Here is a 72,089-nt window from a genome sequence, read left to right on the forward strand (position 1 = left end):
CTTTTGAAATATCCCACCCTCACATTCTCCCACAAAGTTCAAAAGTCTGTTCTGTATTTCTGTGTCTCTTTTTCTGTTTTGCATATAGGGTTATTGTTATCACCTTTCTAAATTCCATATACATGTGTCAGTATGCTGTAATGTTCTTTATCTTTCTGGCTTACTTCACTCTGTATAAGGGGCTCCAGCTTCATCCATCTCATTAGGACTGGTTCAAATGAATTCTTTTTAATGGCTGAGTAATATTCCATGGTGTATATGTACCACAGCTTCCTTATCCATTCGTCTGCTGATGGGCATCTAGGTTGCTTCCATGTCTTGGCTATTATAAATCTCAAAAATATACAAGCAACTCCTGCAGCTCAATTCCAGAAAAATAAATGACCCAATCAAAAAATGGGCCAAAGAACTAAACAGACATTTCTCCAAAGAAGACATACAGATGGCTAACAAACACATGAAAAGATGCTCAACATCACTCATTATTAGAGAAATGCAAATCAAAACCACAATGAGGTACCATTACACACCAGTCAGGATGGCTGCTATCCAAAAGTCTACAAGCAATAAATGCTGGAGAGGGTGTGGAGAAAAGGGAACCCTCTTACACTGCTGGTGGGAATGCAAACTAGTACAGCTGCTATGGAAAACAGTGTGGAGATTTCTTAAAAAACTGGAAATAGAACTGCCATATGACCCAGCAATCCCACTTCTGGGCATACACACTGAGGAAACCAGATCTGAAAGAGACACGTGCACCCCATTGTTTATCTTTACCTTTTAAAATAAACTTTAGAATTATTCTTGTTTAGATTTAATGTAGAAAAACAGTAGAATTGTAGATCTATTTGCAGACAATGATAAATTTGCATCCTCAAGTCTTCCAAATCATAAGCACTCTACATTGTTATGTTTATTTAGATCTACTTCATGTTTTACAATATAAGATATATCATATTTTAATAAAGTTCTTACATATATTTTTAAATTAATCTGGATGTGTGATTATTTTTTCATACTATTTTAAATGTCATTTGTAAAATGTTTATTGTTTTTTAATTAGGATTCAATGCATTTTGGCAACTCTAACAATATCTTGATAGTTTTATAATTTATTTGTAGATTATTTTGGATTTTCAACATGCATATCATACAATATCTAATTAAACATTTTCTGGATATGTTGTTTCCAATGTTATTCCTTTTATTTTTTCTTGTGTTTGAAAACATTAGTACAATTTTGGATAAACAGTAAAAGTGGGTATCCTTGACTTCCTCATCTAACAAGGAAAGTATCAATACTTAACATTTCATGCTTAAAGTATTAAGCAAAGTTATCTCATGTATTTTTTTGTATGTGTTTGCTTGTTATATTTTGTTTTTTAGTGAGTGAATGTTGAATTTATCAAGCTAATTTTCCTCATTTTAACTCCATTAATATTTTGATAGGGTAAATTATATTTTAAAAAATTTTCTAATGTCAAAATATGTGCTTTTTTCCTGAGAAAATTACTGTAAACATTATATATTTACATTTTTATTAGTTGATTGGTTTAATGTGTCAATATTTTATGTATAGTTTAAAATTCTATGATCATTGATAAGATTGTTCTGTAATTTTCTTTTATTGTCCTTTTCTTGTTACTTTTTGCTGTCAAAATTATATTTTTCTCTTAAAACAAAAATGGTAGGAGAGTCTTCTTATTCAATTCAGTGAATATTATGTAGAAATGAAAAAGAGTGTGATAGGGAGAAACACATATTAAAAAAAACCTATAAGTTAAATGCTATTCAGTTCAGTTCAATTGCTCAGTCTTGTCTGACTCTTTGTGACCCCATGGACTGCAGCACGACAGGCCTCCCTGTCCATCACCAACTCCCAGAGTTCACTCAAACTCATGTCCATTGATCGGTGCTGCCATCTAACCATCTCATCCTCTGTCATCCCCTTCTCCTCCGCCTTCAATCTTTCCCAACATCAGGGTCTTTTCAAATGAGTCAGCTCTTCCCATAAGGTGGCCAAAGTATTGGAGTTTCAGCTTCAACACCAGTACTTGCAATGATTATTCAGGATTGATTTCCTTTAGGATGGACTGGTTGAATCTCCTTGTAGCCCAAGGAACTCTCAAGAGTCTTCTCCAACACCACAGTTCAAAAGCATCAGTTCTTCGATGTTCAGCTTTCTTTACAGTCCAGCTCTCACATCCATACATGACTACTGGAAAAACCATAGCTTTGACTAAACCGACCTTTGTTGATAATGTCTCTGCTTTTGAATACACTGTTTAGGTTGGTCATAACTTTTCTTCCAAGGATAGGATCTTTTAATTTCATGGCTGCAGTCACCATCTATAGTGACTTTGGTGACACCTCCCCCCTCAAAAAAAAAAAAAAAAAAAGTCTGCCACTGTTTCCGCTGTTTCCCAATCTATTTGCCATGAAGTGATTGTACTGGATGCCATGATCTTAGTTTTCTGAGTGTTGAGCTTTAAGCCAACATTTTCACTCTCCTCTTTTACTTTCATCAAGAGGCTCTTTAGTTCTTCTTCACTTTCTGCCCTAAGGGTGGTGTCATCTGCATATCTGAGGCTACTGATTTTCCCAGCAATCTTGATTCCAGCTTGTGTTTCATCCAACCCAGCTTTTCTCATGATGTACTCTGCATATAAGTTAAATAAGCAGGGTGACCATATACAGCCTTGACATGCTCCTTTTCCTATTTGGAACCAGTCTGTTGGTCCATGTCCACCTCTAACTGTTGCTTCCTGACGTGCATACAGATTTCTCAAGAGGCAGGTCAGGTGGTCTGGTATTCCCATCTCTTTCAGAATTTTCCACAGTTTTTTGTGATCCACACTGTCAAAGGCTTTGGCATAGTCAATAAAGCAGAAAGAGATGCTTTTCTGAAACTCTCTTTACTTTTTTGATGATCCAGGGGATGTTGGCAATTTGATCTCTGGTTCCTCTGTCTTTTCTAAAACCAGCTTGAACATGTGAAGTTCACGGTTCACGTATTGTTGAAGCCTGGCTTGGAGAATTTTGAACATTACTTTGCTAGCTTGTGAGATGAGTGCAATTGTCCAGTAGTTTGAGCATTCTTTGGCATTGCCTTTCTTTAGGAGTGGAATGAAAACTGACCTTTTCCAGTCCTGTGGCCACTGCTGAGTTTTCCAAATTTCCTGGCATGTTGAGTGCAGCCCTTTCTCAGCATCATCTTTTAAGATTTGAGATAGCTCAACAGGAATCCCATCAACTTCACTAGCTTTGTTTGTAATGATGCTTCCTAAGGCCCACTTGACTTTGCATTCCAGGATGTCTGGCTTTAGCTGAGTGATCACACCATTGTGATTATCTGGGTTGTGAAAGTCTTTTTTGTACAGTTCTGTGTATTCTTGCCACCTCTTAATAGCTTCTGCTTCTGTTAGGTCCATACCATTTCTGTCCTTTATTGAGCCCATCTTTGCATGAAATGTTCCCTTGGTATCTCTAATTTTCTTGAAGAGATCTCTAGTCTTTCCCATTCTGTTGTTTTCCTCTATTTCTTTGCACTGATCATTGAGGAAGGCTTTCTTATCTCTCCTTGCTTTTCTTTGGAACTCTGCCTTCAAATGGGTATGTCTTTCCTTTTCTCCTTTGCTTTTGTCTTCTTTTCACAGCTCTTTGTAAGGCCTCCTCAGAGAGCCATTTTGCCTTTTTGCATATTTTTTTTCTCGGGGATGGTCTTGATCCCTGTCTGCTGTACAATGTATGAACCTCCGTCTATAGTTCATCAGGCACTCTGTCTATCAGATCTAGTCCCTTAAATCTATTTCTCACTTCTACTGTATAATCGTAAGGGATTTGATTTAGGCCATACCTGAATGGTCTAGTGGTTTTCCCTACTTTTCTCAATTTAAGTCTGAATTTGCCAATAAGGAGTTCATGATCTGAGCCACAGTCAGCTCCCAGTCTTGTTTTTGCTAACTGTAGAGCTTCTGCGTCTTTGGATGCAAAGAATATAATCAGTCTGATTTCGGTGTTGACCATCTGGTGATGTTGATGTGTAGAGTCTTCTCTTGTGTTGTGGGAAGAGGGTGTTTGCTATGACCAGGCGTTCTCTGGGCAGAGCTCTTAGCCTTTGCCCTGCTTCATTCCGCACTGCAAGGCCAGTTACTGCACTCCAAGCAGTCACTCCAGTAATGGCTATTACTGCTGCGCTTAGTCGCTCAGTTGTGTCTGACTCTTTGTGACCCCAGAGACTGTAGCCCACCAGGATCCTTTGTCCCTGGTATTCTCAGGCAAGAACACTGCAGTGGGTTGCAAAGCCATCCTCCATGGGGTCTTCCTAGCCCAGGGATTGGACCCAGTTCTTCCACCTTGCAGGCAAGTTCTTTACTGTCTGAGCCACCACGGAACCTATTAGTGGAGAAGGCCCTCAAGCAACTGTGATTTTTATTATCTATTTATGTGAAGAAAATAGTGTTTGAACCCTGACTTCACATACCAATTTTCTGGCCCAGGAAATTAGGTTTGTTGTGTCTTGTTTACTTCTTTGTGAAATGTGTATATTGGGTTAGCCAGAAAGTTTGTTCTGGTTTTTCTGTAACATGTTATGGAAAAACTGGAATGAACTTTTACGGCCAGCCCTACATTAGGAAATTGTAAGTTTGCAGTCACTAAATTAGTTGCTATTTAGTTAATAATAAGTTAAAAAAATATTGCTTACTACTCCCCAAAACTACCCCTCAACCAGGATCCAACACACTGACAGTCACAGAAACTAAAAATAAAGTCTGGCAAATGTAGCAAAATAATGCAAAGTGGTGATACTTACAGCTACATATTACATTTACACTTTTTCAGTTCAGAATTGATAGTATGTTGGCATAAAGCAGAGCTGGTTGTAGTATTGAAGATACAATAAAATGGGACTACTAATGTGAATGCTGGCATTTTAAAAATAGATTATATAATTTTTAATTTAAAAAATAAGTTGCAAAGATATTTCAGAGTTTTCATCACACCTCACTGTACATTGTTAGTAGGAATTCAAAATGTTGTAACTGCTATGGAAAATAGTATAGAGGTTCTCTATTAAGTTGAAAATTATATTGTAAATGATCCAGAAATCCTTCTTATGGGTATTATCCTAAAAATTTGAGGTCAAGCTTTCAAAAATATTTTAGCATTCCCACTCACTGTAGAACCATTCACAATAGCCAGGGTGTGGAAACAACTGAAATGTCTATGGACAGATAGTTGGATAAAAGAATGTGGTGCACATGTAAACAGAGGAATACAATCTGACCTTTAAAAAGATGGAAATTGTGTAATATGTGACTACATGGATGAAACTTGAAGACATTATGCTAAATGAAAATGTCAGTCATAGAAAGACAAATACTGAAGGATTCCACTTATATGATATATCAGAATCAAGGAGTGGAATAATAGTTATCAGAGGCTAGTGGAGAGGGAAGCGGGAATTTACGAATCAATGGTCAAGAAGTTTCAATTTAGCAAAGACACACACAGTGTACTGTACAAAATTATATGTATAGTCAACAGTACTGTATTGTACACTTAAAAATATCTTAAGAGGGTAGATCTCATATTGCGCTCTTACACAATAAAATAAAATTTAAGAAAGAATTAATGGTATATTATGATGACTAAAATTTAAATTTTTTTAGATTCCATCTAGTTTGTTTTTTCCCACTAATACACTCTTTTCTTTCTGAGATGTAATCCGGGGTCCCATATTGGATTAGTTTTCACATCTCCTCAGTATCCTCTGGTCTGAAACAGTGTCTCACTCCTTTCTTGTTTTTTCTTGACTTTGACAATTCTAAGGAATATTGGTGAGGTATTCTGAAGAATGTTTCCGGATATGGGTTTACCTACTGATTCTCTCACGTTAAACTGGTAGTGTAGATTTTCAGTATGGTTTTATCACAGAGGTGACGCTTTTCTCACGACATCACATCAGGGTGAATGATATCCACATTACATCACTGGAGAAGACCACCTTTATCTTTTGCTTAAGGCAGAGCTGGTCAAGTTTCTCTACTATAAACTTGAGTGCTGGATTTGACATGCAGTTAATAACAATTATTTCTATATATTTTTTTTCATATTTCAAAGTCTACATTTCATGCTTATTCGATGAATACCTGTTGTTTCTAAAGTTCAATTTCAAAAAAAAGTAATTAATGGGATAGATGTGGTGGTGTAATTATCTTTAATGATTTAGAAGAAAACACATCCACTAAAATGACACAAGAGACAGTGTCTCATAATTAAATGGTTTGTGGTCCACTGAGCATTACTCCAATTACAATTCTGTGTACTTCATATATTCATGGTCATGGGGGGAAATATAAGACCCAGGGTTTGGCAGAATTTAGACTGTGGATTCAACTTTTAACTTTTTCTTTGTATTTTTTGATACTTCTAATGTCCCTAGAAATAAAACGCCATTTTACCGTCATGCTCATTGAAATATACTACCATTTTGGCAAGCCTAAAGTCTTTTAATATCTTAAAGATTGTTTGAATACTGAGAAGAAATATACCTGAGATTCATTAATCCTAAAAAGAAATTCTCAGTAAATTAATCAAGAACATCTGGTTTCAGGTCAGTTCATGTTTCTTTCTGTATCTTTCAAATTAAGTGGAAAAGATGGAGCTACAGCTCATATAGACTACTCCACAAATTATAGATTGATCTCTTTCTATGATTAGAAACATTTTAATTTGCACTAATATGGCATGAAGTGGTTTTGACAATTAAGATTTGTATTACTGAAACTGGCAGCAATGAGCAATAGGGAAATTGAAAAATACACAGAATTCTGTAATTCTATAAACCTAGTTCCAATTTGAATACAAACCTACCATTAATCCACTGATTTTCTCCAAAATCATTTGAAATTGCTAAGGTTGAACACTAAATCAAGTTTTCAGTCTGTTTCGTTATTGATGTGAGTATTGCATCAGTAAACTAAAACAGTGGTTCCAGTCTTCCTAATATACCGGGGTGTTGCTAATATTTTCAAATACTGAAGGAAAGCCATTTATTAAAATAGTCTGAATAATAATGGATATTTACAGTGTATCTGCCCAGTCCCTCTTGCTATTGAAAAAAATATTCTGATGACATATTATTTATGTCTAGGGTTGTTTGTAGTGGATATCAAGTAGGCCTTCATGGAGCTGAGTCCGTAGCTTGACACTTGATCTGGACAAAACTAAGATGAAACAGGCCATCCATCTAATTTTACTGAAGTTTTATGTTCGTATCTTGGGGCCATTCATTTTAAGGCATTGCAGCTCTTGCTTCCCCATCTTCTCCAAGTTTGCCTTGTAACAGAGGTTTACTCATTGGTAGAGAAAATTTGACTACATCTTGAATGCATTTTGTATAAAATTATTGTTGGCAAATATAATAATTAATTATATATAATTTATAAATATAAGTTATATCCTTTTGTTTCTCATAACATCATATGTATTTTATATTATATATTTAATTATATATTGGTGGCTGAGACTATAAAGAATCTGTTTGCAATAGACCTGGGTTTGATCTCTGAATTGGGAAGATCCCATGGAGAAGGGAATGGAAATCCACTCCAGTATTCTTACCTGGAGAATCACATGTACAGAGAAACCTGGTGGGCTACAGTCCATTGTTTTTGAAAGAGTCAGACATGAGAGAGCAACTAAAACTCATTTATAATTTTAGATATATATCAAAAAGGTTTAGCTGCTAAGTCATACTGGAGTGGGTTGCCATCTCCTTCTCCAGGGGATCCTCCCGATCTAGGGATTGAACTCAGGTCTCCTGCATTGCAGGTGGATTATTTACTGACTCAGGCATTAGGGAGGCCCGCAGCAATACTGGGGTGGGTTGCCATTTTCTTCTCCAGGGAATCTTCCCCACCCAGGAATTGAACCTGTGTCTCCTACATTGAAGGTGGATTCTTTACCATTAAGTCACTGTGGAAGCCTTATATATTAAAATAGATTATCTAAAATCACATTTACAAATAATTAACATGTTAATTAGATTCAATTAATGACTGAATCAATGTTAAGCAAAATGTCAATATAAAAACCCAAAAGTTATCCCAGGAGGCAGTATAACCTTAATGGAGGTTCTTATGGAAGGTACATGATTATTTCAAGAATAAGATTCTATAATTAATTTAAGCACCAGATGGAAGGCATAAACTAGTTAAAACTTAAGATTTATGCCAATTCACAAACTTTATGGGTGCTTAATTCTTTAACATGACTAGAATATAAAGAAAATTATACTAAGATTTATATGGCACCTTTTACACATTTTGTGATCTCCTTGATCCTTAGTGTAATTGTTAGAACCATAGAAAAGTACTCTGCTTCTTTTTGGCACCTCAAAATCTTGTGATTTACAATTTATCTTGTGTTCCAAATTTATATTTTAGCTGTATATTAAAAATACTAACTAAGGGCTAAATTTTAAATGATAGGATGAATAGTTTGTATTTTAGTGGTTCTCATAATTTATCATGCATCTTAAATCACCTGGCGGGCTGGATAAATCACAAATTGTGGGCTCCATTCCAGAGTTTTTGATTCAGGACGTTGGAGACAGGGCTTGAGAATTTGCATCCCTAACATAGTCTTAGGTGTCCCTGCTGATGGTGCTTTGAGGACCATACCTGGAGAATATATACCAACTCCCCAGAAACATGAAGCTTCTGCCTTTTCTGTTTCTCTTTTCTATTCATTTCTATTTTTCAGGAATAATGTTTGGCCCTTTGTTCAACAGGAATCATGCTGCTATCAGAAGGAAATCAGAGTATCATACCCTCATTTATTCTCCTGGCTTTTCAGAATATCCAGAACTCTGGGTCCCACTTTTCCTTGTTTTCTTGTCTATCTACACAGTCACTGTGGTGGGGAATTTAGGCATGATCATAATTATCAAGGTCAATTCAAAACTCCACACGGTCATGTACTTCTTCCTTGGTCACTTGTCCTTTGTCGATTTCTGTTTTTCTACTGTAGTTACACCCAAACTGTTGGAGACTTTGATTGTGGAGGACAGAACCATCTCTTTCTCTGGTTGCATTGCGCAATTTTGTTTCGCTTGCCTATTTGGCGTAGCAGAAACGTCAATGTTAGCAGCGATGGCCTCTGACCGCTTCGTGGCAGTCTGTAGCCCCTTGCTCTATGCCGCTGCGATGTCCCCGAAGCGCTGTGCTCTCTTGGTGGCTGGCTCTTACTCCTGGGGTGTAACGTGCTCCATGACACTCACATGCTTTCTTCTCGCGTTATCCTATTGCAAGTCTAGCACCGTAAATAATTTTATCTGTGACCACTCTGTAATTGTTTCCGTCTCCTGCTCAGATCCCTATGTCACTCAGATGTTATGCTCTATTATTGCCATATTCAATGAGGCGAGCAGCCTGGTGATTATTCTGATGTCCTATATGTTCATTTTTATCACTGTTATGGGGATGCCTTCTGCAAGTGGGCGCTGGAAAACCTTCTCTACCTGTGCTTCCCACCTGACAGCCATCAGCATCTTCCATGGAACCATCCTTTTCCTTTTCTGCATCCCTAACCCCAAAACTTCTTGGCTCACAGTCAAAGTGACTTCTGTGTTCTACACAGTACTGATTCCTATGCTGAACCCCTTGATCTACAGCTTGAGGAACAAAGAAGTAAAAAATACATTCACAAGATTACTTTTCACAAAACCGCTTTGTCACTCCACATAATATTTTTAAAGTCATTATTTTATTTCTGAAAAAAAAATTGATGTCCTATGCTACAGATTGTTCCATTCTTGCAGTGTAATTGATGTTTCAAATATTTTAATAAATACAGTTTAGGTTAATGTATCTATGGCAGGATAACATTTTATTGATGATTATTGATTTTTGCATACATCAGTGTTTAGCAAAATAGCTGTAAACTATATGTAAACCAAAATTTTAAAAAAATGACTGCTTTTTTTGTAGTATTTATAAATTATTTTTGAGTGAATTCAAATGTATTAAAAGTTTATGGGTATATGATGAAATAAGCTATTATTTTCTGCTTTGGCCAGTTGGCATGTACAACATAAGAAAAATAATTAAGGAGAAAGTTCAAGCTTCATACAAAGAATGAATAAAACTGTTTATGACATCCTCTTCAAAACACAAGTCTGGGAAAATTAAAGACAGGAGGGCAACATGGACTCCAAGAACTAATCAATTAAATACACAATAACAATAAAATATGACTAACCACCCAACAACACAATTATTCCAATCATACAATGACCAAGTGCTGTCTTAGACTAAAGTGTTTAGGCATGCATGACAGCAATCTGTCTTTCACTATATCACAGAGTTTGCTCATACTCAGTCCATTAAGTCAGTCAAGCTATCCAACTATCTGATCCTCTGTTGCCCACTTCTCTGCTTGCCCTCAACATTTCCCAGCATCAGGGTCTTTTCCAATGAGTCAACTCTTCTCATCTGGTGGCCAAAGTGTTGGCACTTCAGCTTCAGCCTCAGTCTTTCCAATGAGATTTCAGGGTTGATCTCCTCTAGGATTGACCTGGTTTGATCTCCTTGCTGTTCAAGGGACTCTCAAGAGTTTTCTCCAGCACCACAATTTGAAAGCAACAATTAGGCACTCAGGCTTCTCTACTGTCCAACACACACATCTATACATGATTACTGGAAAGACCATAACTTGGACTATATGGACCTTTGTCAACAAAGTAATGCCTCTGTGCTTTTTTATTATTATTATTATTTTTCATTTATTTTTATTAGTTGGAGGCTAATTACTTTACAATATTGTAGTGGTTTTTGCCATACACTGACATGAATCAGCCATGGTTTTACATGTGTTCCCCATCCTGGTACCCCCTCCCACCTGCCTCCTTATCCCATCCCTCTGGGTCTTCACAGTGCACCAGCCCTGAGCACTTGTCTCATGCATCCAACCTGGGCTGGCGATCTGTTTCACACTTGATAACATACATGTTTCAATGCTATTCTCTCAGATCATCCCACCCTCGCCTTCTCCCATAGAGTCCAAAAGTCTGTTCTAGACATCTGTGTCTCTTTTTCTGTCCTGCATATAGGGTTATCATTATCATCTTTTTAAATTCTGTATATATGCGTTAGTACACTGTATTGGTGTTTATCTGCTTTTTAATACAGTGTCTAGGATTGTCATAGCTTTCCTTCCAAGGAATCATAGATGAATGAATCATAGATGTAAACATAAAAATGAAAACCAAAAAATATTTAGCATAAAACAGAAAAAAATTTTCATAAGTTAGGATGATAATTTTTTGAACGAACATAAAAAGGATGGATTTTTAAAAAAACAATAAAAGGTGCTTCATTGCCATTAAAATATTTGGTTAAAGTTTCTTAAGCATAAATGACATCATTAATAAAGTGAAAATACAAGCCATAGATTGTGAGTAAGTATTTGCAAAACTTATATTTGATAAATGATTTCAATGTAAAACACACAGAGGAAGTCTTTATACTCAGTACAAGAAGAAAACCTACTTAAAGTTTTGATGAACTATCTGAACACACATTTGACAAAACAGAACACACAAATAAACACATGAAAAAATACTAAGCATAGCTAGTCATCAGTGACATTCTTATTAAAATTAAAACTTAAACCACAAGGAGAAACTACTCTACTCCATTTAGAGTAGCTAAAATGAATAAGAGATTCAAATACTGCTGAAAATGTGGAGCAAGTTAAATGCTTATGCATTTCAGGTAAGAGTACAGGGTAGATAACTTTGAGAATAGTTCAGCAGTATCTTGTGAAGTTACACAAGCACCTCCCGACTATGACGCTGCAGAAACTGTGATGGCAGTTAGTTTCAGCCTCGGAGTTGGCGGCAGTTTGTTGAACAGCATGGAAAACTAATATCCAACGAGGTTGCTAGCTCTGGGTGACCAGGGTGTAGATACTGGCTCCAAAGCTAGTCCAGGGTACAGAGGTGTCAGCAAGGGGGGGAAGATGCCCCTTGGAACTCAATCCTATCTCAGTGAGAGAATAGCCATGCAGACTTGTGGGATTTTGGATCAAGACCACACTATGTACAATAATTCTGTGCCTGGTGGGAAACAGCCTCTGGTGTGTTATCCCTTCCTGGTAGAGTCTGGCAAGCGTTAGTCAGGTTGTCAGGAGCCTTGGGGAAGCATTTGTTGCTGCTGTTTAGTCGCTAAATTGTGTCCAAATCTTTTGCGTATCCATGGACTACAGCCCACCAGGCTTCTCTGTCCAACAGATTTCCCAGGCAAGAATACTGGAGCGGGTGGCCATTTTCTTTACTAAGGGTTATTCCTGACTCCAAGCAGGGATAGAACCTACATCTCCTGCACTGCACTTTTTTTTTACCGCCGAGCCACCAGGCAAGACAGTGGATCTAACTGTGTGATATTTCAGTATAGTAGAACCAATGGATTGATTGATAGTCAGAGGTTTTAGAGATTTAAACATGTTTCCAAAATGCATTTTCCATTTTTAAGACACTGTATTATTTAATTGTATTATTATAAATTTGAAAGTGTGGATTACTTATATTTAGAAGAAGACACAATTTAGTTTCAGTAAGGAACATCATTGTTTCTGAAGACAATAATATTTAAGTTAAGCAACAAAATCAGAGACCAAGTTATACTGTTTATACATCTCAAAACACATGCACTTCAGACACAGAATGGGAAAGAAAAATCACATAGCAAATATATATAATAGCAGTTAATATCTCTGAGCAGTTTCATTTTTGCTTGTTTGTCTTTCGTTTTGGGTTTTATTGCAGTCATCAAGTTTTCTTATTCAGTTCATGTATTTTTTTTTATAATTATTTTTAAAGAAATTCATGAAATGGACTATTTGAGGTGCCATCTCCAGTGATTCAGAAGGAACTACCTTTTTGCAAATTGCCACATGAAAAAAAAACATTCAAGCTAATTTATTGATGTGTGATATAAAAATAAATAGCTCAAGAAATACTCTCTAGGGTCTAAATCCCCAAGGTCACAGAAGCATAAATAAGCCCTGCGTTTTGTTCATAGGAATCAGATTCAGCTTCCAAATCTCTCTCTCTCTCTCTGTTTCTACTTTTCTCTGAGTTTTCCTGGATATTAAGAAACGAGTATATTCCAGTCACATTAAATTTTTGTGGGCTTCTCCTACATTGATTAACTCCTTAATGTTTTACTTGATGTTTGAATTCTGAGTGGGAACTCCCCTGGAGACAATTAATAGTAGAAACGGGATCTTCAGGTGAGTTGGTTTCAGGTGGGATGATCTATCTTGTTTCTTTTCTCTCCTTTGGGGAACACTGAGATCCTGAAACCTCTAAAGCAGTGGACACGCTGTCAGTCTTTGTGCGATAATGTCTCCCAAGTCCATTTTCCGGAAGGCTGAGCTTTGATCTCCTCCCCCTTCACTGGGGTATCGTCCTGGATTTTGCTTTGAGAATATCCACACTGTGCTTCTCAGAGTAGTCACAATGAAATATTTTAAAAGAATATTATAATGCCTGGGAATTCCTCAATGCCTCAAAATTGAGCTGAAAGAAGATAAGAATTGCCGGGGTCCAGCCTCGGCAGGATCCAGGGGGTACCCTCGCGATGAACGGTGTTGGTGAGAGAAGACACGTTGAGACCAGCCTTGATGGGGCCAAGTCTGCGAGGGGGAGAGAGAGAAAGAGAGAGAGAGAGAGAGTGTGAATGACCAGACGGGGGGGGGGTGGGGTGCAGAGTCTGGCAGAGTCTGGCAATGCTTTGTTTTTTACCATGGCTTTTTTTTTTTTTTTTTTTTCCATTTATTTTTATTAGTTGGGGGCTAATTACTTCACAACATTGCAGTGGATTTTGTCATACATTGATATGAATCAGCCATGGATTTACACGTATTCCCCATCCTGATCCCCCCTCCCACCTCCCTCTCCACCCGATTCCTCTGGGTCTTCCCAGTGCACCAGGCCCGAGCACTTGTCTCATGCATCCCACCTGGGCTGGTGATCTGTTTCACTTTAGATAATATACATGCTGTTCTCTCGAAACATCCCACCCTCACCTTCTCCCACAGAGTCCAAAAGTCTGTTCTGTACATCTGTGTCTCTTTTTCTGTTGTGCATATAGGGTTATCGTTACCATCTTTCTAAATTCCATATATATGTGTTAGTATGCTGTAATGTTCTTTATCTTTCTGGCTTACTTCACTCTGTATAATGGGCTCCAGTTTCATCCATCTCATTAGAACTGATTCAAATGAATTCTTTTTAACAGCTGAGTAATATTCCATGGTGTATATGTACCACAGCTTCCTTATCCATTCGTCTGCTGATGGCTTTTATACCCTAAATTAGTACATTTCTAAGGGGAAGATAGTTTAACATTACATCAGCTTGTCCTTCACAAAACCAGGGTGTTTTCTGCATACTTCTTTGTTTATGAGGGTCTTGTACATTATCTTCTGGCCTTGGGGCCTATTAACATTTTATGCAAGTCAGGTGAATGTGAACCTATTTTCTGTTTCTGTGGTGACCTTAACTGAAAGGTAGCAGTCTCATAGGGCAACAGTACAGAGTGGAAGTATAACCTTGTTAACACAAAAATTAATCCTTCTGCAGAAGTTGTCAGTTGCGTTTATCTAAGAGGTTTACCCCACACTGACTCTGCGGCTTTGGTGAGGCAGCCTCTACCTAGCACTCCTGGCTGACAATTAACAACCATTTCATTGTTACCACACTAGGGCTAAGCTCTTATTTTTCTAGATCTAAAACTATATTAACAGTGGTTTCTATAACACAACCTTAGCACATTAAGAGCAAAAACACAGCAAGCAAATGTTAACCCAATAACCACCTTTAGAATAATTTTTTATTAATGTTTTCTAATAGGACTCCTTCACCCCTCAAAAAGGCTCTATGTCTATTAGGGCTTTTATATAATCAGATTCTTTATGCTATTTTATGATTAGGATATTATAAGCAATCATGCATATTAGTATCAAGGGCATAAATGCATTTGACTAACAAACTACCAGCAAAGGAGTTTAAATTAAAACACTCCTTTCACCCTGGATAATCTCATAAAATACCACTACCTGGGAAAATTATTGATTAAAGTTCTAAATTGATTCTTATTTGGGAAGAAATCGGGAAGGCCTTCTGCCTGTGTCACAGAAATTAGGGAGTAGTCTATTGAAGCAAGCATCAGAAAGACAGATATCATCTTTAAGGTGAGCGCCGGGGGCAGCTTTTTGGAATCCCTGAAAACCTGATCTGCCTTGCCCATCAGGTTTTCTTCCTCATGACCTTGTCATGGGTGGGATCTCGTGTGCCGGGTCCCGGCAAAAAATCATATGTATAAAATAATAATGAACCCTATAATATACAATTCCATTTTTCTGACAGTAATGTCTGCAGGTACGTCAAGGGTGTGGAAAATATGGCTGAAGTGAAAAGGAAAGTGTCCTCATGATAGTAATTTGCATGAAATGCTTTATATATTGTTCAAGTGCTGCATCAGTATGTAAGAAAAGGGGAAATTACAGGCATTATATTCTGAGAATACTGACTTGATTAAAGAAGGTTGAAATTTGAAGAATATAGCTAGGATAAGGGTTTAGGTAAAACGGAGCAGAGAAATTTAGATTTGATAAATTAGTTAATAGGGAGAAATTAAATTTTAAGAGTCAGAAATTGTCATAACAGCCACAGTAACCAAGAAAAGAAGAAATTGATTTTCTCACAGTGCAGGGTAGCAGCAGCACAGGGAAGTTGGCTGAGCCTAGGTGACCATGAGATTAAAAAGGGATGATTAATAAGGGTCAGATAATAATGAGAAAACAGGGGAAACAGAGACAATTTATTGAAGGATAGTGATGGATGAATTAGCATGGACAGGGCCAAGAAGAAGTTCAGAAAAAGAGCTGAGCTACTCTTTGACATCACAAATTGTTCCTGCACTATTGTTGCTGCCAACTTTGAACCTTGATCTGTTTCTTAGATTGTTTAAAATAATATGTGTTTAAAAATAATACCAATTATTCAGAGTATTAAGAATTAAAATGGATGAGGGTGGGAAAACCTATATATTTTGAACTGCATGACAGTCAGACTTTGTGCTAATTATATTAATATAATGTCATTTTCTAATGATACTTATACACCTATAAAATATATATGATCATATCATAATTACTGATAAAGAAGTTGAGGCTCATAAAATTTGAGTGATTCACCAAAAATCATATAGTAAATGCCAAAGCTTGGAACTGAATTTAAATCTAAGTTTCCAACTCCTTGCTTCTTTCATTGTGCCAGTCTGTCTGTCACTAGCTCTTTTCCACTTCCCACCGATTCCCTTTTCTGCATATAGGAAATGCATTTCTTGAGTCTCAAAAGTACCATAAAGCTATTCAAGAAATAATGAATAATTTCTCTCTTCACATGATCAGACAAAACTAAAATTGCATCTGTGTTTATGAGAGTCGAACTGATGGTCCCTTTAATAATGAATATTTCAGATGTGTGCTTGTTATTGGTTAATTTATTTAAAAATCTTTGCTAAAAAAATATACTTCTGTTGCTATAAACTGCTTACCAGTACAAGATGCTTTTGCTTTCTCAAAATAATGTATACCAATAGTGATTGTATGACTCAAAGCAAGATTATCACCTGTAGTTTTAATCAAACTCAATATTCCTGTCACCAGAAGTGTTGAGGGTGATAATGTAACCACTTGTGTTTATTACGGTATTCTCTGATTTTCTTGAGAAACAGTATAGAATGTGAAAGAGTTGAGCAAAATATATTTTAAGTTACTCTGTAATTCAAATATTCTGTGAGCACTGAATGCTATAATATTCCTAATAAATTTATTAGATTAAAAATATTGATAGCAAGTTAGGAGATATTGATCAAAGAATTTAAAAGACTGCATTGAGAGCAGCAGTGAGACAATGAGCGACATCAGTGACACTATGTGAGACAAATGAGAAATAGTCAAATGGGAAAGAAAGCAGAAGTGAGGGCACTACAAATTATAATACAACTTCATTACTGTACCAGGTTCCTGCATTGAACACAAAGCCAATAATTTTACCAGCAGACTGGAATCATTGGAAAACCTGAAGTTAGAGCTTTATTTCTTTCGTTGTCCATTTATGTTTTCCAAAAGGTGAAAATTATTGTGGTGACTCATGACCTCTGCCTTTTCAATGATCTTCAGTTTGAACATAACGATAGAAGTACTATGGCCTCTAAAAATATTACTCCTCCTGCTTTTTAAAATAAATTTGAGTGCTATGTTTTCATTTTTTGTTATGTTACTCCCACTAAACAGCACAGACCTTCAGATTGGTGGAACTGAGAAAAATATGTTTTTCTACAACACTAAAGAAATATGTCTCTTTAACTCTAAACTAAATTTAGTTTCTGTCACTCATGATCAACTTCAAACCTAACTCATCACTAGCAGGCTGTGTTAATTCAAACACGTGTCTTAACTCATATATGCTTCCATTTCCTTTTGTAAAATATGAGACTGCTTGTTTTGAAATTCAAAGTGTTATTTAGTGGTAAAACGAAGGTACCAATATTTTAACACAATGTCTGCTGCGCGATAAATATGATATCCATGCACCGTCATCATTAATATTGTTATTATTTTATTATCACTGTCTCAGATTTTCTCCAACAATTATGTGGTTTGCTGAAGGAAATCAGAGTGCCGGAGCCACATTCACCCTCTTGGGCTTCTCAGAATATCCCAATCTCCAGGTACCCTTGTTCCTGGTTTTCCTCACCGTCTATGCAGTCACCGTGGTGGGGAACCTGGGCATGATCGCCATCATCAGGATCAGTCCCAAAGTCCACACCCCCATGTACTTTTTTCTCAGTCACTTGTCCTTTGTTGATTTCTGCTATTCCACCACAGTTACACCCAAACTCTTGGAGAATTTGGTTATGGAAGACAGAACCATCTCTTTCACGGGATGCATCATGCAGTTCTTCTCGGCTTGTATGTTTGCAGTGGCAGAGGCGTTCATGTTGGCAGTGATGGCCTATCACCAATTTGTGGCCATTTGTAAGCCTCTACTCTACCCAGTGGTCATGTCCCCAAAGCTCTGTGCATCGTTAGTGGCCAGTCCCTACACGTGGGGTATAGTCTGCTCCCTGACACTCACCTGTTCTCTCCTGGCGTTATCCTTCTGTGGGTCTAGCATCATAAATAATTTCCTCTGTGAGCACTCTGTCATTGTCTCTGTCTCCTGCTCTGACCCCTTCATCAGCCAAGTGCTCTGTTTTGCCATCGCCATATTCAATGAGGTGGGCAGCCTGGCAATTATCCTCACTACTTATATTTCCATTTTTGCCACTATCAGAAAAAAGCCCTCTGCTGGGGGGGGTGCCAAAAAGCCTTCTCTACTTGTGCCGCCCATCTGATTGCCATCACCATGTTCCATGGGACTATCCTGTTCATTTATTGTGTACCCAGGTCCAAAAACTCATGGCTCATGGTCAATGAAAGTTCTGTCTTTTATACAGTGGTAAGTCCCATGCTGAACCCTCTGATCTATAGCCTCAGGAACAAAGATGTAAAAGAGAGTGTCAGGAAATTACTGAATCACTTAATACAATTTGGTTGAAGATATGTATTTCCAAAAGAAATTTGATCTATTACATAGTGTTATTTAAATCTTCTTGTAGAGATGATGACTCAAATTATGTAGTCAACTCATTAGATCATAAATTTACAGTCATAAATTGTCTATTTGATCTCTTAGGTTCTGTTCAGTTCAATGTCAAATAAAATAGCTGTATATCATGTGTAAAATGATGTGTGTTGTGAGTGTATGCAAAGTGAAACTGTGAGTTGTTCAGTCATGTCTGACTATTTGTCACCCCATGAACTGTAGCCTGCCAGGTTCTTCTGTCCATGGAAGTCTCCAGGCAAGAATACTGGAGTGGGTAGCAATTGCCTTCTCCAGGGGATCTTCCTGACCCAGGGAATGAACCTGGGTTTCCTGCATTTCAGGGAGATTCTTCACCTTCTGAGCCAACATTGAAGCACTGTGGGTGAATAGTGTCTCCCAAATATCCATGTCACCCAAAACTCAGAATGTCACCTTATTTGGAAATAAGATCTTTGCAGATGTAATTAAGGTAAGAGTCAAGATGAGCTTAAAGTGAACCCCAAATCCAATGAGAGTGTCCTTATAAGACAGAAAAAGATACACAGAGACACACACGGAAGGAGGGTGTGTGACTTCTGCTTCTCTCTCTTTCCTCCTAAAGCATACACAATTCTTAAAAAAAAAAAAAAAAAAAGGGAGGTGGGAGGGGAGCTCGGGATGGGGAACACATGTAAATCCATGGCTGATTCATGTCAATGTATGGCAAAAACCACTACAATATTGTAAAGTAATTAGCCTCAAACTAATAAAAATTATTAAAAAAAAAAAAAAAAAAAACCAAAACAACAACTCATTTTTAGGATTGTTGGTACATAACTGCTTCCTGGTTGTTGGTAAGCCTGTGCTTTACACAGCTGTTGTGCCCCAGAAACCGTGTTCCATCCTTCTGGCTGGTGCTACAGCTGAGCATAGACTGTTTCTTTCTTTCTTTCTTTTTTTTAATTAGTTGGAGGCTAATTCCCAATTCCTCTGGGTCTTCCCAGTGCACCAGGCCCGAGCACTTGTCTCATGCATCCCACCTGGGCTGGTGATCTGTTTCACCATAGATAATATACATGCTATTCTTTCGAAACATCCCACCCTCACCTTCTCCCACAGAGTTTAAAAGTCTGTTCTGTACTTCTGTGTCTCTTTTTCTGTTTTGCATATAGGGTTATCATTACCATCTTTCTAAATTCCATATATATGTGTTAATATGCTGTAATGTTCTTTATCTTTCTGGCTTACTTCACTCTGTATAATGGGCTCCAGTTTCATCCATCTCATTAGAACTGATTCAAATGAATTCTTTTTAACAGCTGAGTAATATTCCATGGTGTATATGTACCACAGCTTCCTTATCCATTCATCTGCTGATGGGCATCTAGGTTGCTTCCATGTCCTGGCTGTTATAAACAGTGCTGCGATGAACATTGGGGTGCACGTGTCTCTTTCAGATCTGCTTTCCTCAGTGTGTATGCCCAGAAGTGGGATTGCTGGGTCATATGGCAGTTCTATTTCCAGCTTTTTAAGAAATCTCCACACTGTTCTCCATACCGGCTGTACTAGTTTGCATTCTCACCAACAGTGTAAGAGGGTTCCCTTTTCTCCACACCCCCTCCAGCATTTATTGCTTGTAGACTTTTGGATAGCAGCCATCCTGACTGGCATGTAATGGTACCTCATTGTGGTTTTGATTTGCATTTCTCTGATTATGAGTGATGTTGAGCATCTTTTCATGTGTTTGTTAGCCATCTGTATGTCTTCTTTGGAGAAATGTCTGTTTAGTGCTTTTGCCCATCTTTTGATTGGGTCATTTATTTTTCTGGAATTGAGCTTCAGGAGTTGCTTGTATATTTTTGAGATTAATCCTTTGTCTGTTTCTTCATTTGCTATTATTTTCTCCAAATCTGAGGGCTGTCTTTTCACCTTACTTATAGTTTCCTTTGTTGTGCAAAAGCTTTTAAGTTTCATTAAGTCCCATTTGTTTATTTCTGCTTTTATTTCCAATATTCTGGGCTGTGGGTCATAGAGGATCTTGCTGTGATTTATGTCGGAGAGTGTTTTGCCTATGTTCTCCTCTAGGAGTTTTATAGTTTCTGGTCTTACATTTAGATCTTTAATCCATTTTGAGTTTATTTTTGTGTATGGTGTTAGAAAGTGTTCTAGTTTCATTCTTTTACAAGTGGTTGACCAGTTTTCCCAGCACCACTTGTTAAAGAGGTTGTCTTTTTTACATTGTATATCCTTGCCTCCTTTGTCAAGATAAGGTGTCCATAGGTTCGTGGATTTATCTCTGGGCTTTCTATTCTGTTCCATTGATCTATATTTCTGTCTTTGTGCCAGTACCATACTGTCTTGATGACTGTGGCTTTGTAGTAGAGTCTGAAGTCAGGCAGGTTGATTCCTCCAGTTCCATTCTTCTTTCTCAAGATTACTTTGGCTATTCGAGGTTTTTTGTATTTCCATACAAATTGTGAAATTATTTGTTCTAGTTCTGTGAAAAATACTGTTGGTAGCTTGATAGGGATTGCTTTGAATCTATAGATTGCTTTGGGTAGAATAGCCATTTTGACAATATTGATTTTTCCAATCCGTGAATACGGTATGTTTCTCCATCTGTTTGTGACCTCTTTGATTTCTTTCATCAGTGTTTTATAGTTTTTTATGTATAGGTCTTTTGTTTCTTTAGGTAGATATACTCCTAAGTATTCTATTCTTTTTGTTGCAATGGTGAATGGTATTGTTTCCTTAATTTCTCTTTCTGTTTTTTCATTGTTATTATATAGGAATGCAAGGGATTTCTGTGTGTTAATTTTATATCCTGCAACTTTACTATATTCATTGATTAGCTCTAGTAATTTTCTGGTAGAGTCTTTAGGGTTTTCTATGTAGAGGATCATGTCATCTGCAAACAGTGAGAGTTTCACTTCTTCTTTTCCTATCTGGATTCCTTTTACCTCTTTTTCTGCTCTGATTGCTGTGGCCAAAACTTCCAACACTATGTTGAATAGTAGTGGTGAGAGTGGGCACCCTTGTCTTGTTCCTGATTTCAGGGAAATGTTTTAAATTTTTCACCATTGAGGGTAATGCTTTCTGTGGGTTTGTCATATATAGTTTTTATTATGTTGAGGTATGTTCCTTCTATTCCTGCTTTCTGGAGAGTTTTAATCATAAATGGGTGTTGAATTTTGTCTAAGGCTTTCTCTGCATCTATTGAGATAATCATATGGTTTTTATCTTTCAATTTGTTAATAGGGGTATTACATTGATTGATTTGCGGATATTAAAGAATCCTTGCATTCCTGGGATAAAGCCCACTTGGTCATGATGTATGATTTTTTTAATATGTTGTTGGATTCTATTTGCTAGAATTTTGTTAAGGATTTTTGCATCTATGTTCATCAGTGATATTGGCCTGTAGTTTTCTTTTTTTGTGGCATCTTTGTCTGGTTTTGGAATTAGTATGATGGCGGCCTCATAGAATGAGTTTGGAAGTTTACCTTCATCTGCAATTTTCTGGAAGCGTTTGAGTAAGATAGGTGTTAGCTCTTCTCTAAATTTTTGGTAGAATTGAGCTGTGAAGCCATCTGGTCCTGGGCTTTTGTTTGCTGAAAGATTTCTGATTACAGTTTTGATTTCCTTGCTTGTGATGGTTCTCTTAAGATCTTCTATTTCTTCCTGCTTCAGTTTTGGAAAGTTATACTTTTCTAAGAATTTGTCCATTTCATCCAAGTTGCCCATTTTATTGGCATAGAGCTGCTGGTAGTAGTCTCATGATCCTTTGTATTTCAGTGTTTCTGTTGTGATCTCTCCATTTTCATTTCTAATTTTGTTAATTTGGTTCTTCTCTCTTTGTTTCTTAATGAATCTTGCTAATGGTTTGTTAATTTTGTTTATTTTTTCAAAAAAACAGCTTTTAGCTTTGCTGATTTTTACTATGGTCTCTTTAGTTTCTTTTGCATTTATTTCTGCCCTAATTTTTAAGATTTCTTCCCTTCTGCTGATCCTGGGGTTCTTCATTTCTCCCTTCTGTAATTGCTTTAGGTTTAGAGTTAGGTTATTTATTTGGCTTTTTTCTTGTTTCTTGATGTAAGCCTGTAATGGTATGAACCTTCCCCTTAGCACTGCCTTTACAGTGTCCCATAGGTTTTGGGTTGTTGTGTTTTCATTTTCATTCATTTCTATGCATATTTTGATTTCTTTTTTGATTTCTTCTGTGATTTGTTGGTTATTCAGAAGCGTGTTATTTAGCCTTCATATGTTTGAATTTTTAACAATTTTTTTCCTGTAATTGAGATTTTTTTTTTTTTTTACAGGTTGAAATCTTGATTTTATTTCAAAATGATAATCTGAGTCATGGTTCTGACCACTTCTGAAGGGCTCGTGAATTAGAGAAACAGTTCTGTGAAGGCTCCAGTCAGATCTAAATGATACCAATCAAACTTGTGATTGGCAGAGACAGCCTCTTTAATCATCAGGGATTTTAAAAGTCATCCACCCTGATTTCAGAGTATCATAAAAAGTAAAAATTACTTTTATTTTGTCATTTTTCCTTTGCAAATGTTTTTAGCAGCAAACAGGACTCTTGTTTTTCTTACTTCATTTTTACGATCATAGTAGTTATATGTCAATTTAAAATTAGAGAGGGAAAAAAACTAAAAGCCCTTCAGTGGCACTGCTCATCCATAGGAGGCTCACATAATAGGTGGTAATTCATGTTCATGTTATCAATTCTACAAATATCAATAAAATAAGGTTTGTAAATTGTAAATACAGCAGTAGCAGTTCACACGTTTGACACGCTTTCACACAAGGATTCAGTTGACAACAATAAATATAATTTCCCCTCTTCAAAACAAACAAAAATGATTTATAAAGGAAAAAAAGGATTAATTTACTTGAAGTTTATCAGCCCACTATTTTTAGTGTGCTTTGAAATAATTAAAAAGCTTGAAATTATATTCAATGAATACTGGCCCATAGTTACATTTTTTTTTTTTTTTAAACCTGTCTTAAATATATACATCATGGCTTTCTATTGAAATCCTTAAATCTGTAGGGATCTGTAGTAGGTAAGACTGTATTAAACATTTTTTTCCTCATTAACAATTTCATTAAGTTAAAAAAATCTGACATTTCCCTTAAATGTTAAGTTGAAGCCTGATCTATGCTGCTGTGTCCTGTAAAATGAACCTAATTTTCAAAGTGAATAGGGACGCCTGAGTGGCCATTTAGAATGCGGCATTTTCCTTCCCTCATGATTCCTGCTGGGTCTTCTTCGCTGAGGCTTTTCCCTGAGTCATATATTTACTGGAAAGGCTACCTGACTGGGGACTCAAAAATATAGATGTTTTTTGTTTCTTTTGGTCTTCATGTAAAAGCACTGCCTGAACAAATGTGCCAGCTGGTCTCAAAGGGTTTTGTGAAGAAGGGGATCCAAGTACACAATCTGATTTAGACAGACCTGAAGAGACTTTAAACTGAGGGCATTCCTTTTTAATGTGCCCTTCTCGTCCACAAATAAAACAACGTTTTTCTCTTAAGTCTTTGTCCTCCGGTCTCTTCCACTTCTCCACTGGTGGCCTGAGGATTTTCTCTCTCCCTGGCTCAGCGGCTGCCCTCACTGGCTTGGCTTTCTGAGGTGTGCACTGCATGGGTTTATCTTCTTTTGTTGACACCTCTCTCTCTGTGTACTTGTTTTGAATTTCTTTATCTTCTTTGCTTTTTTTGTCTCTGTTCTCAGGGTATCTTTGGTTCAGGGTATCTTCCTGATCTCGCCATCGCCTCACTTTTCTCCTCATAGGACAGTCCTTCACGAAGTGTCTGATTTTCCCACAAATGCGGCAACATCTATCATTTGGGGCCAGCTCTCCTTCAGTTAGCACATCTGGATCAAAAAAGTACTCCATTTTTGAGGGGTAGTCCTTTGGAAATCCTTTGACTGGAATCCCAAATACTCTTCTCCCATTAATAAATGCTTTCATTATAAAATTTGTCATTTTCCTTGATAATCCGGCTCCAAGATTATGATTCAAATCAAACGGATCTTCAATAACAATGTATTTTGATGTCCACTGTTTCTTAAAAGTTGTAAGCAGACTTTTTCCTCCTGATGCTAATTACATGTTCTTTAAAATCAAATTCCTCTGTGTAGAAACGAAGAAGTCCCAACCACAGCTGCCCAACAGATTCTGTATTTTTTCCATATTCTGGCCAATAGTTGGGCAGTTCATCTATTTGATCAAAAAAATAAATATTCCAGCCATCAACAAATATTTCAGGTTTCTTTTCACCTTTGTATATCTCCTGAAGGACAGGAATAACTGGTGGATTCCTCTGCTGAAGAAAATATAGCACCATGAGCGTATATGCGTATGACGATAAGCTGCCTCTAGAAGCATCACCAATATCGCACATCTTTGTAAATACTTTCATAGTATAGCACAAATATTTCACTCTGGGATCAATGGCTGAGTAAGCAGATAAGAGTCTTGTGTTATGAAGGGCCAATGTGTTATACAAACTGATGTCCACTTCGAGACCGCTTCTCAAATGGAAGAACTTCACAATCGGCACCTTTGCTGTTGTAATAGGCAAGATGTTTCTCCGTCCTGAATGCTTTTTGAGGACTCTTGCCAATTCTTCAATAGTTCTTACACAGTCTAACCCCTCAGCAGTTTCAAGTCCGTTAATTGTCATGCAGACATCAAGGTCACTCTGTTTGAACCCAAATCCATTTTTGGAGGAGCCAAACAAACTTAATTTAGTTCCTGGAAACTCCTGCCTTATGAAATTTTCTAGGTTTTGCCGAATATGTTCACGTGCCTGATCTTCTAGAACAGCTGGAGAAAAATCCTTGTAACACTGAATGCAAACTTGATCTAAGATATTTGAAAATTTGGGTGTTAATGGAGGCAAAGGTTCCAGCTGGATTCTTTTGAAGTCTTCAGGACAGTCCTTCTTTAGATGACCCTCTCGTTTGCATAAACTGCAAACCACTGTAGGAGACTTGCCTTTGGTGAAGGTGAGTTTACTAAATTCATAGAGGAAATCAGACTGGTCCACAGTTGAATTTTCCTCACACACACTTTCTTCTTTAAGGCTGATTTTATTAAGTTCCATTAGAAGATTTCCATCTACATGGTGTTTTCCACATTCTTTCAAGTCATCATACTTAGTAGATCCATCTAATTCCACATCCTCTTCAGACAGGGCATCCTCATCCCCTGATCCAGTGAAGGTGTTGTCTAATTCGTCTCCATTAGCAATGTCATCCTCATCTTCCCTTCGGGAAATGGAGAGCCTTGGTTCTTCCTCCTCCTCATCCTCCTCTTCCTCATCAGAGTGAAGGATTCCTGATATCTGGCTCTGTCTTGAAGGGGTAAAGTGGCTTACAGCATCTCCGAGTTCACTGGTACCTTCTATGCTTTCTTCATCAATATCAGCCTTGGCATATGAAGTAGGAAATTCATCATACTCTTTAGCTATAGGATTTCTGAAGCCTTTTAGATCCAAATTGGCATCTTACTCCTTATTTCCTGGGCTGCCACAGGTGACAAGCGTGCCACACTTGCTACTACTTAAAGCTTGATCATCAGCAGTCAAAGGATGCTTGCCTTCCTTTCCACTTTTTTCTTTCTTATTTTTACTTCCTGTTTCTTGATGATGTACTTCAATGTCCTTAGAGTCACTAGAACTGACTCTTGCCTTAATACAGTCAGAGTTTTCCAGGTGGACACTGATGTGTGAGTTTTCCATTTTCTCTGCTGATGGGCTTTCAAAGTTTTTAGCAGTCTCTTTAAGAGTAAGTGGCTGTGCCTTGCAGGTGTTTGCAGTTGAACTGGCAGCACCAGAACCTTGAGCCAAAACTGAGTTTTTGAGTTTATCACCTTTCGCTTGTACCTCTGGATCATGTTTTGCTATTTCTTTAGAACGTTCAGAAGTACAGCTGACAGTACTCAGAGGCTTTGGAAGGCTGGATTTCATAACTTTGTGTGGAAGAGCAAAATATTTACACGTTGTCCTTAAACAATGAAGTATATATTCAAACACAGGTTGATTATTTAGGGTCCTTGCCACATTTCTTTTTACAGAGTAGGGATCTTCAATGGCAATGCGTTTTTTGGGCCAATCCTTTGATTCACGAGATATCGATTCTTTGACATGGATACTTATCACTAAATCAGCCAAATTAAATTCTAAAGCGTAGAATCAGAGCAATTCCACCCAGAGCTGCCCAACTGGTACTGAAGGCTGCTGTTTTGAATCAAATATTAATGATACCTGTCCCCTTTTAATGGCCATTTCCTTTGGTGCCTCCTCTTTTGTTGAGTCCACATCCCCTGCAACATTATCAGTGTATTCCCAGACCACAGAGTTGTTCTCAATTTCTTTAAGGTTGAAGTTTCCTAATTTGTTTAGTGAGAATCCTTCAATCCATGATCCTAGATAAACAGGCAGAAGAGGTTCTTTCCTCTGTTGAAGAAAGAAAACGGCCATCAGAGCAAACACATAAGGTGGCAAACCTCCTTCTTCAGGGCGATCTATACTGCAAAGCTTTGCCCAGTACCTAAATGCAATCACCAGAGGAACCAGCTTTGATTCTAGTTTTCCAAGGGCAGTTAAATGATTTGTTGTCAGACAAGCATTTTCATTTCCTGCACTCACTTTACAAAGAAGACCACTCTGCTTTTCTCTGCACACCACCACTGGCACTCGCGCATGGAAATCCGCATCAACATCAATAAAAGAGTCATTGTTCTTTAAACATTCTTGGACAAGTAAGAGAACATCTGGCTGAGACATAATGGCTGGAAATTGAATGTCAATGTTTATATCCGAATTTTTGAAACCAAATCTGCTACAGGATGACCCATATAATCTCAGAGAGCAATCTTAATGTTTTTCTTGTGCCTCTTCTCTTTGATATGCTTATGAGCAAATGCAATGGATTCAATTAAAACATCACAAAGTTTGCAGGTGTACTTTGCTGAAGGGTAGTTTCTTGGTCGCCTTTTCAGCCTGTCGATGCAGTCTCTTTTCAGCCGCTCCTCAGCCTGCTGTAAGCCCAGCAGCTCCTTCATTGAAAGCACAGACTCATCGATCACAGGGCCTTCCAAGTCTCCATCCTGTTCATTTTCGTCATTTCTAGTTCTCCGTGGCTTCCGAGGTCTGGACCTCGGCTTCTTGTTTTCAGGGCTTCCCGCTTCCATTTCTGACATGGTGCCCAGGTTTGTCAGCTCTTTATGAAATAGTCGTCTTACAGTTCTGCAGCCTCTTCCATCCTGCCACCTATATCCATCGTCACTTTCCTGAAAAGAGTCTCTTCTTGGTTGGTTTATAACAGGGATTCTAGGTCCAGGTTTGTATTCTCTCCAACTGTCTGAATTACTGGCAAGTTCATCAGAGAGCCATCTCTTACTCTGATCTTTGTGGTTGTCATTGAGCCAAGTGGGTTGACTGTAAATTGGGTTCTTAAATGCATATGAATTGCTAGAAACAGCATACGGTCCTTTTCTGGGGGTATTCCCATAGTTCCCTGGTGTTACTTTTTTTGGGGGAAGGCCTTTTTCCATTTTACTGCTATGGCCTTTAGCATAATCATCCATTATTAAATAATCTTGTTGAGGGTGACCCCTTCTGAAATCCTCATCATCTGTAGTCCCTCGCTCTTTAGGACGCCTCACAAAATAAGGTTTTGTGGCATCTCCCATGGTCTTCGACTTCAGTTTTCTTTCTCTTCACCACCTCCGCCGCGCCCCCCCGCCTCTTCCTTGTAATTGAGATCTAATCTTACTGCACTGTGGTCAGAAAAGATGCCTGGAATGATTTCAATTTTTTTGAATTTTCCAAGACCAGATTTATGGCCCAGGATGTGATCTATTCTGGAGAAGGTTCCGTATGCACTTGAGAAAAAGGTGAAGTTGATTGTTTTGGGGTGAAATGTCCTATAGATATCAATTAGGTCTAGCTGGTCCATTGTGTCCTTTAAGGTTTGTGTTTCCTTGTTAATTTTCTGTTTAGTTCATCTATCCATAGTTGTGAGTGGGGTATTAAAGTCTCCCACTATTATTGTGTTACTATTAATTTCCTCTTTCATACTCGTTGGCATTTGCCATACATATTGCGGTGCTCCTATGTTGGGTGCATATATATTTATAATTGTTGTATCTTCTTCTTTGATTTATCCTTTGATCATTATGTAGTGTCCTTCTTTGTCTCTTTTCACATCCTTTATTTGAAAGTCTATTTTATCTGATATGAGTATTGCGACTCCTGCTTTCTTTTGGTCTCTGTTTGCGTGAAATATTTTTTTCCAGCCCTTCACTTTTAGTCTGTATGTGTCTCTTGTTTTGAGGTGGGTCTCTTGTAGACAGCATATATAGGGGTCTTGTTTTTGTATCCATTCAGCTAATCTTTGTCTTTTGGTTGGAGCATTCAACCCATTTACATTTAAGGTAATTATTGATAGGTGTGGTCCCGTTGCCATTTACTTTGTTGTTTTGGGTTCACGTTTATACAACCTTTCTGCATTTCCTGGCTAGAGAAGATCCTTTAGCATTTGTTGAAGAGCTGGTTTGGTGGTGCTGAATTCTCTCAGCTTTTGCTTGTCTGTAAAGCTTTTGAATTCTCCTTCATATCTGAATGAGATCCTTACTGGGTACAGTAATCTAGGTTGTAGGTTATTCTCTTTCATTACTTTCAGTATGCCCTGCCATTCCCTTCTGGCCTGGAGGGTTTCTATTGATAGATCAGCTGTTATCCTTATGGGAATCCCTTTGTGTGTTATTTGTTGTTTCTCCCTTGCTGCTTTCAAATTTGTTCTTTGTGTTTGATCTTTGTTAATTTGATTAATATGTGTCTTGGGGTGTTTTGCATTGGGTTTATCCTGTTTGGGCCTCTCTGGGTTTCTTGGACTTGGGTGGCTATTTCCTTCCCCATTTTAGGGAAGTTTTCAGCTATTATCTCCTCGAGTATTTTCTCATGGCCTTTCTTTTTGTCTTCTTCTTCTGGGACTCCTATGATTCGAATGTTGGGACGTTTCACATTGTCCCAGAGGTCCCTGAGGTTGTCCTCATTTCTTCTGATCCTTTTTTCTTTTTTCCTCTCTGCTTCATTTATTTCCACCATTTTATCTTCTACCTCACTTATCCTATCTTCTGTCTCCGTTATTCTACTCTTGGTTCCCTCCATAGTGTTTTTGATCTCATTCATTACATTATTCATTTTTAATTGACTCTTTTTTATTTCTTCTAGGTCGTTATTAAACATTTCTTGCATCTTTTCAATCTTTGTCTCCAGGCTATTTATCTGTAACTCCATTTTGTTTTCAAGATTTTGGATCATTTTTATTATCATTATTCTAAATTCTTTTTCAGGTAGATTCCCTATCTCCTCCTCTTTTGTTTGACTTGGTGGGCATTTTTCATGTTCCTTTACCTGTTGGGTATTTCTCTGCCTTTTCATCTTGTTTAGATTACTGTATCTGGAGTGGGCTTTCTGTATTCTGGAGGTCTGTGGTTCCTTTTTATTGTGGAGGTTTTACCCAGCGGGTGGGGTTAGAAAATTGGCTTCTCAAGGTTTCCTGGTTAGGGAAGCTTGCATCGGTGTTCTCTTGCATGGAACTTGATTTCTTCTCTCTGGAGAGCAATGGAGTGCCCAGTAATGAGTTTTGAGATGGATCTATGTGTTAGGTGTGACCTTGGGCAGCCTGTATGTTGATGTTCAGGGCTATGTTCCTGCGTTGCTGGAGAATTTATGTTGTATGTCTTGCTCTAAAACTTATTGGCTCTTGGGTGGTGGTTGGTTTCAGTGTAGGTATGGAAGCTTTTGGACGGTCACTTATTACTTAAAGTTCCATGTAGTCAGGAGTTTTCTGGTGTTCTCAGGTTTGGGGCTTAAGTCTCCTGCCTCTGGATTTCAGTTTTATTCTTCCTGTAGTCTCAGGACTTCTCCAACTATACAGCACTGATAATAAAACTTGTAGGTTCATGGTGAAAAGAGTCTCCCCCATTGGGGAAAACCAGAGAGGTTCACAGAGTTACATGAAGAAGAGGAGAGGGAGGAGATAGAGATGAGCAGGAGGAGAAAAAGGGGGACTCAAGAGGAGAGAGACAGATCTATGCAGTTGTCTGTTCCCAGAGTGTTCTCCGTAGCCCAGACACCCACAAAGATTCACAGAATTGGATTGGGAAGAGAAGGGGAAAGGAGGAAATAGAGGTGTTCTGAGGTAGAAAACAGAGAGTCAAGATTGGGAGAGAGTAATCAACACACTCCTGAATAAAAATGGGAACTGAATATTGGATTCTTAAATGTCCACAATTTATATCACATACTGAAAAACAAAAATTAAAAATCTAGAGTAGAGGTTAGACTCTTAAAAATACTATATTAAAAACAAAAACCAAAACATACAAAAAAATTTTAGAAATATATATGAAGTTCGATTTAAAAATAGGGCTTCTCTTTTTTTGTGTGTGTGTGAGGTTATAGTGTATTGAAAATGAAAATTAAGGAGTAGTAGAGGAGTAATAGAGGAATTTAAAAAGAAATAAGAGAAAAAGAAAAATAGAAAATAGAAGACAAAAAGGGAAAAAAAGAAGAAAAAAAAAAAAGAAAAAGAAAAAAAAAATTCCCTAATTAAAAAAATTGTAAAAATCTATGAAAATGAAAGTTAAGGAGTAATGGGTGAGTAATAGGGAATTTTAAAAGAAAATAAAAGAAAAAAGAAATTTTTTTCTTACTTTAAAAAAAAAAAAGTAACAATATATCTAGGAATTTCTCTGGAGCTGTTGTGGTCAGTGTGGGTTCGGCTCAGTTTCAGATAGCTCCTCGTTCCAGCTTACACTCCTCAATATCTACAGCCCCCTTCCAGTGTAGTTGGTGTTTTCTACAGGGATTTTAATCTGTTGCACTGGTCCCTTCTGAAGCAGTTCCCTTTATTTGGCTTCTGTTTGCTGGTCTCTTCAGTGCCTAATTTCCGCCCTGACACAGGCGGGTGGAGGTGGACTCTTATTCAGGTTGCTAGTTCCATCACACTGCAGGGAGGGGCTGGCACCGCTTTCCCCGTCTACGCTGCTCAGGCTCCCGGCTGTTCTATATGGAGCGTGCCCTGCGCTGTGCGCGGTTCCAGCCTTTGGGTGTTCCACAAAAGCGCGGAATAAAAAGCTGCGCCTGCGTTTTGTGCCTATGCCTACCGAGTGGCTCAGGCAGCCAGGAGCTTGGCGGGCGCACTCTCCCCGGGTCTGGTGTGCCTTCTCCCCTCCGCATCCCCAGCCCCAGTCCCCGCCCGCGCCGGTGGGGTGCCTGGACCCTGTGTCTCGCCGTGACCCTCCCGGCAGATGTTGACCACCCAAAATCTCAGGAGGTCTTTGATTAGAAACTGGAGGCCTGTTTGCAGTGCAGTAGGGAATGCGGTCCTTGGGGCCGAGCCTGCCCCTTTCTTCTCCCCCCTGCCTCCGGTGGGGCTGGGCCGGTCTGCAGCATGCGAGCTCTTCTCTGGACTTGCTCGGTCCCTTTGTTCTGCGAACGGCCGGCAGTGTGTTCGGGCCAGTTAATTTTCTCTCTCTCTCTTTTGCTATCCCACAGTTTAAGTTGGTAACTCACAAAAGATCCCTCCGATTGTCCTCAGGGCACTCAGGCCCGGTCCTTACCCTAAGCAATGCTGCCCGCTCCTCTCCGTTCTGCCCCCACTTGCTGGTGGCGGATGTGGGTGTCTGGGGTACTTTTCTGCTGGGAGTTGCTTTTAGGCTCATAATCTGTAGGTTTTATTTATTGTTCCCCTCCCAGTCAGGTTGCCCTCTGAGATTCAAAAACTTCCCCCAGACCCGCCAGTGCGAGGGTTTCCTGGTGTCTGGAAACTTTCTCTATTAAGACTCCATTCCTGGGACGGATCTCTGTCCTTAGCTCTTTGGTCTCTCTTTTTACCTTTTATATTTTGTCCTACCTCCTTTCGAAGACAATGGGCTGCTTTTCTGGGCACCTGATGACCTCAGCTAGTGATCAGAAGTTGTTTTGTGAAGTTTGCTCAGCATTCAGTTATTCTTTTGATGAATTTGTAGGAGAGAAAGTGGTCTCCCCGTCCTATTCCTCCACCATCTTGGCTCCTCCAATCTAGACTGTTTCTTAAACTCATCCTTTCAGTTGTATTGCCTACTGTGAGCCCATCATAGTTAACATATTTTGTATGAATATTCTGCTGCCCTTTTGGATCTTGTTTTACTTTAGCCAATTCAATGAACCAAGTAAGTTCATAGTCATCATTTACTAGCTTTCACTTCTGTCACTATTTTAAAGATACTTTCTACCTGTGGGCATCACAGAGTCCTGTCTCCCTGTGTCTCCCACATATCATCATCCTTTCTCTCTATAGCATGTGCATGCTGTGTGCTAAGTCATTTCACTCGTGTCTGACTCTTTTGAGACCCTGGACTGTAGCCCGCCAGGATCCTCTGCCCATGGGATTCTCCAGGAAAGAATATTGGAGTTGGTTGCCATGCTTTCCCCAAGGGGATCTTTCAGACGCAGGGACTGAGCCAGAACCGCTTATGTCTCCTGCAGGTACCTTATCACTAGGGCCACCTGGAAGCCCTCTATAGCATGCTCAGTTCCAAATGCTCATAAGTGATTGTTCAAATAGAGTCTGTTTCATACCGTGCCAATCCTCACACTGAACTCAGTGACATACACTATACATACTGACATCCTCGCTGACGTAATAGCTTGAAATATAAAAACATGAAACACCTTGTAAGGAAGTTAATAGACTGCAAAATATTTTAGCACTCAATCCACTGTTAATAAATATATTTCTATTAAATCATGTATGTGCCTGTTCAAATACCACCTTACAAGAAGATTCTTTTCTGAAAACCTAATATAATGAGATAATCACTCTTTATCCCCTTAACAATATTTTTTTCTTAGAAACATGATATGTTTAATACATGCAATAATTTGTTTGTCTCATTAGCTTCTCCCTGTATACACTCCAAGAGAGTAGAAATTTCTGGTATTATTATTATATCTTATATCTCTAATGCCTAGCAAATTACCTAGAAAACACATTTGGCCTTCAATGAATACTTGCTGGATGAGTGAAAGATGAAAATAAATGAAAATTTCTGACTAAATTCATAATATTTAGTACTGTGCTCACCTAGGTAAGAGACCTTACCTGGTGGCTCAGATGGTAAAGAATCCCTCTGCAATGCAGGAGACCCAGGTTTGATTCCTGGGTCAGGAAGATGCCCTGGAGAAGGAATGGCAACCCACTCCAGTATTCTTGTCTGGAGAATCCCACGGACAGATCAGCCCGGCTACAGTCCATGGGGTCACAAAGAGATGGACACGACTAGGTGGCTAACTCTTCACCTGGATAAGACTTTAGATGATGTCTCCTTAATGAATATAGTTGTCACATGAGATTTTAAAAAGCTAAAATGACATAAGTAATGCACTTAAAGACTTATATGAGTGCTCCTATTACTGAGTACTGTACATTGGAATATTTTTCTTTGTTTAATTTTAAGTCTTTAGCTGTAGCTGCATATTCTATAAACATTTGACTCTCTTTCAGTTTTCAGAACCACAGAAATGACACTTCCATTATCAGAAGGGTCTCTCACAAACAGTCCTTGAATGTAGTTTATTAACACTGGTCATGTTCAATTTAGAGATCCTGCCCTTTCTAATCTAATACAGATTTCAGAAAATCTAAAGAGTTTATTCAAAATTCTCTAAGCCAGGCTTCAACAATACATGAACCGTGAGCTTACAGATATTCGAGCTGGTTTTAAAAAAGGCAGAGGAACCAGAGATCAAATTGTCAACATCCATTGGATCATCAAAAAAGCAAGAGAGTTCCAGAAAAACATCTATTTTTGCTTTATTTACTATGGCAAAGCATTTGACTGTGTGGATCAAAATAAATTGTGGAAAATTCTGAAGGATATGGGAATACCAGACCACCTGAACTGCCTCTTGAGAAACCTGTGTGCAGGTCAGGAAGCAACAGTTAGAACTGGATATGGAACAGCAGACTGGTTCCAAATAGGACAAGGTGCATGTCAAGGCTGTATATTGTCACCCTGCTTATTTAACTTATATGCAGAGTACATCAGGAGATATGTGGACTGGAGGAATCACAAGCTGGAATCAAGATTGCCTGGAGAAATATCAATAACTTCAGATATGTAGATGATACCACCCTTATGAGAGAAAGTGAAGAACTAAAGAGCCTCCTGATGAAAGTGAAAGAGGAGAGTGAAAAAGTTGGCTTAAAGCTCAACATTCAGAAAACTAAGATCATGTCATCTGGTCCCATTAGTTCGTGGAAATAGAAGGGGAAACAATGGCAACAGTGGCTGACTTTATTTTATTTTTGGCTCCAAAGTCACTGCAGATGGTGATTGATCAGAAGCCCCTTACTCCTTGGAAGGAAAGTTTTGACCAACCTAGGCAGCATATTAAAAAGCAGAGACATTACTTTGTCAACAAGGGTCCATCTAGTCAAGGCTATGGTTTTTCCAGTGGTCATGTATGGATGTTAGAGTTGGACTATAAAGAAATCTGCTGCTGCAGCTGCTGTAAGTTACTTCAGTCATGTCCGACTCTGTGCGACCTGATAGATGGCAGCCCACCAGGCTCCCCCGTCCCTGGGATTCTCCAGGCAAGAACACTGGAGTGGGTTGCCATTTCCTTCTCCAGTGCATAAAAGTGAAAAGTGAAAGTGAAGTCACTCAGTCGTGTCCGACTCTTAGCCACCCCATGGACTGCAGCCTACCAGGCTCCTCCGTCCATGGGATTTTCCAGACAAGAGTACTGGAGTGGGTTGCCATTGCCTTCTCCTAAAGAAAGCTGAGCACCGAAGAATTGATGTCTTTGAATTGTGGTGTTGGAGAAGACTCTTGAGAGTTCCTTGGACTGCAAGGAGATCCAGCCAGCCCATCCTAAAGGAGATCAGTCCTGGGTTCATTGGAAGGACTGATGTTGAAGCTGAGACTCCAATACTTTGGCCATCTGATAAGAAGAGCTGACTGATTTGAAAAGACCCTGATGCTGGGAAAGGTTGAGGGCAGGAGAAGAAGGGGATGACAGAGGATGAGATGGCATCACCGATTCAATGGACATGAGTTTGGGTGACCTCCAGGAATTGGTGATAGACAGGGAGGCCTGGTGTGCTGTGATTCATGGGGTTGCAAATAGTTGGACACTACTGAGTGACTGAACTGAACTGAATTAAGATTTTTCCAAAATACATGATGCAACTTTGTTTACTAGAGGTGAACACTTTTATTTTAGTGAAAATAAAAAAACAAACAAACAAAAAAAAAAAACCCTGAGAACAAGTAAAATATATCTAAGAAAGTCATACTGCAAAATATTAGTACCTGTGACTAAACTCGTGATGTTTTCTTCGGTGTGGTTCTCTCTTCCGGCATATTCAGTGTTGTTTCTGGAATAATTTAAGGTATATTTCTATGTCTGTTTCTGAGCTCTGGATTTTTCAATTATTTTGATCTCAGAAATATGTGACAAATATGCTAGTGGTAAAGAATCCACCTGCCAATACAGAAGGCACAAGAGATGTGGGAAAGAACCCTGGGTGTGAAAGATCCCCTGGAGGAGGAAATGGCAACCACTCCAGTATTCTTGCCTGAAAAATTCCATGGATGGAGGAGCCTGGTGGGTTACAGTCCATGGGGTCACAAAGAGTTGGACACGACTGAGCGACCGAGCACAACACGGTTTCATATGCAGGATTATCCAGACAGAAATATAGATTTTTCCTATTATTCTTTTGCCCCTATCTCTTCAGAGTTCAGTCCTATACTTAATTAAAATTTCCCACTCATCCAACATTTATCACATATGCTTAACCAACTCCAATAAAGGTGCACTGTTTTAACTCCACAATAGTGCAAACACAGAGATGCACAATACACACATATGCACATCCATTAAATTTATTGTGGCAATTAAAAATTCTATATAAAGATGGGAAAACCCAACTTGACTCACACTGCTCAGAGAGGCCCATGTATTCTTGTATAAACTCGGATTTTAAACATAAAATGACCTTAATCAACACAGTTACATGTAAATTTTTCTGAACAGAAGCATTATATTCCTTTCCTCTGATGTGTATTCATTCATTTCACTCATCTACTGGTTTACATGCAGTTATTCATACTCATTTGCTATTTTCAATGTCAATTTAGTGGAAAGAAGCACTGTTTATACACAAAAATGTATATTCAATTACTTATATCATAAACTCTAAAATGAATGATTGTATGCTTACATAATTTCTCATGTCCAGGGTCTCTTTATGGAAATCCTTAGAAGTGGACTTGAGGGACAACAAGAAAACATTTTGGACTTGTTATATACTATCTACTTTACTAGTATAAAATACCACATATCTAGTATGTTATCTAATTAATTGTAGAGGATGTTAAGCAAGATGTGTCAGGCATATACTAGATTATGCTTGAAAGACTTCAGGTACTTTCCTATTTATTCAGAAACCTCATCTGGCAATTTGGGGGTGCACAGGATTTCTTTATGTTAGTTTGCTTTCATTGTCTCTTTCTTCTGCTTGCTGGTTTGCTGTCTTCCTCAACTGCTTTCCATAAAGATAGAATGCTCATCAGACTAAAGCCACCAGAATTGGAACATTTCTAAATTTGAAAAAAGGGATTCCTACTGATGAATTTTTACAGATTCTATATTTCGTTTGTGTGATGATCCCAAAACTAAGATACCAAAGTTCTTTCTTGTGGGGGATATTCTCGAGGCAAAGCTCAAACCATGTAACTAATTGCAATCACTGTGCACTAATTAAATTCAAGAAACAAGCATTTCTGGTACTCAAGTTGTTTAACACCACTGTTGACTTCTCTGGTACACATTGTGAGGATATAACGTTTTCCTTGTTCCTGTCTTCTGATTCCTTTCAAATTAGTTATTCTGTCAGGTTTTTCTGAGTCTTCAGGGATACAAAAGTCCCTCCAGTTACATTTTGTTTAACCAAGACATAATTTTAGCTTCTTAAACAAGGCTTCTCCTTCAGATCATGTAGACTATCTTCCCTTCAATGATTTAAAACTGAGTTTTTGAAGCTAGACTATTATTACAAATTATGTAATCTAGTTTAGCTCTCAATGAATTTCTGGTCTCATTAAGAATGTGTTCTTTAATAACTAGAAAAACATGTTTTTAGGAGAAATTCTAGGCAACAGATTTAAGCAAGCAACAATAATTCTATATTTATGGATTTCTAGGTACCTCTGATGTCTTCTGTGGTAGTTAAGGCAATAAAGAATACCTGTGCAATGCAGGAGACTGGAGTTTGATCCCTGGGTTGGAAAAACCTCCTAGAGAAGGGAATGGCTACCCACTCCAGTATTCTTGCCTGGAGAATTCCATGGATAGTGGAGCCTGGTGAGTTACAGTCCGTAGGGATGCAAAGAATCGGACACAACTGAGTGACTAACACACCACCAGCTGGTAACACTGAAACAATAGTACTGAAGCAAGTATCCACCCAAATGGTCACATTCTGAGAATAGTCATCTGTCCCTAAAATATTCAATATTGTGACACAGATTTTAGTTCATTGCATTTTTCCCCAAGCACACTAAGTTTCCTTGCTGCTGTAGGAAAGATTAGAAGGGCCTGTAGGTGAATAAAGGCATTAATCAACATGAAGGGATGATAGAAGTGTTGATTATTGGTAATTAAAGCACAATGATACAGGTTTTCAAGGCACTTTCCATTGCTCTTTATAACCTAACCATTTGTACTTTTTCCCCCCAGTTTTATTAAGATGTAATTGACATCATTGTTTTCCTTAAGGTAGATAATGTATGTTTTGATAATAATATGTGAGATGATAACAGTTACAAGGTTAACAAACAGGTCTATTACCTCATATGGTCTTTTCTGCTGGCTCAGTGGTAAAGAAAATTGCCTGTCAGTGCAGGAGATGCTTGTTCAGTCCCTGGGTTGGGAAGATGTCCTGGAGAAGGTAATGGCAACCCACTCCAGTATTCTTGCTGGGAAATCACATGACCAGGGGGGCCTGGTGGGCTATAGTCCACAGGGTAATAAAAGAGTTGGACACAATTTAAGGACTAAACAGCAACAGCAAACCTCACATAGTTATCACTTTTCGATTGTGTTGGGAAAATTTAAGATCTATTTTCTGAGCAAATTTCAAGCGTACAAAACAGCATTGTCAAATATAGTCATTGCATTGTGCCTTAAATCCCCAGAAACTATTCATGTTATAACAGAAAATCTGAACCATCTGATCAACATCAATATTCCCTTCCCCAACTCCTCTATCCCGTGGAGGGTTCTTTGAGTTCTACTCGGGTTCTTTGAGTTCAACTTTTTTAGATTCCATATAAAGGAGAATATACAGCATTTGTCTTTACTTTGTCTGACTTATTTCACTTAACATAATGCCCTCGAGGTTTATCCATGTTTTCAAAACTATGATTCTATAAGAGAGCAAAAGTTGCCACCCCAAAATATGGCTCTTTAGTATGACAACTATATTGAGATGAGTATTTTTTATGGTGCCAAATACTTCTATTTTAATCACTTTATATATATTTTCTTATTAAACTCCACAAGAATCCTATGGCATTATGGGTATCCCCATTTTATGGTTATTCATTCATTCATTCCATGCATATCTCTTGAATTCTGACTTATTATATACAAGAGATCATTCTAGGTAATATCTAGGTGAAAAAAGGGGCAGTGTGGAGGCCATGATAGGAATCTACACAGTTTGAATGGAGGTCAGCAGGGAAGGAGCTGGTACTGGCTGCAGGGAAAGGGAGCCAGTGGGGGTGGGGTCAGAAAGGTAGTGGGCAGCGGTTCCTGTGGGTGGGCTGAATGTTTTTAAGATGCAAATGACACAGAAAGGTTTTTTCTTTTTAACTTGCCCTTAGCTGTCTAAAATAATTTAGATAGATCTCATGTTTCAAAGAAGGAACTATTATCATAGATGGGGACTACAGAATAGTATGAACTAGGTGTCCTAGACAGGGAGGAAGCTAAAAAAATCTGTTATAATTTCTCTCTATGACTCAATGTTTCTGTGCATCCCAGGAAACATTTGTCTACCAAACATTTGCTCTTTTCACTTCCTGGTGAGTGGCCTTCCATTCCTGTTCATTTTCCGACTCCTACCGCTTTCTCCTTTGTCAAAGTCACGCATGGTTAAGACGTGAAGACACAGTGAGATCATATCCGCCGCCTTTACCGCCTTTGGGGTCTCTCATGTTCTGTGGATCCCATCTGTGTGCGTAACTAAACATTTTTTTCCTCTTGTTAATCTCTTTCACATAAAATTATTAGATCTGCCAACATGTACTAGGAGGGTAGAATTTACTTTTTTCCTTCCTTAAAAATACTTCTAAAAAGTCATGGCCTTGTCCACCTTCAGACCTCTATAATTGTCAGGCCCTCTTCCTGCTATCTTCTGCTATAACAGCATGCATCATTTCTCTTTTACACTCTAATCTCCATTTGATGAAGCCTTTAAAAAAAACTAATTTAGGATTTTCTTTATACTTATTACCTATTGTTTTTACTTCATGATGATATTGAGGTTAGTATGAATTATTTGGTATTTATGTAATCAGTGTTTGTTACTTCAAACAGATAAGATTTATTAGTATAGAAGCTATTCAAAGTGCCATGGAACACAAAACACTTAAATGCTCAGACTTCATTTAGTAAACACATAATGTACTATAAGAACAGTGAATTGATATTTGAATGAAAGAATGGACGAAGATTTAGCAAAACTAGAAAGGTTGAAAAACTTTCTGAATAGAGGGGATATTATTTATAAATTTTAGACATATAATGAAGTATGCAACATTTCTTAAAACTGAGCTTTAGAATGAATACTCATTTTATCAATTAAATTATTGGAGACATCTTTGTTTTTCCTGTAACATTCAAAATAATTTTACAGTAAATAAGTTATTTATGCAATAAATAAAATGAATGGGTGCACACATGCCAAATATAAATATTTAAAACCATCTTTTATCTTTTAGCTTTTCTAGGGCATCTTTCACATCCTTGTTCCATACACTATATATCAGAGGGTTTAACAGGGGAATCACAAGGGTGTAAAACAACGAGGTAATTTTGTCTTGATCTAGAGTGTGGGAAGAACTGGGTCTGAAATATATGAAGAGTATAGTTCCCTGGAAAATTGCCACAGCAGTTAGATGGGAGGTGCAGGTGGAGAAAGCTTTGAGCCTCCCTTCTGTAGAGTGGATCTTCAAGACTGCTAGAATGATATAAGAATAAGAAACAAGGACTCCTGAAATGGAACTTAATTCAATAAAACCAAAAACAGTGAATAACGCCAACTCATTGACCAGTGTATCAGAGCAGGAGAGAAGGTAAAGTGGGGATAAGTCACAGAAAAAATGGTTAATCTCATTTGACCCACAAAAGCATAAGCGGAATGCTAATGTCATGTGGATCAAAGCATCTGTCATTCCCAGCATGTACACCCCAGCCATGAGCAGGGAGCACAGCCTGCTGGACATGCTGACTGCATAGAGCAAGGGGCTGCTGATGGCCTTGTACCGGTCATAGGCCATCACTGCCAGCAGGAGACACTCAGAATCAGCAAAGATACAGAAGACCAAGAACTGCAGAGTGCAGCCATAGAAGGGGATTGATTTGTTTTTGGCTAAAATGTCTATCAACATCTTGGGGCCAATTGCTGTTGAATAGCAGAGGTCACAGAAAGAGAAATGGCTGAGGAAAAAGTACATGGGTGTGTGCAGCTGGGGATCCAACCTAATTAAAATAATCATTCCAAGATTTGCCAGAAAGTTAATGAGATAAACAAGGAAAAACAGGATAAATAGGGCTACTTTAATCCCAGGGTTATCAGTAATTCCCAACAGTATGAATTCAGTTAAGGATGAGCAATTTCCTATTTCCATTCTTCTATGCTCTTCTCTAAATTCTTGAGGAAATGATCAAGAAAAAGATACAGACACGTGTACCACTTCTGGGTGCTTATAGTATATCTGTAAGGAAGAACACAATTTATTTCTGCAATTTTCATTTTGTACTCAGAAAATGAGTTGGTCAATAGTCACTCTTTAAAGAGGCATTGCTGTCTACCTGATAATAATATAAATATGTGAGATAGGCAGTTGAGAAATTTGTTCTAAATGTACATGTTGTTCCCAAGGTATGTTACAATCTATAAACTACTTACTCTGAGCATAACCTTTCTTGTTTCAAGAAGAATATTTGGATGAATTAATGTCTCATTATATCTTCAAAACAATGTGAAAAAAACAACAATGTTAGAAACACTAGGATATAAGAGCGACTCGTATTTCCTATGCTTGAAAAATTTCCATCATGCAAAAATTTCCATCATGCAAAAATTTCCATCCATCTAAATTTTTATGTCATTCAAAGAACAATTTAGAGCATTTATGTATTAGTATTAGAATAAATTGTTACAACAGACACTAATAACAATGAAAATAATTATGTTATTGGTACTAGTCTTTAGTATTTAGTGAGACATGCGATAATATAACCTTTTCTCTTGAGATTTATTACTGCTTTACCACACAACTCATTACCTGTTTTTGGAGTGTCTGGTGCCAAAGATGGAGCCTCTAGAACAGGCAAAGAAAAGAGCTAAAAGGAAATGTAAACAGCAGAATTTAAAGCATATTGCTGTATCTCTTTGGATTTTGAATGGACTTTTATAGCATCCAAGTGGAAACAGGTTTAGTGACAATAAGTACTTCTGAGATACATAGGTTTCTCTGTCTAGTGTGTATATCATGTGTGCCATGTTAGACTGTCTATTAAATGTCTCTAATGTGCATAAGAATAGAATATAGGTGAGGAGCTTTTCTTTAGACCTTATGACATGTGATTCATATGAAGATGAATTTGTACATTTGAATTTTGAAAGTGCCACCTACATCACTTTTTAAATAAGGTAAAACTAACAACAACAATAAAACCTTTAAATTTATCTATATACTATTCTGGTGAAAAAAGAAGGGAAGGTTTTCCTGTGAATCAACATCAAAATAAATTAATAGTCATATTATGGATGCTAATAAGTACAAGCAGATTCTGACAGTTCTGAGAAGAAAATATTATTTCTGGGCATTACATTATATAATTTATTTAACTGAGTATGCAGGCATAAAATGTTTTACTTACAAATTTATTTTCCCAAAGCAGTAGCTATTTGTTCTAGAATCCTGAAATCATTACCTGGAAACCTTAGCTGAGATGAGCAGCTCTTGGGTAGCTGAATTAGCAGATAGGCTTTTATTTTACCAGGAGCACTGGGACTTAAAGCCCTGTGCTAGTGTGTCTAGCTTTTGACAACATGCAAACACATCATTAAATTTATTTCTGCTTCTGTGTATCCCCCTGTGAATTCAGAAACAACTTAGCAAAGTCTGAACTTTTATGCTTCAATATGTCACCGAATTAATCTATGTATGAAGAAGCCTGCACAAGCTATGTAAGGTGTTCCCCACAGTTACCCTCTACCTGCTCAAAAAGACGCACGACTTGAGAGTTGTGAGTTGAATTTTATTTGAGGCAAAATGAGGACTGCAGCCTGGGAGACAGCATCTCAGGGAGCTCTGAGAGATTTCTCCAAAGAGGGACCGGGAGAAGGTCAATATATGAAGTTTTGATGAAAGGAGAGTTCTATGCAATCAAGTGCTTATTTTACAAAAGGTTTTCTGCTGGTTACAAGGAGCTAATGTCACCATGAAGGGATTTAGCTATTTGTCTAGATATGAAGGGATACAAGGATTCGGATCATAAAGTCAGTTCCTGAAAATATCTAACTATCTAAACACCTGTTCCACCAGTTTCCCTGGGGCACAGAGTGCCTCACTCTCCACCCTATATTCCCCTTAGGGGGTGTTCTAGGTCAGCAGCAGCTGCAGCAGCCCAGGGTTCAGTCTCCACACCGGCAGATGGCAAATGCCCTTGTTGTTCAGTTGTTGGCAAAGATTTTGGCAAGTGCTAATTTGTAGTTGACACCTCCATCAATATTCTTCTCTAGTCAGAGGAAATCTAACAAAAATCAAATAGATTCCTCTTTTCCAAATTATTTGGATTGTTCACTGTGTTTTTGAAGCATTTTCGTTAACTACCTCATGTGGGGATATTGCTACACTTTGATCATATGTATTTATCTATGTTATTATAAATAATTATTATTTTAAATATTTAATATTCAATATTTAAATTAATGTTTAATTAAATTTAAATTTAATTTAAATATTTTAATTATTATTTAAAATTATTATTACTAATCATATTATTAATGTGATCTTAGATCATATTATTCATTTATCTATATACATATAGATATGTATATCTATATACATACATACCATAAAATTCACTCTTTTCATATAAATAGTTCTTTGGGTTTAAATTTATTTTCAAGGTTGCTCACCCATCACCATTACCTCCTTCTGGAACATTTGCATCAGTAAGACACCTAGACTCATGTCTGGGACTCCCTCTTCTTCCCTTCCCCGCCTCTGGCAACCGCTCACCTGCTCTCTGAGTGTAAGTGATGGCATGTCTGGCCATCGCACATGAAAGAGTCGTGAAATGACGTGTGTCTGTGACTGTCTCCTGTTAGGTTTCTTTCCTTCAGTTAAATGTCTTTAAGGTTAAGTCACGTTGCTGAATACACTGGAATTTTGTTTCATTAAATGGCACAACAATATTGCATTTTATAGATACAACACATTTTATTGATCCATTCTTCAGACGGATGAATGTTGGCTTGTCTCTACTCTTTATCTATTATGAATAATGATATTTTAACATTTATGTCAACGTTGCCTTTCAAGGCAGCCTTCAAAGCCAAATATCAGTTTATTCCCATCCTTCAATCTCATACTGATAGCTTACAGTGAACAATGTTGGATTTGCGATCTCCAAAGAAGATTTAGCTTCAGGACCAGGGACCAGGCTTGATCACACAGAGCTTTTGTGTGGCAGAAGCTTTATAACAGTGAAAAAAGACAGAGAACGCTTCTGACATAGGCATCAGAAGGGGGCGGAGAGTGTCCCACTCACTAGTCTTATCAAGCCCTTATATGATTTCACCAAACCTGTTCCCTCAGCATACATCTTAAATTAACAGGATTGATTAAAACTAGCAATAGAAAGGTCTTACCAGACCCACTCCCACAACATAGGTTTTAAAACAGCAAGATTAGTCAGAAGGTTCTTGTTAAGAAGGAGAAATATGTCCTTAAGCAAGACGTACTGTTGTTACAAAATCATTTGTTACGAAGCTTAAGGGATAGCACGCATTGAGCAAGATGAGCTGTTTTGTGTAATCATTCAGTCAGTTCAGTCACTCAGTCGTGTCCGACTCTTTGAGACCCCATGAATCGCAGCACGCCAGGCCTCCGTGTCCATCACCAACTCCCAGAGTTCACTCAAACTCATGTCCATTGAATCGGTGAAGCCATCCAGCCATCTCATCCTCTGTCATCCCCTTCTCCTCCTGCCCCCAATCCCTCCCAGAATCAGGGTCTTTTCCAATGAGTCAACTCTTCACATGAGGTGGACAAGTACTGGAGTTTCAGCTTCAGCATCAGTCCTTCCAAAGAACACCCAGGACTGATCTGCTTTAGGATGGACTGGTTGGATCTCCTTGCAGTCCAAGAGACTCTCAAGAGTCTTCTCCCACACCACAGTTCAAAAGCATCAATTCTTCAGTGCTCAGCTTTCTTTATAATCCAACTCTCACATCCATACATGACCACTGGAAAAACCATAGCTTTGACTAGATGGACCTTTGTTGGCAAAGTAATGTCTCTGCTTTTTAATATGCTAACTAGCTTGGTCATAACTTTCATTCCAAGCAGTAAAGGGCTAATTTCATAGCTGCAATCACCATCTGCAATGATTTTGGAGCCCCCAAAATAAAGTTTGACACTGTTTCTACTGTTTCTCCATCTATTTCCCACGAAATGATTTGACCAGATGCCAGGATCTTAATTTTCTGAATGTTGAGCTTTAAGCCAACTTTTTCACTCTCCTCTTTCACTTTCATCAAGAGGCTTTATAGTTTTCCTTCACTCTCTGCCATAAGGGTGGTGTCATCTGCATATCTGAGGTTATTGATATTTCTCCCTGCATATTGATTTCAGTTTGTGCTTCATCCAGCCAAGCATTTCTCATGATGTACTCTGCATATAAGTTAAATTAGCAGGGTGACAATATACAGCCTTGACATACTCCTTTTCCTATTTGGAACCAGTCTGTTGTTCCATGCCCAGTTCTAACTCTTGCTTCCTGACCTGCATACAGGTTTCTCAAGAGGTAGTCTGGTATTCCCATCTCCTTCAGAATTTTCCACAGATTATTGTGATCCACACCATCAAAGCCTTTGGCATAGCCAATAAAGCAGAAATAGATGTTTTCTGGAACTCTCTTGCTTTTCTGATGATCCAGTGGATGCCGGCAAGTTGATCTCTGGTTCCTCTGCCTTTGCTAAAACCAGCTTGAACATCTGGAAGTTCACGGTTCACATATTGCTGACACCTGGCTTGGAGAATTTTGAGCATTACTTTACTAGCATGTGAGATGAGTGCAATTGTGCAGTAGTTTGAGCATTCTTTGGGATTGCCATTCTTTGGGATTGGAATGAAAACTGACCTTTTCCAGTCCTGTGGCCACTGCTGAGGATATCGAGTGCTGGCATATTGAGTGCAGCACTTTCACAGCATCATCTTTTAGGATTTGAAATAGCTCAACTGGAATTCCATCACCTCCACTATCTTTGTTCGTAGTGATGCTTTCTAATGCCCACTTGACTTCACATTCCAGGATGTCTGGCTCTAGGTGAGTGACCACACCATTGTGATTATCTGGGTTGTGAAGATCTTTTTTTGTACAGTTCTATGTATTCTTGCCACCTCTTCTTAATATCTTTGAAAGGTCAGGCATGTTGAGGCATGCCCCGTAAAAGTGCCGCTGGCAAGTTCCAGAGGCTGACTAAACTTCCGTGGACCGACCCCCTGCAGCCCGGTCCAATCAGGTGCCGACACGGAGCCCTTGGACACCAACCGCCGCTGTAGCCCGCGCTTTCTTCCTTATATGGGAAGACCTGGCTTGGACGCCGGCCCTGGCTATAAAACCTCTCCCCACCCCTCATACCTCGCAGACTCCCTTTGTCTCCTCGCTCACTCGCCCCCAGGAGTTCTGCCTGAGAGCGACCGCCCAATAAAGGCCTTCATCAAAGGTCCTTAGAGGTGGCTTTTTCTTCCCGTGCCGTTTTCTAACATCTGGCGCCCAGCGTGGGGCTCGAGGTGAGGGCCCCCGGCACTCGCCACTGAGGCCCCCTCGAGCTCCACCGCCACAGTAGCCCCGGACCCAGGCAGCTGACCAACCCCCCGGACGGCAGGATACGGGGTAAGTCCCTTCGGCTTTGAGGCCTGCCCTCCCTGGCAACCACCTCCTAGGGCCCAGTAACGGGTGTGCACTTACTGGGCCCTCCCGGTCACCAGCTGGTGGGGAGACGTCCCCAGTGGCTCAGTAGACCTCCGGCTTCAGCCTCCAGCTTCGGCCTTTTCTGGTCACCAGCCCGTGAGGGAGACGTCCCAAGCGGCTGAGTAGACCTCCGGCTTCAGCCTTTCCCGGGCCCCAGCTCGTGAGGAAGACGTTCCGAATGGCTGCACAGACCTCCGGCTTCCCTTGGCACGTCTGAAGACGTTTGGACAGCGGGGGTTGCCTCCACACCCTGTGGTCGCCATGGGATCGACAGCCTCCAAACCCGATCCCCAATACTCCACACCCTTAGAGTGCCTGCTGGCTAACCTGCAGACCCTAAGACTGATGGGATATATCCGCCCCAAGCAGCTCACTTTTCTGTGTTCACAGGCCTGGCCTCAATATTCCCTAGATAATGGCTCACAATGGCCAGCCACAGGGACATTAGACTTTGACGTCCTCCGTGATTTAGATAATTACTGCCGGAGAACGGGAAAATGGTCTGAGGACCCCTATGTTCAGGTCTTTTGGGCGTTGCACTCTCGCCCCACCCTGTGCCCCACGTGCGCTCCCAGCCAAATCCTACTCACCATGGCCCCACGTGACTCCATCCTCCCGGACCAAGCCAACTCCTCCGTCTCTGAGTCCTCTGCTTTCTCTGTTCCCCCGGAAGATCTGGTGGACCCCATCCCTATGCATCTCCCACGGCCCCCACCCCTTCCTCTCTGGTTCCTGCCCCCTCCCCCTCCACTCTGGCCCCTTTTGCCTCTGCTCCCGCCCCCGAGACTCCACCACCGGCCCCAAATCCTCCGGCCCTTAACCCTATCTTGTATCCTCCCCTCCCCCCGTCACTCCCTCCTCATCTCCGGTTAGCTCCCACACTCGCTCCCACAGCAACCCTCCAGGGGCCTCCCCTCCCCCTCCCCCAGCCCCGCTACTCCTTCTGCGACAAGTGGCCGGAGCTGAGGGTAGCCCAGGTCCACGTCCCCTTCTCTCTCCAAGACTTAGCACAGATTGAGGCCAAACTGGGATCCTTTTCCTCCAACCCCACTCAATATATTAAACAGTTTACGAGTCTGACCCGCGCCTACGCCCTAACATGGCAGGACATATGTGTCATCCTGGGGTCTACCACCACCCCCGAAGAGAGGCAGGCCATTTGGACGGCAGCCAGGGCTCAGGCCGACCAGCAGCACAGTGCCAATCCCTCCCCCAAGCGCCCCCCAGGAGCTCAGGCAGTTCCTGACACCAACCCTGATTGGAACTACCAGGAAGGGGGTGGCGGCCAGCTGCGGGTACGCTATATGATAGAGTGTATCCTCGATGGAATGGAAACGTCCTCTCATAAGGTAGTAAACCTCCTCAAACTAGATGAGGTGACTCAGGGGCCCGACAAAAACCCAGCCATGTTTCTTAATCAGCTGACTGAGGCCCTTGTTCAATACACCAGACTGTCCCCTGAGTCCCCCATTGGGGCAGCTACCTTGGCCAATCGTTTTATCTCCCAATCTGCACCTGACATCCGAAAAAACTGGCCAAGGCCGAGGACGGCTCTCAGACCCCTATTTGAGACCTGGTAAAAATGGCCTTTAAAGTTTACAACGCCCGTGAAGAAACTGCTGAGGCCAGCCAAAAGGCAAGGCTCAAGCAAAAGGCCGAATTTCAGGCAAGCCTCCTAAACCAGCAAACCCAGGCCTTGGTAGAGGCCCTGCAGCCGGCGGTGGGCTCGGGGCCCCAAAACCCCCTCCGGGGGCCTGCTTCAAGTGCGGCCAAGAAGGATACTGGGCCAAGATGTGCCCCAATCCACGGCCTCCCTCCAAGCCATGCCCGTTGTGCAAACAACGAGGACACTGGGCTAGTGACTGTCCCCAGGCCTCTCAGGCCCCGACCTCTAGGGGCCGGAGACCAGAGCGCCCCAGGGAGACCTCCTGCCCTCCTCTGGCCTTGGAGCTGCTGAGCCTCAACGATGACTGATGCCGCCCAGACTCGGGAACTCCGATAACTCAAGCCGAGCCCAGGGTAACGCTCCAGGTAGCGGGTAAGTTTATCAACTTTCTAGTTGATACGGGGCCTACCTATTCGGTCCTCCCCTCTTTCGGGGGCACTTTACATCCTTCCCAGGTTTCGGTTATGGGCATTGACGGCCAACCCTCTTGTCCGCTCCAAACCCAACCACTATCCTGTCAATTAGATTCCTGCCTATTTACCCACTCCTTTTTGGTCATCCCCTCCTGCCCTACTCCTCTCTTGGGAAGAGATATATTCGCTAAGCTGAAGGCCACCCTTCACCTGACTCCAGGATCGGCTCCCACGTCAGGGGCCTTCCTAATGTTACTTGTTGACCCTCCAACCTCTTCTCTTAATCCTGAGGTCTGGGACACCCGAGTCCCGGTGGTGGCTCGGCACCACCCTCCAGTCCTCATCTGGCTAAGGGACCCCACCTGCTTCCCAGCCAGGCCCCAGTTTCCTTTGTCTACTTGCAACCTCAGGGGGCTAAAGCCCATCATCGACCATCTCATGGGACAGGGTCTTTTGATCTCCACGACTTCCCCTTGTAACACGCCCATCCTCCCTGTTCAAAAGGCTTCAGGAGACTACTGGCTAGTGCAGGATCTCCGCCTCATCAATGCGGCGGTGGTCCCTGCCCATCCACTTGTCCCTAACCCCTACACCCTCCTTTCTTCCATACCTCCCAAAACCTCTCATTTCACCATTATTGACCTCAAGGATGTCTTTTTTACCATCCCACTCCACCCCGACTGCCAATTCCTTTTTGCTTTTACCTGGACTGACCCCGACACCCAGCTGACCACACAACTCACATGGACCGTACTCCTTCAGGGGTTCAGAGACAGTCCCCACTACTTCGGACAGGCTCTGTCCCGGGACCTGGCCAGATGCTCACTCCGCCCTAGCACCCTCCTCCAATATGTAGACAACTTGCTCCTTTGCAGCCCCTCAGAAGAGACCTCCGACAACATTCTGCAACTCTTCTTAATTTCCTCGGTTCCCAGGGTTACAGAGCCTCACAATCCAAGGCCTAACTGACTCAGACTTCTGTTGTCTATCTAGGCCTCCAAATCACCCCTACCACTAAGGCCCTAGCAGCAGATCGGTGTAGCCTCCTCAGGTCTATCTGTCCTCCAGCCAACAGAGACCAGATATTGTCCTTCCTAGGACTGACGGGGTTCTTCCGACACTGGGTCCCAAATTACGCTACCCTGGCCATACCCCTATATGCCGCCACTAAAGAGACTCCCAGAGGACCGCTGTCTTCCCCCACCGAAGTGGCTAAGGCCTTCCACTCTTTATGCTCAACCCTGTTGGCTGCACCCCCTCTCTTTCTCCCAAATCCCAACTATCCGCACCATCTATACACTGATGAAAAGGGAGGGATAGCCTTTGGAGCCTTGGTGCAACCGATTGGCCCCGAACTGCTGCCTATTGCTTACATATCCAAACAACTTGACCCCACAGCCAGGGGATGGTTCCCCTGCCTGCAGGCACTAGCGGCAGCGGCAACATTGTACACTGATGCTAAAAAGCTGATTCATGGTCAACCCCTGACCATCTTCTCACCTCTTCGCCTTGGCGATCTTTTAGCCTGTAGATTTCTCTCTGACCTCAGTGAATCCAGGCTCCAGCAGTTTCACCTGGTATTTTTGGACAATCCGCAAGTTTCCGTGAGTCGCTCTCCACAATTAAACCTGCTTTCTTCATTGCCCTCCCTCCCCCTCTCCTCAAAACCCCCAGCCCACTCATGCTCAGAGGTCCTTGAGTCCCTTATGCAACCACCTCACAACCTGTTTTCCGAACCTCTACCAGATCCAGAGCTAACTTTGTTCGTTGATGGGAGCTCAAAGTGAGATCCCGATGGGAACCGAAGGGCGGCTTATGCTGTGGTAACCACCCGGGAAGTCCTAGAGGCTCAGCCCTTGTCACCCGGGAAGACCTCTCAAAAGGCTGAACTAACAGCCCTAACTAGAGCCTTACACCTAGCAAAAGGAAAAAGGGCCAATATTTACACAGACTCCAAATATGCCTTCTTGATTGCCCATTCTCACACAGCAATCTGGAAAGAGCGGGGCTTCCTGACCACTAAAGGATCCCCCATCTGTAATGCCCCCCACATTATTCGACTGTTAGATGCCTTATCTCTGCCCAAAGAGGTCGCTATCATACACTGCAAGGGACACCAAAATACTCATGACACTGTTGCTCTGGGTAATAATATGACAGATCAAGTGGCTCGACAAATCACCTTATAACAAGCCCCCGAGCCCTTGCTGACTTTGAGATCCACCCTCAACCCAGATTATTCCAGCGAGGAGGCCAGAGCCTTGCTGGCACAGGAAGGGGCTCAGAGGCACCCGTCGGGATGGATACTACTCCATAATAAACCGGTGCTTCCTGAGCGCCAGGCTAAGGCCATAATATCCCAAATCCACAATACCCTCCACATTGGGCCAAGGGCTCTCTTTTCCTTTCTCAGCCCTGTCTTTTCTCCCCTACATCTCAGACAGACCATATATGCTGTCCAACACTCCTGCCTAACATGTGCTTCCACCTCTCCTCAAGGAGGACTCCGACCCCCACAGGAGACTCACCAGCTAAGGGGACATATGCCCGGGCAAGATTGGCAGATAGACTTCACCCACATGCCCAGACATCGAACCTACCGCTATCTGCTGGTCTTGGTGGACACCTTTTCAGAATCGGTCAAGGCCTTCCCCACCGCCCGAGAGATGGCAGCGGCGGTGGCAGAGGTCTTGACGACCCATCTCATTCCCATATTTGGGTTGCCAAACTCTCTCCAGTCTGACAATGGGCCTGCATTTATCTCACAGATCTCCCAGCAGGTGGCTATGGCCCTGGGCATCGACTGGCATCTCCACATCCCCTATCGGCCCCAATCGTCAGGCAAAGTAGAACGGGTGAACGGCATCATCAAGACGCACCTGACCAAGTTTGCCTCAGAACTGCGGCTGTCTTGGGTCGACCTCCTTCCTCTGGCGCTCACTCGCATTCGCACCACACCACACTCCAAAACAGGTTTGACCCCTTTTGAACTGCTCTACGGCAGGCCCTATCTCCTGACTCACCTCCCAGAGGTAGAGGTTCCCCCACTCGCGGGGTACCTCCCCCTCTTCTCCCTCCTACAATCCTTGCTGAGAGAAAACGCAGACCGGGTCCTGCCACAACCGACAGATGACGAGGGGCCAACTCAGCCTCTGGCCCCGGGATATCAGGTACTGCTAAAAGCCTTGAGTCCCCGCCCGCTACAACCTCGCTGGATGGGGCCCCATACTGTAATCCTCACCACTCCCACGGCAGCCAAACTTCTGGGACACGAGCCCTGGTATCACCTGACCCGGCTCAAACGAGCTCCCCCGGGTCTCCCAGAGACAGGGGTGACCCCGGCCCAGGCCCCCCCTCCCAATTACTCCTACCACTCCACCCTCACGGGGCCGACCAAACTGACCATCACCCTAACCCCTCTGTCATCGATCCCAAAATAATTGAGGGACCACATCCCGATATCCGATGCTGACCTGGCATCACCCGCTGTGGCTGCTAACAATCATAGCTCTGGCCATACTTTTGGGCCCTGTCTCTTAAATAAGCTCTTGGCCTTTGTCAAACAGTGGCTCAACACGGTCCAGATGATAGTGTTGCGACAGCAGTACCAAGGGCTTCCAACAAACACTCTGTGACAAAATTAACGGCAGATGCTCCCTGTCATCCCGGCCACACCCTACCACTCACCGCCCCCATTCAGCAGGAAGTAGCCAGAGAGAACCAGCGCCCCTTGTCCTATAGCAAAAAGGCTGGGATGAAAGGTCAGGCATGTTGAGGCATGCCCCGGAAAAGTGCCGCTGGCAAGTTCCGGAGGCTGACTAAACTTCCAGGGACCGACCCCCTGCAGCCCGGTCCAATCAGGTGCCGACACGGAGCCCTTGGACACCAACCACCGCTGTAGCCCGCGCTTTCTTCCTTATATGGGAAGACCTAGCTTGGATGCCGGCCCTGGCTATAAAACCTCTCCCCACCCCTCATACCTCGCAGACTACCTTTGTCTCCTCACTCACCCGCCCCCGGGAGTTCTGCCTGAGAGCGACCACCCAATAAAGGCCTTCATCAATGGTCCTTAGAGGTGGCTTTTTCTTCCCGCGGTGTTTTCTAACAATCTTCTGCTTCTGTTAGGTTCATACCATTTCTGTCCTTTATTGAACCCTATCTTTGCATGAAATGTCCCCTTGGTATCTCTTATTTTCTTGAAGAGATCTCTAGTCTTTCCCATTCTGATGTTTTCCTCATTTCTTTGCATTGATCACTGAGGAAGGCTTTTTTTATCTCTCCTTGCTATTCTTTGGAACTCTGCATTCAAATGGGAATATCTTTTCTTTTCTCCTTTGCTTTTTGCTTCTCTTCTTTTCACAGCTATTTGTAAGGCCTCCTCAGACAACCATTTTGCCTTTTTGCATTTCTTTTCCATGGGGATGGTCTTGATCCCTGTCCCCTGCACAATGTCATGAACCTCCATCCATAATTCATCAGGCACTCTGTCTACCAGATCTAGTCCCTTAAATCCATTTCTCACTTCCACTGTATAGTCATAAGGGATTTGATTTAAGTCATACCTGAATGGTCTAGTGGTTTTCCATACTTTTCTCAATTTAGGTCTGAATTTGGCAATAAGGAGTTCATGATCTGAGCCACAGTCAGCTCCTGATCTTGTTTTTGCTGACTGTATAGAGCTTCTCCATCTTTGGCTGCAAGGAATGTAATCAATCTGTTTTCGTTGTTGGCTATCTGGTGATGTCCATGTGTAGAGTCTTTTCTTGTGTTTTTGGAAGAGGGTGGTTGCTATGACCAGTGCATTCTCTTGGCAAAACTCCATTAGCCTTTCTTTGCCCTGCTTCATTCTGTACTCCAGGGCCAAATTTGCCTGTTACTCCAGGTGTTTCGCTGACTTCCTACTTTTGCATTCCAGTTCCCTACAATGAAAAGGACATCTTAGCTCTGGGATTAAAGAAAATATGTGACTAAGGCAAAGCCCCAGACTCCTTACCAACCTACTTAAGAATTAACTCTCTCAATATCATCCAAGGACATTTAATTGAATCTGTGACTTCATAACATTCTCTACTATGTATGCTCTTTCTTGAATTATGTTATATTTTCCATAAAAATATGTCTACTGCATTTAAGTCTTTAGGAAAAAGTTCTGTGCTTATTATCTCTATTTTCTAAAATTGTTAATAGAGGACTTGCAGAGCTAACTGCTTTCTAGACATTTATTGCTAAGTATTTCTGTCTGTTAAAGTGGATAATAATGTACAAAGGATAGAAACATACTAGATTTGGGATTTTCCTTACTTACATTGTTCATACATTCAAGGATGATTCACTTAAAAATTTTTGGTGGGTTTAATGATTTTCTAAGTAGGTTTAATTTTGGTTTTCTTAAATAATTTGTCTTATATTATCCATACTGATTTGCATAATTAAAAATATTGGAAATTTCTTTTTTCTATTGACATGTAGTTGTAATACAATATTATATTTGTTTCAGGCATATAGCTTAGTGATTCCATGTTTTATATTCTCTATATATAGTTATAAAATATAGTCTATATTTTCTGTTTTTATATCATATCTTGTATCTTCTTAATTTTATATCTAATAGTTTGGTTACCAGAGGGGGTGGGGGCATGAGAGAGAGGCAGGATTTGTGAGTAAATCAGGGGGAGGGTTACATCATCTTGGTACCTGTCATGAGTGATTGTAGAACCTAGCCCATATTTCAACTGAATATTTCATGGTGACCTCAGTCAACATGAAGAAGAAAACCAATACCAAAGAATGGATCAATGGTCATCATTTTAGGTCATGTAATTTTGAAAAAGTGTTTATGTAGCAAAAGATAACTAGAACAGTAAGAGTAAATACATCAGAGAGAAACATTTCCATAAAATATAAAGTATCTGAAAACAGTTTATACATATATATGACACAGAACATATATCCAAAAAATGAAATTTTTTTGTCGATAGTAAAAACAACAACAACAAAAATGAGCAAAATACTGAACAGATACTCTCACCATAAAGATATATAAACAACAAGTTAAAACACAACAGCTTTCTCAGAATCACTAGTTACTAAGGCAATGACAACAAAGCCACAGTAAGATAATATTACACAAATGCTAGATGAAATGAAATTAAATACTGATCATAATTAATCTCTGCTTCATCTGATTTCTCATTGGGAAATTAACAGCAACACAGGTTTTCTTGTTAGTTTTGATATTTTTCTCAGTTTGTCCTTTTACTTATTTCTATAAACCTGGGAAATTTATTTTGCTAAAATGTATATAAATACTGCATATTTTATATTGGAGAAGTGATCCTTAACAACAATTCTGATGCCTTTTATATGTCACTGTCATTCTTGGTTCTCAGGATTCCAATACTAAAATATCACCTGTACTCCTGTGGAGATATTTTTGAGGCAAAGGTTAAACCACAACTAATTTTTAATAGTTCTCCACTAAAATCCAGAAGATGATGAGTGTGTTCCAAAAGAATTTTACTATTACTACTTGATTCTCTATTACACATATGTAATGTATGTAGAATGTGTATGTAGTGTATGTAGAATTGTCCTTGATCACCTAGTTCTATTCTTATCCTTTCTAATTTCTCCCTCAGTTACTTCCATTTCTCTCTCTCTCTCTCTCTCTCTCTCTTTTAAATTTATTTATTTTAGTTGGAGGCTAATTACTTTACAATATTGTAGTGGTTTTTGCCATACAATGACATGAATCAGCCATGGGTGTACATGTGTTCCGCATCCTGGATCCCCCTTCCACCTCCCTCCCCATCCCATCCCTCAGGGTCATCCCAGTACACCAGCCCTGAGCACCAGTCTCATGTATTGAACCTGGACTGGTGATCTGTTTCATATATGATAATATACATGTTTCAATTCTATTCTCTCAGATCATCCCATCCTTGCCTTTTCCCACAGGGTCCAAAAGTCTGTTCTGTACATCTGTGTCTCTTTTTCTGTCTCACATATAGGGTTATCATTACCATCTTTCTAAATTCCATATATATGTGTTAGTATACTGTATTGGTCTTTATCTTTCTGGCTTACTTCACTCTGTAAAATGGGCTCCAGTTTCATACATCTCATTAGAACTGATTCAAATGAATTCTTTTTAATGGCTGAGTATTATTCCATGGTGTATATGTACCACAGCTTCCTTAACCATTTGTCTGCTGATGGGCATCTAAGTTGCTTCCATGTCCTGGCTATTGTAAACAGTGCTGCGATGAACACTGGGGTGCATGTGTCTCTTTCCGATCTGGTTTCCTCGGTGTGTATGCCCAGCAGTGGCATTACTTGGTCATATGGCAGTTCTATTTCCAGTTCTTTAAGAAATCTCCACACTGCTTTCCATAGTGACTGTACTAGTTTGCATTCCCACCAACAGTGTAAGAGGGTTCCCTTTTCTCCACACCCTCTCCAGCATTTATTGCTTGCAGACTTTTGGATAGCAGCCATCCTGACTGGCGTGTAATGGTCATTGAGGTTTTGATTTACATTTCTCTGATAATGAGTGATGTTGAGCATCTTTTCATGTGTTTCTTACCCATCTGTATGTCTTCTTTGGAGAAATGTGTGTTTAGTTCTTTGGCCCACTTTTTGATTGGGTCACTTAGTTTTCTGGAATTGAGCTGCAGGAGTTGCTTGTATATTTTTGAGATTAATTGTCAGTTGCTTAGTTTGCTATTATTTTCTCCCATTCTGAAGGCTGTCTTTTCACCTTGCTTATAGTTTCCTTTGCTGTGCAAAAGCTTTTAAGTTTAATTAGGCCCTATTTGTTTATTTTTGCTTTTATTTCCAATATTCTGGGAGGTGGGTCATAGAGGATCCTGCTGTGATTTATGTCGGAGAGTGTTTTGCCTATGTTTTCCTCTAGGAGTTTTACAGTTTCTGGTCTTACATTTAGATCTTTAATCCAATTAGAGTTTATTTTTGTGTGTAGTGTTATAGGGTATAAAAATCCCTTGAATTACATTTTGTTCAGTCAGAACCTTGCTATAGCTTTTTCACAGGCTGCTCCTCAAAACCATGAAGACTAGCATCATTTTGATCTACTCCCACTCAACAACTGAAACCTGATTTTGGGTAGTTACATTATTATTACAAGCCAGATAACCTGAAATATCTCACAATGGGATTTGTGTTTCATTAAAAATGAAGATCTTAAATAGTTTAAAAGCTTGTCTTAAGGAGAAAGCATATTTCTCAGATATAAGCAAGTGAGGGAAAAAAAAAAAAGAAACCTATACTTAGAGTTTCCCTGGTGCCTTGTTGACACTAGAACAATTCTATGTAGGCAAACAGTACCCAGATGAAGGTCTTCCTCAGAATGTAGTTCTCTGGCCCCCAAATCTATAATGATATAGAATGCATTGCATGGTTCTGAACTGAAGTACATTGTACCTCTCTCCTGCTGTGAGAATGACCAGGAGAGCCAGTGGGTGTATAAAGACAGTGTTGTTCTACAAGCAAGGCAGCACTTTTAGTAACATAAAGATTAGTAATATTTTGAGAGACTCTAGAAAGTATGCACTACATCAATTCAGTTCGGTTCAGTTAAGTCACTTAGTCCTGTCTGACTCTTCGTGACCCCATGAATCGCAGCACGCCAGACATCCCTGTCCATCACCAGTTTCCGGAGTTTACTCAAACCCATGTCCATCGAGTCTGTGATGTCATCCAGCCATCTCGTCCTCTGTCGTCTCCTTCTCCTCCTGCCCCCAATCCCTCCCAGAATCAGGGTCTTTTCCAATGAGTCAACTTTTCGCATCAGGTGGTCAAAGTATTGGAGTTTCAGCTTCAGCATCAGTCCTTCCAATGAACACCCAGGACTGACTTCCTTTAGGATGGACTGGTTGGATCTCCTTGCAGTCCAAGTGACTCTCAAGAGTCTTCTCCAACACCATAGTTCAAAAGCATCAATTTTTTGACATTTGGCTTTCTTCACAGTCCAACTCTCACATCCATACAAGACTACTGGAAAAACTATAGCCTTGACTAGATGAACCTATGTTAGCAAAGTAATGTCTGTGCTTTTTAATATGCTATCCAGGTTGGTCATAACTTTCCTTCCAAGCCCAAAGAAAGGCAATCCGAAAGAATGCTCAAACTACTGCACAATTGCACTCAACTCACACGCTAGTAAATAATGCTCAAAATTCTCCAAGCCAGGCTTCAGCAATACGTGAACCATGAACTACATCAATTAGAAAAATATGTAATGAACTCTTGTACAAGAAACTTTTCAATTTAAAAATAAAAATTAATAGTCTCTTACAATCTCATAATGAATGTAATCTGTTTATGGAAAGGCATTTTTCGAGTATAATATGCACATAGAAAATGCATTTTCTGGATTTAGAAAAGGCAGAGGAGCAAGAATCAAATTGCCAACATCCACTGGATCATCAAAAAAGCAAGAGAGTTCCAGAAAAACATCTATTTCTGCTTTATTGACTATGTCAAAGCCTTTGGCTGTGTGGATCACAATAAACCAGAAAATTCTGAAAGAGATGGGAATACCAGACCACCTGACCTGCCTCTTGAAAAACCTGTATGCAGCTCAGGAAGCAACAGTTAGAACTGGACATGGAGCAACAGACTGGTTCCAGATAGGAAAAGGAGTATGTCAAGGCTGTATATTGTCACCCTGCTTATTTAACTTATATGCAGAGTACATCATGAGAAACTCTGGGCTGGAGGAAGCATAAGCTGGAATCAAGATTCCCCGGAGAAATATCAATAACCTCAGATATGCGGATGACACCACCCTTATGGCAGAAAGTGAAGAAGAACTAAAGAGCCTCTTGATGAAAGTGAAAGAGAGTAAAAAAGTTGAAGCTCAACATTCAGAAAACTAAATCATGGCACCTGGACCCATCGTTTCATGGCAAATAGATGGGGAAACAGTGGCTGACCTTAATTTTGGGGGCCCCAAAATCACTGCAGATGGTCATTGCAGCCAAGAAATTAAAAGACACTTACTCCTTGGAAGGAAAGTTATGACCAACCTAGACAGCATATTAAAAAACAGAGACATACCTTTGCCAAGAAAAGTCCATCTAGTCAAGGCTACGGTTTTTCCAATAATCATGTATGGATGTGAGTGTTGGACTATAAAGAAAGCTGAGCACCAAAGAATTGATGCTTTTGAACTGTGGTGTTGGAGAAGACTCTTGAGAGTACCTTGGACTGCAAGGAGATCCAACCAGTCCATCCTAAAGGAGATCAGTCCTGGGTGTTCATTGGAAGGACTGATGCTGAAGCTGAAACTCCAATACTTTGGCCACCTGATGCGAAGAGCTGACTCATTTGAAAAGACCCTGATGCTGGGAAAGATTGAGCGCAGGAGGAGAAGGGGATGACAGAGGAAGAGATGGCTGGATGACATCACAGACTCGATGGACATGGGTTTGCGTGGACTCCGGCAGTTGGTGATGGACAGGGAGGCCTGGCGTGCTGCGATTCATGGGGTTGCAAAGAGTCGGACATGACTGAGTGACTGAACTGAACTGAACTGTGATAATATTGCTTATCTAATCTATATCAAGTGTCAGTGTACCTGACTCAAATTGTTTTATTGGAGCTGGGACATACCGTTTACTCATATATTATGGACAGCTGCTTTTATGATACAGGACAAGACTGTTTATTTATGACCAAAATTTATGGCCTAAAACCCTGAAATATACACTATTAAATAGCTCAGGGCTTCGCAGTTGGTTCTAGTGGTAAAGAACCCAACTGCCAATGCAGGAGACATAAGAGACACAGGTTTGGTCCTTGGGCTGGGAAGATTCCCTGAAGCCGGTCAAGGCAACCCACTCCAGTATTCTTGCCTGGAGGATCCCATGGACAGAGGAGCCTGGTGGGTTACAGTCCATGGAATCACAAAGAGTCAGACACGACTGAAGCTGCTTAGCATGCACACAAATACTTCAAAGAAAAGTCTGTCAAGTCATGATCTAATGCGTTGAAACAAATTTGAACTGGTACCATTTTTACATAATTTCAATAACCCAATGGTGAATATTTCTGTACATGTATTTCAGTGGACGTATTCATTCTTCACTCTTGGGCATAATTGTAGGAGAGGTATGTTGGGGTTCTAGCACGTTTATGTGCAGCTCTAGTATGAATAGACTCTGCTATGGTGTTTACTAAGTGCAGTGGCAATTCTCAACCTACTGTCAATGTGTAAAAGCCACGGCTGACTCACATCCTCCCCAGATACCGTACTTGTTTACACTTTGCCATTTGGTCAGTCAGTTCAGTCACTCAGTCATGTCCGACCCTTTGCGACCCCATGGACTGCAGCATGCCAGGCTTCCCTGTCTATCACCACCTCCCGGAGCTTATCCAAACTCATGTCCATCGAACTGAGGATGCCATCCAAACATCTCATCCTCTGTCATCCCCTTTTCCTCCTGTCTTCAATCCTTCCCAGCATCAGAGTCTTTTCCAATGAGTCAGCTCTTCGCATCAGGTGGTCAAAGTATTGGAGTTTCAGCTTCAGCATCAGTCCTTCCAATAAATGTTCAGGACTGACTTCTTCTAGGATTGACTGATTTGCTCTCCTTGCATACTACAATTTCTAACATTTTATTTACTTCAGTGCTAAATAGGTGGATATCCACTTTTGTGATGAGTCTATGAGTTTCTGAATCTGAATAACAGAAGAGACAAAAGGGTCACCTTTGAAAATGTTTGCCCTTCTGAGACTTATACTACTTAAATGGCTTCATGTTACCACTACTTTAGGTTAAACAGTTTACATGTATCAAACAATTTCTTGTTTGAATACGAAGTGATTATTTTTTCTTTCTTTCTTTCTTTTTTTTCTTTTTTTTTTTTTTTTTTTTTTGCAATTTTCAAGCCCTTTCCAGTACTGGGGGTGAATTTACACAGAAGTAGAGTCATATTTTATAGGGACAGATTGTACCAGCTGGAAAGGACCTTAGAGGTAATCTAGCTGAAACCTCTATTTAACTTCAGGGAACCTGAGGGATAGAAAGGAAGAGTGATGTGTTAAATTTAGAGTGGACTTGCTGTCTGGTCCATAGCATGTTTGTACCTAAAGAGAGAGATGTCCAGGGAGGATAAACTTTGCTGCCTCTGGCTATAACACAGAACCTCTACTTCCTGGTGTACTGAACATTATTACTGCAGGATTTATAATGAATATACTTGTTCAACCCATAACTAGTATGCCGCTATCTGTCCTCTATGTTAGACATTTACCCAAATCTAACATTGCTTTTGCCATATTTATACTTCATTATTTCAGTGGCAAGGATGAAGGACAAGGTCAAGATACATGACTAAAATAGTAACACATGACACACTCATTGATAAATTGCATTTGGACAATGATATTTACCATCACACATTGCACTGGTTGTGTGAGAAGAATGTGGTGTTGAAAGATTAAATGGGAAAAGAATGAAGACTACTGAGATAGAGTGTTAATATATTATATTAGTAAACCAATAATTAATGGCAAAATACTGAAACCATGGGCTTCCCTTGTGGCTCAGCTGGTAAAGAATTTGCCTGCAATACGGGAGACCTAGGTTTGATCCCTGGGTTAGGAAGATCTCTTGCAGAAGGGAAAGGCTACCCACTCCAGGATTCTGGCCTGGAGAATTCCGTGGACTGTTTAGTCCATGAGGTGGCAAAGAGTCAGACACGACTGAGTGTCTTTCACTCACTCATTGACACCATATTTTGTCTGACTTTAATATATTCCAGCCAATGTTTTCTGCCATGTTACTCCTCATAAGCAAACAGTTCAAAAGAAGTTTGAGTGAGTTAATGAAGTATACCAGAAATAGAAACCTATAAACCTTTTGTATTATAGAATAGCTATCTTACGGGGTTTTTACCATGAGAACTCTTCTTAACATGCCATAATGTTTTACAAATACCACCATGAGTAACAAAGGAATTTCATAGACTTTATTTTTGCATTCTGTAATAATTTTACCTAAGGACATTTTACAATGGCAGCTGGAAAATTTAAGACCATCTGAAGCTTTTAACTTTACAATTTTAATGTGTAAATAAGAGTGTTCTTCAGTAGTTTATGATATTTCAAATATATAATTGGATTGCAGCCTAGCTTTCTCAGCAAACTGATTCAGTGTTTTAGCCTTCAGGAAGCCATATCAAAGTCAGATGTAATAGTCAAATATCAAGAAATGATAGCTTCTTACTTGTAGTGCAATTAACAAATACATATATCTTTATAAGAATATTATCTTAGTGTCCACAACAATTTTATGCACCTTCCAAAAAACTGTTGTGTATATACATACAATATGTATACACTGTTGTGAGGTATGTGTCTATGTGTGTATGTGTGTTAAGGTATTTAACGAATCTTCAGATAATTTTGGGTTATCGAGATATAAGTAATAGTCAAAAAATATTGCCTACTGTTTTTAGATAAATTCATATTCATTTATTTTATATCCCAGGCAAAATTCAGTGCTTGGTTAACAATGATGGAATGAATGCTCAGTTCTTTAGCAAAGAATGCTCACAAACAGGGTGATATAAAGCAACGCCTTAAAGGTGATTGTAAACCATAGAGAGGTGGGCATTTAACCAGGGTTGACAATGAGGAGGAAGGAAAGAAAATTGTCTTGGAAGAAGTGCAGAAGAATTGATAGCTGATAACAACAGCACTCTATTGTACTTTAACAAGTAGACAGCTCTTCTGTATATCTTTATAATCTAATCTTTAGATATCTTATTTTTATCTAACTTTATTCAAATGTAATTGGCTAATTCCACGTGTAATTATAAGTGCACAACGTGATATATGTCTACATTTGTGAGATGGTTACCACAGTAAGGTTGATTAACACATGCTTTGCCTCATAGTTTCCCATTCTGAGTGTGTATATAGTGAGGGGGGTTAAGAGCTACATTTTTTTCCACAAATTTCTCAAGTTTTCATTATTGTTAACTAGAGTCACCATATACATTTAGATTCCCCTGAATTATTCATCAAATAACAAAGCTTGTACAGTTTTACCAATATCACCAATTTCCCCTACCTTTCAGGCCTTAGCAACATTCAACTCATTCTGTTTGTATGAATTTCATCTCTTTTTTTTTGACTGTAGCACTCAGCTTGCCAGGATCTTAGTTCCCTGATCAGGGATCAAACTGGACCCAGTTAGTGAAAGCATTGAGTTCTAATCAGTGGGCTGCCAGGGAATTTCTGAATTTGACTTTTTAGATTCTACATATATGTGAGATCATATAGTACTTGTCTCCCTCTGTATTAATATTTCACTTAGCACATGGCCTCACAGTTCTTCCATGTTGTAGCAAACATGACTTCTAAATACATGGACGTATACACTTCATTTCAGTTCAGCTCAGTTGCTCAGTTGTGTCCAACTCTTTGCGACCCCATGGACTGCAGCACGCCAGGCCTCCCTGTCCATCACCAATGCCCAAAGTTTACTTAAACTCAAGTCCATTGAGTCGGTGATGCCACTTCAAAATCTGAATAACTGTCAGATCCTCTGACTACGACCTTTTCATTTCCCTGATTGAACCTTTTTAAAATTTGACTGAATATCTCTATCCAAAGTAACTTTCCTTTTTGGCTAGTTTTAGATATTTTTGTTTTGAAATTATAGCCCTTTATGTTTTATTTCGTGATGAATTTGAGGCCAATTGTGAATTATTACTTGACTGTTTTTTGTTTGTTTTTAGTACTAACTTCAGTAGTGCATAAACTATAAGATCTATAATAATATATAAAAAGGCTACAGGCTCAAAGATCACTGAGTAAATGCACAATAAATCTTAGTGTAATTGAAAACAATGCTTGAATTAAACAATGAACAAAAATTACTACAATGGAAAAGACAGAAACCTTTTTCACATAGACAAAGTGCCATATATATATATACGTATGTATGTATATATACATATATACACACACATACATATAATAAGTATATATATATTACATTTATATATATGTATGTATATATATATATATGTATTATAGATACACATACACACACACATATATATATATATAAATCCTTAAAGCATTATGAAACATGACATGTGTGGGGGAAGCAAAATTAGGATTTAATACAAATATCACTTTAAGAATTTGAGAAATTATTCTCATGTATTCTTTTAATTTTAGTAAATCAACAATCAATATATTATATGAATGCACATATGTACACAAATGCCTAATACAGATAACTAAAACCATTTATTTTTCAATTTTTCCAGGGCCTGTTTTACATCTTTGTTCCTTAGGCTGTAAATCAGAGGATTTAACATAGGAATCACAAGAGTGTAAAACAATGAGGTCATTTTGTCTTCATCTAGAGAGTACGAAGAACTCGGCCTGAAATACATAAAGAGCAGAGTTCCCTGGAAAATTGCCACAGCAGTTAGGTGGGAGGTACAGGTGGAGAAAGCTTTGAACCTCCCTTCAGCAGAATGGATCTTCAAGACTGATAGGATGATATAACAATAAGAGACAAGGACTCCTGAAATGGAGCTTAATTCAATAAAGCCAAAAATCATGAATATCACTAACTCATTGACCTGTGTGTCTGAGCAAGATATCAACAGGAGAGGAGGAACATCACATAAAAAGTGGTTAATCTCATTTGACCCACAGAAGCATAAGCGGAATGCTAATGTCGTGTTTATCAAAGCATCTATCACCCCCACCAGGTAAACCCCCGCCATGAGCAGGGAGCACAGCCTGCTGGACATGCTGACCGCATAGAGCAAGGGGCTGCTGACGGCCTTGTACCGGTCATAGGCCATCACTGCCAGCAGGAGACACTCAGAATCTACAAAGGTACAGAAAACCAAGAATTGCAGAGCACAGCCATAGGAGGGGATTGATTTGATCTTGGCAAATAGGTCTACGAGCATCTTAGGGCCGATGGCTGTGGAATAGCAGAGGTCACAGAAGGAGAGGTGGCTGAGGAAAAAGTACATGGGCGTGTGCAGCTGGGGATCCATCCGAATCAGGGTTATCATTCCAAGATTTGCCAGAAGGTTGATGAGATAAACAAGGAGAAACATTGTAAATAGGATCACTTTGTTCTCAGTGTTATCAGTAATTCCCAAGAAAATGAACTCAGTAAAGGAGGAACAATTCTCTCTACTCATTCTTCTTTGTTCTTTTCTAACGTTTAGAAAGTGATCAAGAAAAGGACATGTTATGTGTAACACTTCTGCACATCTGCAAAATATCATAAGATAGATCATGATTTTTTTCTATAATTATATTTTTATATTTAGAAAATAATTCATGATAGGTGAACGTACACTTGAAGAGGGATAGCTGTATACTAAGCAATAATAAAAATTATCTGGAATTGAACTTTGAGAAATAGTGATGTAAATTTAGATATCATTCATGAGGTATGCTACTTTCTACAATCTCCTGTCTGAGCATTATTTTCCTTATCTCAGTGGGTAGATATTGGTCAATTTCACTCTCCTTATTTCTTCAAAATAATTTGTAAGAGACACCAGTGGTAGAGAAGCCAGGTTTAAGACATGAGACTAAGCATTTTCTATGCTTGAAAATATTCACTTGAATACATGATTAGAGAAGTATGAAAAATGATTAGAAAAGATAATTACAAAATTTATGTTTCTCAAAAACACATGATCAGTTTGAGTCTTTAGCTTAGTTCCAGAAACAATAACACTGACTAATGTTAATAAAAATAAAAATATGGTACAGATTTTAGTTTATGTTGTGTTTAGTATTTGGAGATACATGAAATAAGTATTATTTACCTTTTTGCTAGAAATTTATAATTGCTTTCCCACAGTGCTCATTATCTCTTTTTGTAGTAGTTGTAGTCAAGGGATGAATCTATTGACCAGTGGAATAAAAAAGTTAAAAGGAAATAAAAGCAACAGAATGTACCACGTACATTTGCATCACTTTAGATTTTAAATCTCCTTTAATTTAATAAAATGTAAATAAAAAGAGTGACAGTAAATACTTTTAAAATACATAGACTTCTCTCTATGTTATATGTATGTATTTATGTGTGTGAATATGTATATATATATTTAATGTATCTGAGAATAGAATGTAAGTAATAGACTTTTTCCTTCAGTTCAGTTCAGTTCAGTTGCTCAGTCATGTCCAACTCTTTGCGACCCCCAGGGCACATGTATGGTTCACGTGGAGATGAATTTGTACATGTTTTTAATTTTACTGTGGTACCTACATTATTTTTTCAATAAAACAATATATACTTTAAATTGTTTTTTAATACTTACCAAATGATAAAAAGAGTAAAGGCTTTCCCATGAACCAAGGACAAAATGAAATAAATTAAAAGTAATTATGTGTGGATATTAACAAGTTCAGACTCATTCAATTCTGAGAAGAAAATATTATTACTAACCATTAAATGCACCTTTTAGAGAATAGGCAGGCATAAAATATTTCATTTACAAAAACTTTGCTTTTCTCAAAAACTTAAGTATTTTCTCCTATATTCTTTAAGTTAGGACCTAGAAACCTACCTGAGATGAGCAGGGCTTGAGTAGCTGAATAATAACCAGTGAGTGCTAGTCACTCAGCCGTGTCCAGCTCTTTGTGACCCCATGTGACCTTGCCTGGCTCCCCTGTCCACGGAAATCTCCAGGCAAGAATACTGGAGTGGGTTGCCATTCCGTTCTCCCGGGGATCTTCCCCATCCCGGGAGCAAACCTAGCTCTCTTGCACTGCAAGCAGACGCTTTACCATCTGAACCACCAGGGAAGAACCCTGGCAGATGGTCTTTTATTTTACCAGGTACATTGGGACTTAAATCCCAGAGCTACTGCCCTTAGGCTTTGATGTTATATAAACACTTCATTAATTATATTTCTGTTTCTCTATATTCCCTTGAGAGTTCAAAACAACTTAGCCCCAGCTGAGTTTTTGTGCTTCACTGTTGTTACCAAATTGCTCTGTGTTGGGAAGAAAACTGCAAATTGTAGGACTGCTTGACAGTTACCCTGAAACTATTTCTTCCTCCTCTAGTAAACCAGGAAACCTAAAGAAACTCAAAAAGATCCCTCCCTCCATCACTTCTAACTTCTTTGCATTATTCATTGTGTTTTTGAACCATTCTCCTTCATACCTCATTTAGGAGTATAACTACACTCTAGCTGTATTTTCTTTTATATTGAAATATAATACTTATATTACATATGCCATAAAATTCACCCTTTTAATGTATATAGGTTTTTGTTTGTTTGTTTCAGTTTTATCTTGTTTTCAAGGCTTTTCAGTCATCACCACTATCTACCTACAGAACATTTTCATCAATTCAGTAAGAAGCCTATACCTATTAGTCTCATTCCCTGTCCCTGCTGACCCCAGCCCTGGCAACCACTAATCTATATTCTGACTCTGTGCAGTGTCTTATTCTTAGTCTTGCATATAAACAGAATCATGCACTATGTAGTGTATTTTTTCTTCTCTCAAACTTTTTTTCTTCAGTGAAATATTATCAAGGCTCATCCATGTTGTTCATGTGTCAGAATCAGAATTCTGTTTCATTGAAGGGCACAGTAATATTTTATTTTATGGATATTACACACTATACTGACCCATTGTCCAGTTGGATAAATGTTAGGTTGTTTCTGCTCTTTATCTGTCACAGATAATGATGCTCTGTTATTGTCAGCACTACAATATTGGCAGCCCTCAACACCAAACATTATCTTACTCCTATTATCCAACCACATACCAAAGGGTATTTCATTAATTTTATGTCACCTTCACATCCTCTAAACAATGCATTTTTTTTTTTTCTGAGTTAAATTAATTTGTTTATGTAAGAAATCTCTGTACTAAATTTAAGGCCTCAGAAATTAGAGCAATGTTTATTTTGTGTTTTCTAAACTTCATGGCACAAGGATTTGAAAAGGTGGTACTTTCTAAATATTTGCCATTAAGTATTTATGACTTAAAGTATTAATATGTATTAATTATGACTTAAAGTATTAATATGTATTAATTATGACTTAAAGTATTAATATGTATTAATTATGACTTAAAGTATTAATATGTATTAATTATGACTTAAAGTATTAATATGTATTAATTATGACTTAAAGTATTAATGTGGAAAATAATGTGCCATGCTCAGTTGCTCAATCATGTCCAACTCTTTGCAAGTCCCTTGGACCACAATCTGCCAGGCTCCTCTGTCCATGGAATTTTCCCCGCAAGAATACTGAAATTGGGTTGCCATTTCTTCCTCCAGTCGATCTTCCCAAATCTTGGATGGAACCTGTGTCTCTTGTGTCTCCTACATTGGCTGGCAGATTCTTTAGCACTGAGTCACCTGGGAAAATAATGTGAAAAATAGTAGTACTCTTGTTTTGAAATTTTTTCTACAGATATAGCTTAATTGTACAAAACTGTCTTAATGATCTGGATAACCACGATGGTGTCATCACAAACTTAGAGCCAGACATCCTATAGTGTGAAGTCAAGTGGACCTTGGAAAGGACTACTATGAACAAAGCTAGTGGAGGGGATGGAATTCCAGCTGAATTATTTCAAATCTTAAAAATGATGCTGTTAAAATGCTGCACTCAATATGCCAGCAAACTTGGATAACTCACACGTGGTCACAAGACTGGAAAAGGTCAGATTTCATTCCAACCTGAAAGAATGGCAATGACAAAGAATGCTCAGACTACCATGCAATTATGCTCCTTATACAAGCTTGCAAGGAAATGCTCAAAATCCTTTAAGCTAGGCTTCACCAGATGGTAAAGCGTCTGTCTGCAGTGTGGGAGACCCAGATTCGATCCCTGGGTCGGGAAAATCCCCTGGAGAAGGAAATGGCAACCCACTCCAGTGTTCTTACCTGGAAAATTCCATGGATGAAGAAGCCTGGTAGGTGACAGTCCATGGAGTCGCAGAGTCGGACATGACTGAGCGACTTCACTTTCACTTTCAACAGACATGAACTGAGAACTTCCAGATGTACAAGCTGGATTTAGAAAGGGCAGAGGAACCAGAAATCAAGTTGCCAACATCAGTTGGATTATAGAAAAAAAAGCAAGAGAATTTCAGAAAAATATCTACTTCTACTTCATTGACTATGCAAAACCCTTTGACTGTGTGGATCACAATGAACTGTGGGAAATTCTTAAAAAGATGCAAATACCATACCACATTATCTGCCTCCTGATAAACCTGTATGCAGTCAAGAAACAACAGTCAGGATCAGACTTGGAACAATGGACTGGTTCAAAATTGGGAAATGAGTACATCAAGGTTGTATATTGTCACCATGTTTATTTAACTTGTATATGCAGAGTACATCATGCTAAATTCCAGACTGGATGAAGCCCAAGCTGGAATCAAGATTGCCTTAAGAAATAACAAAAACCTCAGATATGCAGATGGTACCACCCTAATGGCAGAAATGAAGAGGAACTAAAGAATCTCTTGATGAAGGTGAAAGAAGAGAGTGAAAACAATGACTTAAAACTCAACATTCAAAAAACAAAGATTATGGTATCTGGTCCCATCACTTCATGGCAAATAGATGGGAAAAAAGTGGAAGCAATGATAGATTTTATTTTTCTTGGGCTCCAAAATCACTATGGACATTGAAATTAAAAGATGCCTGCTCCTTGGAAGGAAAGCTATGACAAACCTAGAGAGTGTATTAAAAAGCAGAGGTATCACTTTGCTGACAAACAGCCAAACAGCTAAAGGTATGGTTTTCCTAGTAGTCATGTAAAGTTGTGAGAGTGGTACCATAAAGAAGACTGAGGGCTGAAGAATAGGTGCTTTCAAAGTGTGGTCTTCTCCAGCGCTGGAGAAGACTGGGATCAAACCAGTCAATCCTGAAAGAAATCAACCCTGAATATTCACTGGAAAGGCTGATGCTGATGCTGAAGCTCCATTTCTTTGGCCATCTGCTGTGAAGAGCCAAATCACTGGAAAAGACCTTGATGCTGGGAAAGATTGAGGGCAGGAGGGAAGGGGTCGGCAGTGTATGAGATTGTTGGAAGGCATCACCAACTCGATGGACATGAGTTTGAGCAAACCCAGAAGATAGTGGAGGATAGCAGAGCCTGGCGTGCTACAACTCATGGTGTTGCAGAGAGTCCAACATGACTTAGCAACTGAACAACAATAATGATATTTAGATATAGATATAGATATCACAAAAGTGAGGAAAATGTCTGAAAATCATGCATCTATATATCTGACAAAGAACTTGTACCCAAACTTTATGAAAATCCCTCATCAATAATAAAAATCAAATTAGCAAAATTTACACAAAAGATTGAATAGTTACTCTCACCAAGTATATATTTAAATAGCAAGGTTATGTATAACAGCTTGCTTAGCATCTTTACTTATTAGGGAAATGACAATAAAGTAACAATGGGTTAAAATTAAAAATGCCGATTATGCCTAATTTTTTGTTTTATCTGAATTTTCGTTTGGTATTTAACAGGAACACAGATTATATTCTTATTTGTTTGGGTTAATTTTCTATTTATTTTTTTTTTGTTTCCTGCTTTTTCTTGTGTGTGTGTGTTTTTTTTTTGTTTGTTTGTTTGTTTGTTTTTTTTTCTGTAAACCTAAGAAACTCATCTAGCAAAATTTCATATCATTAGTACATTTTTAAATTGGGAAAAAACATTCATAGGGACAATTTTTGATACCATTTTAATGTCTTTGCCATTGCCATTCTTGGTGTGATCAACAAAATACTCAAATATCAAAAGCATTACTGTGGAGATTTTGTTAAGAAAAAGCTCAAATCACATAACTAATTGCTAATAATTTTCTACTGGTTAAAATCAAGAAACTGATGCACATATGTCACAGAAGAATTTCAGTATCATTATTAACCTCTCTGGCACATATTTGTTGCATATAGAATTGCCCTTGATTACCTCCTACTATTTCTATCCAAATTAACTTTCCCTCAGGTACTTCCTGATTTTCTGGGATTCAAAAATCCCTTAAGTTGCATTTTATTCAACCAGAACCCAACTTTCACTTTGTAATAGCTCCTCAAGACCATATAGACTATCATGCCTTCAATCTTTTCCCACCTAGCCATTTAAAACTGAGTTTGGGTAGCTACGTTACAATTGCAAGCTGGATAAACTAAAGTGTCTCCCAAAGGGATCTGTGTCTTATTAAAAATGGAGACCTTAAATAATTGGAAAACATGTCTCAAGGAGAAAATGTATTCCTCAGGTACAAACAAGTGAGACAAAATACAATCTATACTTAGGGTTTCTCTAGTGCCCCTGATGAGAGTAAAATTGTGTGTAAGTAAATGTCTACCCGGAAGATTAATTTTTCAGGACACAGCTGTATGTTCCTCAAACTTGGAGTACTGAGATGCAGAGCTCACTGCATGATAGGGAACCAAAGTTCATTACGTCCCATTGTTGGTGGGAGAAAGACTAGGAAAACTCTGTGAAAGGCTATGGACTGTGCTGTTCTAAAAACAGATCAGCTCTCCTAGTAACATAAACATTAACTATGCACTGAGATACTCTAAGAAATAGTGCACTATGTCAGTTTCACAAATATATTAGCACTTATTTTGCACAAGAAACTGTTAGATTAAAAAAAGTAAAATTCAGCAATTTTCAGTGAACATAT

The 72,089-nt window shown here is 39.5% G+C and overlaps 3 protein-coding genes and 2 pseudogenes across 3 annotated transcripts; 2 read left to right on the forward strand and 3 right to left on the reverse strand.

Annotated features, from left to right (window-relative positions):
- Positions 1–8,802: 8,802 nt before the first annotated feature.
- On the forward strand, positions 8,803–9,752 carry LOC133063997 (olfactory receptor 5D13-like). Its single transcript, XM_061153969.1, is given in 2 exon segments — positions 8,803–8,848; positions 8,851–9,752. Coding segments are annotated over 2 exon segments (948 nt in total).
- A 7,980-nt stretch (positions 9,753–17,732) lies between these two features.
- LOC133064095 (olfactory receptor 5D13-like) lies at positions 17,733–18,679 on the forward strand (annotated as a pseudogene).
- Positions 18,680–23,942: 5,263 nt separating this feature from the next.
- LOC133063862 (terminal uridylyltransferase 7-like) lies at positions 23,943–28,459 on the reverse strand (annotated as a pseudogene).
- Positions 28,460–40,773: 12,314 nt separating this feature from the next.
- LOC133055586 (olfactory receptor 5W2-like) lies at positions 40,774–41,706 on the reverse strand. Its single transcript, XM_061140737.1, has one exon. The coding sequence runs from the start codon at positions 41,704–41,706 to the stop codon at positions 40,774–40,776; it is 933 nt and encodes a 310-aa protein (XP_060996720.1).
- A 22,945-nt stretch (positions 41,707–64,651) lies between these two features.
- On the reverse strand, positions 64,652–65,584 carry LOC133055598 (olfactory receptor 5W2-like). Its single transcript, XM_061140745.1, has one exon. It carries the CDS (start codon positions 65,579–65,581, stop codon positions 64,652–64,654), a length of 930 nt encoding a protein of 309 aa, XP_060996728.1. The 5' UTR covers positions 65,582–65,584.
- Positions 65,585–72,089: the final 6,505 nt, after the last annotated feature.

Source organism: Dama dama, chromosome 1 (assembly GCF_033118175.1).
Source record: "Dama dama isolate Ldn47 chromosome 1, ASM3311817v1, whole genome shotgun sequence".
Lineage (NCBI taxonomy): Eukaryota > Metazoa > Chordata > Mammalia > Artiodactyla > Cervidae > Dama > Dama dama.

Bases quoted from the DNA above. Each gene is read 5' to 3' on its own strand.
- LOC133055586 (XM_061140737.1), bottom strand. From the start codon at position 41,706: ATGGAAATAGGAAATTGCTCATCCTTAACTGAATTCATACTGTTGGGA.
- LOC133055598 (XM_061140745.1), bottom strand. From the start codon at position 65,581: ATGAGTAGAGAGAATTGTTCCTCCTTTACTGAGTTCATTTTCTTGGGA.